Source organism: Cornus florida, unplaced genomic scaffold, assembly GCF_030987335.1.
Source record: "Cornus florida cultivar Cherokee Brave unplaced genomic scaffold, ASM3098733v1 CherokeeBrave_3.0.0_Hap2_Chr04, whole genome shotgun sequence".
NCBI lineage: Eukaryota > Viridiplantae > Streptophyta > Magnoliopsida > Cornales > Cornaceae > Cornus > Cornus florida.
The window spans coordinates 92,584,666-92,656,754 of NW_026775574.1; the positions used below are offsets into that span (position 1 = coordinate 92,584,666).

The following is a 72,089-nucleotide window of genomic DNA, read 5'->3' on the forward strand; positions in this document are numbered from 1 at the left end:
TATCTTTGTTAGAAGAGTCCGAATTCTTTGCTTTAGGGGGTAAGGATTCCTCAGGAATTAAAAGAAAAGAGTTTTATGAGCAAGGAAATATCCTATCGTGAAATCCAACCATTTGGAATATATACTCCATCGGCTCCATATTAGTGATTTTATTTTTTTATTTAGGAATGTCTCGAATTGTTTTATTTGAAAAATCAAAGCAAAACAAGGTCATTTTTTTTCATAATTACCTTCTAACATTTTAAAAATCTCAAAATCTAATACCCCCACATGTACAGTAGTATATTTAAATTTAAAATAATAATTTGATAATTTTAAAATGAAACAATCATACTTTTTAAAATGCTCTAACACTCAAAGATTAATATGAGACGGAGAAGTATATATTTATAGATTTTTGTTGGAAATTGAATGGCTATGATCATTCTGATTTAACACTTTCGGTACATAGGTACAGAACTTCCACTTGATTGGGCCTAACCCGTGGCACGTGTTAGAAAGATCCTCTGTACACAAATCCTCACAACCCCAATATGATGTTGGATCTGTAAAGGTTCTCCAAACTGGGGCCCATTTGATGGACGGTCCAAGTGGTGGATTCAGTATACTCAATCATAGTTAGGTTTACTTGGTGTTTGTGTGTGTGTGCCCCCTCCCACGTGCCGGAGCTGCTGCGAGGAGCGTGGGCTTTAGAGAGAGAAAGTAAAGACAACTTTCTGCACTTAGGGCCGACAAATCCAGGCCCACCATAAAGTGATCCTCCAAATAAAGGCCTCATCCTCCTTAACCCAAACACATCCTTACCACGCACGTGCGACTGTAATTATTACACACCCACCCTACATACACTCTCTCCATTCTCATCTTCTAAAAAGAGTGTCAAATTTATTATTAAAAAATATAAATATAAAATAAAAGAAATACAAGAAAAACACTTCACAAACAACAAAAAGCCATTCATTGCCAAATAACGCGATCCGTTTTTAGCTCCCTAACTATATAACGGAATTGTCCCTCTTGACATTCATTTTACAAAAATACCCTTCTTCTTGGAGGTATTTATTTATCTATGCTATTAGCTGGCATGTTTGGACTTGCAGTTAGATGTGGCGGAATCAATTTTATTAATAAATTTATGTTTAGTTGTGTTTGGTGATAGAATAAATTTACTTTTAAGTTGTAAATAATTTGGTGAACAAGAACTTTTAATTAAGCTTATTACTTCTTGAATTGCATTTCAAATAAAGTTATGCTATGCTGTGGGATAATGTGTTTTCGAATTGAAATTGGAGAAAATTTAATTTAAATTTGAAATTAATTAATTAATTAATTTTTTTAATTCTCATTTTAAGTCTTTGATTCTGTGCTCCTAAATGCAACATCAGAAATATTATGTAATGAATCTATCGAAGTGAATTTTTCTATGAAATATGATTTTTGATATTGTAAGACTCCAAGAAAAATATTTTGTTAGACATTACAGTAACATGTTTGCCTACAAAAATTGGTGAGAAAAGAGTGAAGATGGATTCCTTTAATATCATTTAGCATGAAGTGAATTCATACCATTAGAATTAATTTTCATTATTCCATTTTTGGCCTGAGTTTTATCATTGTATAAAAGTAAAACAAACATATATCTACAATTTATTTAAAAATAGAAAAATGGCAAATATAACTCTCTCTCTCTCTCTCACACACACACACTCACACACACAAATTGAATAAGTTGACTTAATATGTTGAGCGACAATGGTATTGCCTTTTCAAATACCTTTTTTTTCTCTCTTTGCTGTCTATCTCTATACATTCAGACCTTTTTTCCTTATTTAATCATAAAAATTAGGCAGAATCTATAATAAGCTCTTATAATATCCTTATCCATATGCATGTATAGTTTAAAGAACTGAAAGTTAAAGCTGAACAGGAAGACTGTCGATGAGGATGATGATTTGGTTCTGATTTTTATGCAACACCAAGTACCAAAAGGATAAATTTGTCATTTCACTATATTCAAGTTGGTTAAGTCATTTTGCATGGCAAACTTGGGCATTTCTGGAATCAAAATTCAAACTGTTTGTATATATATACGCACAACTTCTGCCACCTCCACAAACCTCTCGGCCACTCTCTCTCTCTCTCTCTCTCTCACACACACACACACACACACTCAGCTCCTCTTTGTCTCACACACTTCTCTTCCCTTTTTTTTCAATGGAAGAAGCTCACAAGGAACTTCAACTCCTCCCCACCTCACACTCCACACCTTCTTCATCCAGAATCCCATCATGGCCGTCCGATTCATCGCTTAGATTCCGGTCATCGACGGGGTCTGAACCATCACTGGACCTTCAACTGTCCATAAGTTTAAGGCCAATTAGGCCTCCCTCATCAGACTGTGTCATAGTGAGGCCTAACATCTGCGACTACACCTCCGGTACTGTAAGACCCGACATGGGTTGTGTGGAGGCACTGAAATGGCAAGCTGCAGAGCAAATTCGACTAGCTGCAATGGAGAAGGCGTACGCAGAAAGCGTGAGGGAGCTCACTAAGCGCGAAATGGAGATGGCACAGTCCGAGTTCGCGCGAGCAAGGCACCTGTGGGAGAGGGCTCGCGACGAGGTGGAGAAGGTGGAGAGAATGAAGGAGAGAGCAACGCGACAAGTGGATTCTACATGCATGGAGATCACTTGCCAATCTTGCAGGCAAACATTTAGACCTTGATTAGTGTTCATGATCACATTGATTAATTGGATATGATAATACAACTACTTGCTGAGTTTGTATAAGTTGGGGTGAGCTAGATTGGAATCTTGATATATTTTTTTTATTTGGCGCGACGAAATGGGGAAGAAGGAGAGAGAGGACATGATCATGAGGATAAAGCGGCATTAATTGGAGGTTCAAATATTGCTTGCGATTTGTATGATGAATAATTAACTGAAGGATTTATTTGTTACACAGATCAAATAATACAATTGTTGGTAAGAATTCAAAAATAATTTTTCACATTTGAATTGAATGAAACACTTGTTTCTGTCTAGTCTGCACCATTGTTGATTCTTGAATTGCTCATTCTGTTTCCATATATAAACAAAGAGTTTTTGTTCATTAATTATGAGAAATTTTAGTTTTTCAAGATTGAAAAATAATTTTGTGAGTGTATATATATAGCAGTTTCAAATTAATTTCAGCACAAAAAGAATCCCAATCAGAATACAATACACTGCAAATGCAATTAATTTATTTCTGTTATTCAAACTTTATTAATCCTAATCTAACATCACAGAAATTCATTAATTTCATGATACAAGTCAGGTTGATGTTCATTACAGTTTGATAATTGATTCTATAACAATATTGCTATCATATTCTTCTTCTTCGATCTTCTTCTTTGTGTGTGTATGTGTGTGTGCCCTCCATCCTTTCTAGCATTAATTATTTACTGATATAATTAACTTTCTAATAAAGTAAATATAATGCAAGAAACTCTTAGCTAGATACAGCAATTATATCTAAATCATAATTTGAGAGTCTCATTAGTGGTTTCAAATCTTGGAAGCTCAAGAATGGAGTTTCTTAAGAAATGGCACATCCATGCATAGTTGTCTGATCTAATGCATATGCTTGTCAATAAATCAAATCAACTAACTGAATACCAGATTTTCAAAAAAAGAACAGTTTTTGGGAATCCTTAAGGATCAATCAAAATAGAAACTATACATATATATTTATATATATATAGTCTGGTCCATATATATATATATGTATATATATAATATATATGATTGATTGGACTGAAGCAGATTAGCCACCTAACTCCTACTAAATTTTCTCATAATTAATTGAAAATTATGAATTGCATCATACAGAATGATCAGTCCCTGACAGTTTGTGCCTTTACACTTGCAATACAATTCAGGACATGAGTGAAAAAATCAGACACAATCAGTGGTTCAATTGAGAACCTTAGTGTAATTGAATGCATAGCTATAAGTACTACTGGAAATTTAGACACTAGAATTAGAACAACACATTCATGTCAAGGTAGAGAGAATTGTTAAATTTATGGGTTTTAAAAAAATTTCTAATCATTAGCAACAAAGCATTTCCTATGTTCTGCTGAATTAATCCAAGTTCCGAAAAAAGTTATTATGTTCCCAAAAATAGTAATACTATTGAAACTCAGGGACTCAGGACGCGAGCCTAGCCTCACGAGTCAAAGTCTGATGTGACGAGAGAGTCAAGTTCAGAACCTTGATTTGGATAGAAAAGGCAAATGAATCAGAACAAAAAGGAAACCAGTTCATCTACAACAAGACGGTATAGCTGTATCACAATTTGTATGCAACTTCTTAACTTTAGTCTCTGCTAATCCGAAAAACCAGACACCCACTACCCATGTCTGGGATCCAACACAAAAGAAAACATATTTTTTTTGTTTTTTGGATCGGATGAGTCTTGCTAAAAAGCATCAATCAGAGCAGTAAACACACAAGGGTTCCATTCAAGATGTCGCGGGAGTGGAATTCGCTTCATTTGTCAGCAATCTACAAACACACATTACTTGGATACAGATAATCTGTCAAAGTTGTGGCTTCAATAATACACTCATGACTTGATTCTTTCATGTGGTCATGACATAGTCTAGTGGGGGCATTAGCATCATAAAGTCTCCAAAGTTCTTAGTCCTTATGAAAAGTATGTTTTGCAACATCATGGATGGCATTGGAAGCGAAAAGAAAAAAGTGTTGAGCTAATCCGGATCACGCTAACTGCAATTGCCCAATTCATAATATTATTGAATGAATCATGTAACTTTAGTGCTGAACCTAATTTAGGGTTTAATAAGGACTTCCTTTTCACTTCTCAACCACTTAGATTATTGCTTTTCCTGCAAATTATTGCTATAACGACACGAAAAAAAAGCATTAAGACCACCCTTGTTTAATACAAGCAATACTAATATATATATATATATTGAATAGTGCAGAAAGGGACTAGTGACTACAATGCATGTGGTATAGTGCAAGTGACTTTAGAAAAATGCAGTAAAATTTACAATGTTTCAAAGATGATGATGGCGTATGGAGAATCAAGAGTGAGTACTTTTTATGGTCTCTAATAGTATGGGATTTGGATGCCAGTGATTAAAATTGACATGCACCTTAGGACTGGTGGATCATGTGATAAAATTTTTTTTTATAAAAAAAATTGCCTACTTTCTGCTATAAATTTGAACTTGCATGGTTCAATAATCAAGTAAGGACTAATTGAGTGTACGCATTATATACGACCATGTATATTCTAGATTCCTTGTCGTTTATTTTTCATTTGGATACATTCGGAGAATTACTAGGGCTATCAATTCTTTCTGAAAGTCGAAGAATGGGATAAAGTTGTAGGACCTGCTGTTTGTGGAGCAATCACAAAAGTAGTCATTGTGAATTCATGACAAATCCATAACATTTGTCTTTTCACGTTGTCCATATGTTATATTGTACAGTGAATTAGTATGTAGTGTTCCTATTTTAGTGTAATGTAGATATGCCATACAATACACATATATAGATAAGTATATAAGGTACACAAAAACACGATGAATTATGCAAAAGAAAACATCTCTGGTGCTGTTGAATTATAGATTAGTGTATGGACACTACAAGTCCACACACATATATCAGCTTTTCCTTCTGAACCAGCAAACATATATGTCTATAAGCTGTACAAAAGTTATGGTTTTATCTATAGGACACTGTGATTCCTCCTCAGTACAAGACTTACAATAAAGGGTTTGGATGGTAGCGGTGAGACGCTATAAGAATTAAGAAGGGACAAGGAGTGGTGGAGCTTCTTGAGGCCATGTGAGGTTTCACTTAGTTGTTGAATGATTTTAACTAAGGTAGGAAGTAAATTTTCAATGAACATAACTAGACCATTTTGTCATCTCTTTTAGGGTAACAAAAGAGAGATTGTTCAGTCAAGTAAATTGTAAACCGAAGGGAAAGTAAAGTGAGGTTGCTTTTGATGGTTGGGAAGTTAGATCATGGTGGGACTCAAGCACTCACTATATGGAAAAATGTGGAACACACTATGGCATTCCTAGACTGAGCTTGCAATTGAACTGTGTATACACTTTATGTTGATCAATGATGAGAGATAAAATGATAAAAGTGATCCATAATGGAGTTTTAAATTTTCAGTTATGGTTGACCTCAACAACAGAGCTGGAAAGCTGTGTTAACCATGGTCTATGGAAGCATTTCATTCTTCTCAAGCCATGAGTACAAATATTACCACGTTGTCTAAATTTAGCAAGGATACAAAAGCAGCTATGTAGCCAATAATAACTTTTGCTATCATTATGAGGCAAATAATTAGTGTAGCGTACAACTTTTACAAGCTAGTGACCTCATGAAGGGGTGGTTACTGGAGAAATTTTACATGATTCGGACTATATGATCCCAGTCAATCGCAGCTCGACACGTAAGTAAATGCATCGGCTTTATATATACTATGATTTGCTGTATCGGTCGATTTGTGATGTATTGGCCTGTTTGTAACCATTTTTTCAAGGGTTCAATATCATTACACACTTCTATAGACTGACCGATTCGACTGATTTACACTAATATTTATCCGAGTCTGTTACATTGCGATTGCGAATAATACCACGACGAATATTACAACTGCGAATCATGATATATACAAATTTTTACTTGCTACGTCACCGAGACCATACAGTTTCAGATCATGTAATAAAATCTCGTGGTCATTACTATGGTAAATATGTAGTTAACAATTTAGTGTTCTTTTGGAATCCTTGTAGCCAAAATGTTGGGGTGGAGGTTATTTTTGTGTGACATAAAATATAAGGGTAGGTAGTGAGAATGATATTCTCAATGATTATTGTCCCTAGTGAAGGTCTTTTCATTACTACTGTATTACTACATTATTAACCCTTTTGGTTGTAGCTTTGTTACTCTAGTAATAGATATGCTTCTAGAAAAATACGAAGTTAGGTATTTGGAATTGTGCAGGAGGCCGATAGCAAATTATACGAGTCCTAATTAAATTGAATGGTGTAAGGTGTGGGTCAAATTTGTCAATGGAGGTTTTGGTGGGCCAATAAGTAAGCAATCAGGTATGGCTGTGTGGAAGGGCAAGATGCTGTAAAGCCTAATTTGGGTTCCATGAAGTGGCTTAATGAGGTGGTAGGCCCCTTGCTTGGTAAAATTTAAGAATGTGGGCCTGTCAGTTTTCGAAACGTAGGCATTTTATCATTGAATCACGGAACCTCCTTTCGAAATTTTCTCCCTACCCAAGTTGCTCAAGTAGTTCAAGTCTTAAGCTATTTGATAAGAAATTTCAATATTAAAAAAAAAAAAATATGATAACAGTCAATTTTAAGTGACAGGTATATCACTTGTCATTGGATAACAAATGTTGAAAATTTATTATTAAAAATTTTAAAAATATTTATTTTTTAATTAAGTATTGAAAATTTTAAAAAGAATAATTTTTGAAATTAGATATTTTTTTAACTTTGTTTTATTTTGTGTTGCTCTTGTGCTAAATGATTTTTTTTTAATGCAAAAATCCCATTTCTTAATATTGAATGAACTGATAGTGAATACTTTCATTGGGTATGTTTGGATATGGTAGATTTGGAGAAAGATAGTGAGAGTGTATTTGGTTGCTTAAAAATTAGATAAAAGAAATGTCAGGGAAAGATAGGAATGGATAACTCCTTGTTAGATAGAAAAAGAAATAATAGTGTTTAAGTAGTATTTTCATAATTTCAAAAATGTCCTTAACAATTAAAAGAAAGAAATTATTATTCCACTCATATCCTATTAATTTTAAAGGACATGATAATAATTTAGTTGTTATTTTTATTTTTTTTCATCTATCGCATAGCCAAATCTTCTATCTATTCAAATATAAATAAGGATTATTGAATTTTATTATTATTATTATTATTCTCTCTACTATGTATCCAAACAAGGCCTTAAGGTTTGGAACGTGAAAAGATTTGCCTCAGGATCCACCAATGTTGCCAAATTGATTGAAGTATGAAGATTTAACGGAATTTGCTCAATTTAATTTTTTTTGAAAGTATTTATTTGCTGGTTTGCTGTGCAAACTAATACTAATTTGTTTTTCACAGGTATTAATTTGTTGTTAAACTAATATTATATATATATTTTAATAGTTGGAATAGATATTTTAATTTAATTATACAAGTTTATTTACAGTATTCATTTTACTATATTCCATTTTGGTTTTCATCTTTTACTTGCATTTTTTCTTAACATTTTTTCTACCTCAATTTATACCAAAGACTACAATTAAATCTAAAAATTATTACAACAAATACAAAGTAGTCTTAGAGACCTCTAATTAGATCTTAAAATTGTACCTTAGTCTGCATTACCAAAAAAAATTCTCTCTAAAAACTAATAAAATGACCAATTTTAAAATGAAATGTTTAGTTAAGATTAAAGTTTGGATCTCCTCTTAAGGTGTTTGGAAATGCGTTGTATTGCATCATAGAATTATTGCAACACTAGGTTATTTGGTGGGAGTAAATGAACTATCAACCCTGTTTATAGGCCAAGAGTCTTTCATGAACAACTACAATCTATACAAATATCAATAATCAACAATTCAAAGAATTCTATGATTGAGTCGAGAATAATTACATAACAATTATATAATTCTAGAAGATTCTTGACATGGTGTGTAATTTAAGTATAAAATTCACTTATTGTTGGACTTAGAAGCCAAAAAGTGAGGGAGGTCCTAGAAATAAAACCACAATAGAAAGAATTTTAAAATTGGGCTGTAGAATACTCCAAAAGAAATTTTACTAAGCAATTATAGGGTATTGTAGATGTGAAGCATGCAATTTAAGTACTTATTACTTACTGCATGTAAAATGTAACACGCACGAATCGATAAATGGTTCAAAAGTAACACAAAATAAAAATTGTTATCAATAAATAATAAAAAAAACTAAAAAAAAAAAAAAAAATCAATCAATCAATTTTGAACTTGAAATTGTAGCCTTAATAACAATTAAAAATACTTTTACCAATTACCCATTAGAATTATCAGGATTGGTACAAAAGAATCAAATTGAGATAATTTGTTTTCTCCTGTGTACATGTTATTCTATTTTATTAAGATACAGTGATTTCTTATAATGCTTTTCATTGTGAAATTAATATCGGAACTTGAAATCTTGTTAGCCAATAATTAAGATTTTGAACTTGAAGGGTGGTTTTATTTTCAACTGTGGTCGCGTGTTCGGGTGAATTTTGGTGTCTGGTTTAGACCTAATGTGCTTTTTGGGTGTTGCGTGTTTAATTTTTAAGTTCCCCTCAACTCATACCAGAGATGGAATGGTACCAGAATTTTGTTAGAAAACAGGATCATTAGGAAATCAAATATAGCATTAAATATATAAGATGAAGTAACATTTTTAGTCAAGGCCAATTTATGTATTTGCTTTAGTTGAAACTGAAGCTTCCTATACAGTTATAATAAGCAATCCAGGACTAATTTTATTGACAGTCTTCTTGATATGCACGCTCTGTGTATGTTCAGCAATACAAATAAACAATATCTACTATGTTCCAGCGTTAAATACATGATAATTATATACCAGCCAAGAGGGCTTATACACACATAAACATCAGTGTGTTCTTTCTATAACTTGGACAAGCATTTAAACAAAATACCAACTGTTTGAGCTCCTCTTCTGCAAATCCCCAATTCGTATCCCCAACTGTCAGCAACCTACGCTTGATTGTGTTCGTTGAATTTGGATAGAGCTTCCATAAATGAATATCGAAAGCAATTACTTGGTTAGGATTGTTTTGGCAGGACAAAATGTGGTTGAATTTGGATGATGACCCTGTATCCTAAAATTCCAGAGTTTCCCTTTCGAAGAAACTAAATTCTCCTCACAAAGGAACTCCCACGAAAACCATTTCTCAATCATTCTGTCCACATCATGCACGAGAACATCCGTCGCATTCCCAGCTCTCGCTATCATACTTGCAGTGTAAATTGCAGCCATTCTGCCTGGTGCATCTGGTGCACCACCATCCGGTCCATCCACCACCACCACATCCCACTTCCGCTTATAGACTTCCCGCGGCAATCTTGTCAAGGCCAGCAGACAATTTGATTTTTGAAGTCGTCGAGAGTGAGGAGCACAGGCCGGATCCTGTCTTGCGTGCTTGAGCAGCCTGTAAGCCTGTTTGGCTTTTGTCCGGTACTCAACCTTGTAAATCCGAGTACTATTTGAACTTGTTTTGTTTGTCCTCAGCTTCTCAGGATTGTCCTCTAGAAAGATTGTGGTGCCATTTGCATTCATTGATGCTAGAACAAGGTGTTGGGGCTCAAGCCCGAAAACAAGGAGGTTGCAGGGGGCTCTACGAGTAATGAGACTTGAGAGAAACCGGAATTCCTTCTTAGTAAGGACTGTGGTGTTTGCTGAGGAGATAGGGCGCTTTGCGTGTGCTGGGATCTTCCTGCATGACGGAGAAGAAGTCGTGCAGTTGTGTAGAACAATTGGAGCAAAACCAGCATCAGCAGCAGCAGAAAATGAGGTAGTGAGAGTGATTTTGAGAAATCTGACGACTGAGAGGCTAATGAGAATGAAAACAAGAATCACAAAGAGTTTCCTCTTGGTAAATTTCATCATTTTCGATCCTTGACAGTAGTAATATTTGTGACTCTGATTGTTAACCAACACTGATCTAGGAAAATCTCGAGGAAGGGATTGAATAAAGGGTGTGACGAGAGGGCGGCAAGAGGACACCTCTGGGGGCATTTTGCTCTTCTCTCGGTACCACCACAGCCACCATCACAACCTCCTAATATGGTACCAGTGGTGGGTTGTCTGATTATTAGGGTTTGGTTGCTTTGATTTGGCTCCTTTGGTGTGGTATCTTCTTGAGTGAAGAAGAAGGAATGATTGATCTATTGCTTTTGTTTCAAGTGTTACTTTCTTGAATTAAATTGTCAGCTTGTCACACCTAATTTGCAACAGTTGATATGTTGCATGTTGGGCATTAATTTGTCCATGTGTGTCATCTTCAGAGATTGAATATTAAAAGGTTGGTGTTTTAATCATTTTTATGGTTAATGCTGATTTGAGTGTTTCATTGTGTTGCTTTGGTCAAGTTTGGTGGATATGAGTGAAGTTAAAGAAGGCTAGTGAGGAGTTGTTGCAAGGCCACTTTCAATCAATTTGACTTTTTCCAAGTCTGTTTGCTTCTGATATTGATAGCCATAGAGTTTGGTACTAGGTTTTTTCTGCATGTTGAAATGGTTCAAGTGCAGTGCTTGATTCTTATAACTTGGATAAAATTTATCCTAACTATTTGTTATTTGCAAAATACCGATATACATATCTCAATATATATATATATATATATATATATATATATATATATATATAATGTTTGCATACACACATACCCATGTGTATGTATATTGAGATATGTATATCGGTATCTTGTAAATAACAAATAGTTCGATAAATTTTATCCAAGTTATAAAAATCAAGTATATATACATAGGGTTAAAATCCCCCTCTTGTTAATTTTCAAAAACGTCATATAATCAAACAACCCCCGTGAATTAGCAGAAACTATTACATTGCCCCCTTTCTATGATGGAACTATTAAGTTGTTACGAAATGACAATAATGCCCTTGATAGTATATTAATATTTTATTAAACTGAAATTAAAGTGTGAGAAGGGCAATTATGTCATTACATATATAAGGTTATATTGGTGAGCAGAATGATGCAATTATTGCACGTGATTTTCACGTGATAAGATCCCATTAGCTTTAGACCGGAAACTGACAAGGAGGGGTGATATAATAGACTTTTAAAAATATCAAGGGGTAATATGATAATTTCTTTAGTTGATGGGATTAGTTGATAGTTTTTGAAAATAAAAAGAGTTTTTTTTTTTTTTTTTGATTAATGATTTTACCCCTATATATAAATAGTGCTGATACGGAGTCCCACAATGACATCATGTTGGGGCATTCTTGTGGGGGCTGAGGCTTCCACTCAGCGTGATTTTTTCGTATATGTCCAAATGTCAGCCTCTATCTATTTTCCAAAAATAAATACATATCTACACACATTAAGCATATATACGTGCCTATACAAATATATATATAATTATATAATTATATACATGTACATATACTTTCATATAGATCAACTTATACAAACATTATTATATAATACATTTACTTGAATGTCCATACCTCTATAAGAACCTTCTTGTACTTTGATATAAAATGCCTATATTCTCCTTTACATACATGTCAATGTAAGTGCCTATGGTGCATTTTTAAAGAGGGTAACAGTGAGTTATTCTGAAAGTTTCAACCAAACAAGGAGAATGATTTTTCCATTTAAAACATGTAAAGCTGTAAAACAGCTAATAAGGTATATATATATTTTTTTCCTTAATATTTAATTGTTTGAGTGAGCATTACTTGTACAACAGTGAACAATTTGAGCTACCATAAAATATTAGACATCTTCCTATCCAGTTTCACACATCATGTGCCGTAGCCACATAGGTGGTTCAAAGACTTGTTCATGCATAGTTTAAAGTATGGACAATGCTTAATTTCTCATTGGTGAATAGCTTCATCCTACTTACCTCATATGTGTTTCAATTACAAAATAACATTTAAGTTTTAATTACAAAATCAACAAAATAATAAAAAAAGTTTTGTATGTTTATTCAATGGTTGATCCGAAACAAAGGAGGGCAGTTCTATACGTTTATTCAATGGTTGATCTGAGAAAACAAAGGAGGAACTGATGTATTATTTTGTTATTGGAAAACATAAGAGTGAGTAGAGTGAAACTACTCACCCAATGAGTAGCTAAACATTATCTTTAAAAGTAACACATCACACACGCATGATGCACTACTAAGCACAATTAATGCCACACCACGCACACGCACACGCACACATGATGCACTACTAAGCACAATTAATGGGTTGAGTCCTAGTCTTGAAACCAAACATGAGGTGAAGGATCCTAATACAGCTGGCTCATGTCTGTCTCTCAAGGTAAAAATATGTTTTCAAATATGCCTCATGTTTCCCACATAAATTTGAGGAGAAAGTATTTGAATACTCAGAGAATGGTACTCGGGTAGCCTTTTGATGCGGTGGGACTCGCTACCACATTCATGATATAAGAATTGTCAGTGCCACGGGGTACTATACTTCTGGAATATTCAATACCTTATCAAATTGGAGATTAAACATTATCTATACAACTTAAATTTTTTGAAGTTACTGTTCCTTCTGATTCGTACCGTTGTGAGATCTGAAAATATTCAGATGTACGAAGAAACCGTTTTCAATTTTAAACTCTTGATTTTCAAATTACAATGGAGTAACACAAAAATATAATATAGGATGACAATTGTAATAATAGATTATCCAAAGATATTCTTCTCATAAAAGGGAAATGGCAATCATACAAGAAAACATAGAGGTATTATGTGAACGACCAAAAAAAATGAAAAGAAGATGGAAGTACTATTCATTTGACAAAAATAAATAAGAAAAAAGAAGTGGAAACGGATTAAAAAAAGTTAGTGCATAGAGTTAGAAGTGAGAATTGGTGAAAGATGACAAACTTAAAGGAAGATGGAAAAGTTAATATGAAAAATCATTTAGGAGCCTAGGTTTGGAGAAATATGATATCCTTTAAGGAATTATATAAAGTGACATTTTCATGAGTACAGAGTATGCAACATAATAAAAAAAAATAAATAAATGAAAAAAGAGAGGATTTAGAAGTAGATAATATTTGAATTTTTTAGGGCGATTTAAAAAAAATCCCTTTAACTTATAACCATTTGCAATAAATTTTCTTATGAATATTTTTACTAAAATAATTCCCATCAACTATCTCAAGAAAGTGAACTTCGTTAAGTGAATTTATAAAGTAATTTTTTGGACGAAATTATCCCTATCAAGATTAAAACTATCTATAAAACAGAAGCTAAACAGTATGCACTACAATAAAAGGACCACCAATGAGAGCAACAAAAGTGTAATACAATGATGTGCTTGTCAGTGTGTACGTAGAATACCAAAAATACTTTAGTCACCTATTAAAATAGGCAGACTACTTTAAAGCTTGTTATTGCGTTTGTTCAGGCTTTTATTTGTGTAATAAACATAATAATAAGATAGAACTCAAACATTAAAGATATTAGCAAAAAAAATTAATTAATTAATTAATTAATTAAATTTTTTTTTTCACAATTTGAATTTTATTTTATTTTTGAGCTTGTCATGAGTTTGAACAAAAAATAATAAATATTTAGCCAAAAAAAAAAACTCGTAACTCCTGAAAAATCTTGAGCAATTTAACCTACGAAATTTGTTCTGGACAATTATGTTGTAACCATGTACTTAAAACTTAAGCGAATGGTAAGAAAGAAGTGAACACTGATAGACAAAGATGATGGGTTGATTTGGACATGACATGTGAACAACTGAACGTATAAAGTTCTAAACATCTTGCAATTAATGTAAAATTCATCATACAACTCAATACACATGGTATAAATTTTATTAAATTTCTATCTCCTGAGAAGGAAGTAATTACCTCATAAAATCACTTAACGGAAAAATGTTAAAGTCACCCCTTGAAATAGTTAAAGGTTTATTGCTAAAAAAATTCATAACTCGTTATACTTTGATGAGAGTTTTTTGCAATTATTCTAATTTTTACTATAACATTTCTAAACTATCATTTCATATTGATTTGATTAAATAAATGTACTAATTACGGAGTACTCATTTATATTTTAACAAGGATAAATTTAAAAACTCACTCTTATCAATAAATAAAAAAATAACGAGTTATATTCCCCAAAGATTCCAAGAATTCTAAGACAGAGGGAGTATAAAAATAACTAAGGATATTAAGAAATTCATAAATTGTTAATGAGTCTAACTGTAAGAAGAGAGATTGAACAAAAGTTAAGACTAGAAACAAAAGTATTGGAAAATTAATTTACATATATTCCAAGAGCATCAATAATCATGCTATCTAATTATAAAGAAAATTATGGAAATTGTAGAGCTCAATATATAAAAAATGCATGAAATGTGCCGAAAATTTTAACTATAAATTCAGCAATTATGGATAATGCCAGAAGGAGCATTAACTTTAGCTTCAAATTTTAGGGAAGGCTGTTCTCCAAAAGTGGACAGCTTGAGTTCAATACAAGACATAAACCTAAATATAATAATGTGATATTAAAATTTGTATAGTGAGCCAGTAGATAAATGGGATATTTATATTTTGTTTTTAGTTATTATACATAGTCCGAAAGTCGATAACTCATTACTTTCTTTGGTATTTACCCAAAAAAAAAAAAAAAAATTTATAGGTCAATCCCATTAGCTCACACCCCACATAAAACAGTCAGATTAGTTCGACTGTCAGACTATATCTCATTTTTCTTTTACTTTAATTCAACTTCTTCAAATCACTTCTGATTTATTTTTATTTTTTATCCTCCTCTGATTTCAAATTTATATTACCCAAATTAAAGTTTCAATGGTATATAAAATTCTCTTTACATTATAATCCAAAGTTTTAATGACATTTTCAATGCTACTGGAATTTCTGCCACTAGTCTTCTATAAAAATATGGAAGCATATATCAGATTCAAGATGGAAGAAATACATTGTAGACTTGTGTGTGCATATGTGTGTGTGTGTGTGTGTGTGAGAGAGAGAGAGAGACCTGTAGTCCTTTTCAAGAGAAGCTTCAGGGAAAGTAACATACCGAAAATTTCAATGAAGGGTGAGATTTTTTATGAACCACTTTGCTATAAGATTATTATTATATAATGGATTTAGATCATATACACTTAATTTGTCTCACCAAAGAGTAACAACCAATCATGTTTAAGCTCACAATAATGCAATTGGTCAGTTATGTATATTTAAATTTAAAATGTATGACCCAAAGTACAAACACGCTTGGGGGTACAACAGCTAAGTTGTTTCTAGACTGGAAACTCAAAATTTCGTACTAATTTTCTTTCAATTAAATTAATTAATTAATAAAGGGTTGGTCATATTTTAATGTCTATTTGCATATATAACATACATTTTACATTGAACTTTTCTATTTGTACTTTATTGTTGAAGGCATCTCTCCGCAGCATCTTCCCTCTTTCAACATTGTTTATATCGGAGTGGAAAAAAAAAAAAAAAATTGTTGTTAGTGATTTTTATCGTGATAAACATTAAGGTCAAGCCTGTATAAGTCCAAAATATAAATACATAAATAAATAAATAAATAAATATATATATATATATATAGTTGCATAAAGTCCAAGTGCGCGTGTTGTGCACGGGTGTGTGATTTTGTTATTCTTTACCTTTGGAGGGGGGTGGTGGCGGGCAGTTGTGATTTATTTATTATTATTATTAAATTGTTGCATTGGTTGTCATAATGTTGACCCATTTTTTCTTTTTCTTTTTTTTCTTTTTTCTTTTTAAAAAAAAAGAAAAAAAATTCTTGTATGATAATTTTTTGTTTGATATGATGTCCTTGTAACATCTTATAATGAATGTGAAATGCTATTTACAATAATAATGATGGATATTATTTAAATAATGCCAGAATTAGGTTCAAATACACTTCGTTCTTATCAAACACAACAATAGGCATCCAAGAAACTTGCATAAAATGTGTGTGTATATATACACTAAAGAGAGGAATAATATCTTCTTTTTTTCTCGAAAATTCAAGCAAACACAAACGCACTTAGACCCACCCACCCACCCACCCACAAAATAGAACTCAAAACACTCGATTTTCCGAAAGGAGAGATCACCCCATTTGGAGTACTGCCAATATCTTCATGTTGTCACAAAATTTCCCTACCACATTATCACGTGCAGCCTACGTGGCATAACCTCACGGTGAACATGCATCAATTGCTACCAATAGTGAAAGAAAATAAAAATTGAAAAAACAGGGGACTAACTGCCGTCATAACAGCATTTTTACATAAATGTGTAGGTAACTATAACTTTGTGTGTGTGTCTGCATGTAAAATAATGCAACAACAATCAAGTATCCAATGAATTTTTGTTTTTGTACAATAATTTACAACTAATGTTCTTCAATCTCAAAATTGATGAGCTAATTTTTTCAAGATTTCAGGTGGCAAATAAAACTTCCCTTTAATGATTAAAAATGAACATATACTCAAAATCTCACAACCACCAGGAAACATTCTTCCTCGAAATCAATAGAACTGTCTGCTAAACCCTAATGAATCATGTTTAACATATTGACTCTAAATCTTAGTCCTCAGCCTCAAAATCTCTATTACCACCAGATGGGAACACACACTGCCTCCATTCAAATATTCTCAACCAGTCACTTTCTGTTCAGATTTTTAAATTCACATGGTGATGTTTCATTTCTAATTAAATATCATCTTCAGATTACTAAATTATTTCACCAACCCTTGAGTCAGATTAGAAGAGGACTTATATAATAGATTAATGTTTATAACCAAGGTTTAGTTAAGTCCAATGTTTCAACAAAGGCTAGGTCTGAGTGTTCTTGAGTTCAAATCCTGACTCATTCAAGACTCATTAGGCAATGCAACAGTTAATCAACATTTAATTAGACCAAAAATCAAAATCATTCTCCGTACCTGCCACGTCGTTGAATTCACCTAGCACGCAAGAGAAATAATAAACCTTGTATTCCAATACTGAGTCAAAACTCAGTGATTCCAAACAAGCTCATGAAAGATCTTCCAAACCATGGTTACTGTCATGAAAATGAACTACAATGGCATGGTTCCCAGATGCAGTACATTGCTGTTGTCATTGTCGGCGTAGCTTTCTTCCTTGAGAGTACTTTTGATTTCTTTAATACCTTGAATGATTAGGTCCACACTGCAACAAGAAATGATTTGATCAGTTTGGCTTGGTCTACCCTTCATTCCCAACCTCTGTTTCTTCTCAGCAGCTTCTTCAATTCCTTTTAACACCACAACACAGATTCAGTTCTGCAATAATAAATTTCAATAAAGTTGGCTTGTTCTTCTCATCCCCTACTCTCTTTTTTCTTTGATCTTCCTTGCAGTTTCTTTTGATCTCTCATAATATACAATTCAGTTCATTTCTGCAGCAAAGAGAGGTTCCAAGGGAGTTTGGCTTGGCTTTTGGTTCGCGTATACCTCTGTTTTCGTTTCTCTATCTCCTCTGTTCTCTACCTAGGTCTTCTTTATCAGCAGCCCAAAACCTTGCTCATCTCTTCAGTTTATGGAACTTGCAAGTGCCTAGGTATCATGGGAAGGAACACTGAAAAACAGATTAGTCTACAGTCAGGATCTAAGGTAAGAACTAAATTATTTAAAGACAATTCTTCATAGCTTTATCTTTGAAGTACTATTCTATAAAGTTATCATACCTAAAAGCTTCAGAATTCTGATATATAGAAAACAAATCAGGCTACGATGGAAGGCGATATGAGAAAATCCCTATTTTCTTCAATTTCAAAGTCAACAATCCAGAATGGCAGACCAAACAGTATGGTTATTAAGGTATGTTCTAAGTTCTGTTTTCTCTATATTTTTCACGAATCCCCTCCTGTGGAAAGTTTTCATCTGATATCAATTAAGTACTAATTTATTTTGAGAATTTGTTATGAAACAGAAAAAGCATACAGTAATTCCCGCTCACATAGTAGCCGAGGCCATATCAACACTCCATGGTCTTGATCTGAGATGGTCAGGTCCTATCACACCGAACGAAAGGCAATATGTTGAGCAGTATGTTCTTGCGAAGTACCCAGAATACTCTAATGCCCTAGTTGAAGGAGGAGAAAAGACTGACCTCTATGAACTTTGCATCAAAGAGGAGCCTTCAGAGTCCCCACTCGATGATAAGCGAAAGTCACCTCGGGGTGGTTTTAGAGAGTCATCCTCACCCTCATTTGGAAGCAATCTTCCTGATCTAGACAAAACCCAGCTGGAGCCATCGAGACTGCTTGATATCCTCACAAAAAAATCCACCTTTCAAGGGAGTTTCATCTCAATCCCTGAAATTCAAGCTCGAAATAAGGTCTTGAAGCACTGTGGATTGCCTGATGAGGATTACCTTGTTCTCTTCACTCCAAGTTACAAGGATGCCATGATGTTGGTCGGCGAGAGCTATCCTTTCTTCAGGGGAAACTTCTACATGACCGTTATTGAGGAAGAGGTCGATTACATAAGGGAATTTGCAAGTTACAAGGAATCGAAAGTGATCTCAGCCCCAGAAACTTGGTTGGATTTGAGGATCAAAGGATCACAACTCAGCCAATATTTTAGAAGGAAGTGCAAGCACGGCCACAAGGGACTATTTTCTTACCCAGCTGATGTGAATGGGACCCGTTACTCGATGCATTGGGTTTCTGAAGCCCATCGGAACTCATGGCATGTTCTGCTCGACGCGACTGGACTAGTGGTAGGGGAGGATCGGTTGAACCTCACACTCCACAGGCCTGACTTTGTGTTGTGCAGCATAGACAATACACATGCTCATCCTTCAAAGATCACCTGCCTCTTGGTTAGGAGGAGATCCTTTGATACAACAACATCACCTGCACAAGAGTAAGGTGTATTTGTACCAGAATTCAGAAACTGTTTAAATTGGTTCAGTGATATCTATATACTACTACATGTTTGCACTATGAAATTTGAAAATTTTAACAGCTTCCTGTATGCATAGCCCATCAAAAAGAACATCTTTCAAAGAACCTAGAAGTCCAAACCAGATTGAATCATCAAAAAGATAGTAAATGTTGTAGTTAGCTAAGGTAGTCCTTGGATCTCGAACTACGATTGGAGATCCATCTAGGATAGTACCAAAATTGTTACTCTCTCTATCCCAAAATAGTTGGGTGTTTTGGGAACTGTGACTCACAACGGTGCTTTGGGAATGAGGGAGTATTAGCATTTCTTCATAGAAACCAATTTCACCTTTTCTAATAATAACTCTTGCATCATTCCACATTATCATCAGCTCCACCCAGGTTCATTTCGAGAAGGAGATGAGTTTTTAAAGCCAGCGAAATCCTTTGCATCCATATCCATGTAAAACTTTTATACTACAATGTAGTTAATACTGAGAGAGCAAGTTGGCCTACCAGGTTCATGGTCCTATCCACGGATAGTTTGTTGACCTATCATTCATGGTCTGCAGAGATGGCTGGAATTTCCTAAATCATCACTACCCATATCCCAAAATCCTTCTAGGACATATCCCTTGATATCTTCATATTCCAAGATCTTGCAGTGAATTTTTGAGTACAAATACTGAAGATAACACTACTTCCAGTGGAAGAAACTGGTGGATGTCACATAACCATACGTGGGTGCAAGTTTTCACAAGACCTTTACCCCTTGCATTGTAGACTGCTAACCAGTACCACCTGTGGATCAAACAAAAAGTAATGAGTTTGTTAAATGAGTCCGAACTATGTCCACGGAAAGATTTATTGCTACATCCAGCAGCAGCCTTTTAGGTGTAAATCGAATTCTGTACTCCATTGAAAACAGGATGAATGAATTGCCTCATTATTCAAGCATGAAATCAAAATTGTTTTGGCCCATAAATGGTCTTCCTACATGATTTATGCAGTCAATTCAAATGTTAATCCAAACGCAACCCAAGGAAATCCATCAACAATTCCCCCTGGCATAGCCCCCAACCCCTCCTCCTACCCACCAAAGTGACGTCAACTTACATGTAATAGAGCACATCATAGTCAGCATAATGCTGTTATGCAACTTACTAGGCATTTTTGACATACACAATAAGCCCTCACTACGATTCTGCACATCAAGGGATCAAGTTTGAGAATGGCATATAGGTACTCAAAACCCTACTTGACTCTTACAAGTCCTCAAGCCAAACCCAACAAAGCTGACAAGGGGGTGGAATCATTTTTCAAAGTAACCAACTGGATAAAGCTTACATCTTTAGTTTGATTCTCCCCCACTTAAACCAGCATCACAAGAAATATCCCTTCATCAAAATTTGGAGTGTGACATTGGTGTTTGCAACGTGTTTGGAGGGAAACAGTCTCACCCAAATGATGGGACACCCCTCAAAAAATAAAATAAAATAAAACTCGTGGCAAACATTTTACTCTAATATTGAAACAAAAGATTGATAGAGGAAGCTGAGGTAGGGTTGAAAGAGCTCAAGGAAGATGCTGAGTCTGATGGAGCTAGATTTAGAACAGTTGAAGGAAAAACTCATAGCCTATGGAAGGAGGAGGAACTGTTTTGGAAGCAGAAGGCCAGTGTATAAGCAAAATAGCATTTCTGTTTGATGCCGCAAAAAAGGAACAGACAAAAAGGTCACAATGGTAACATGTGCAATTATATATGGAGAAGCATAACCTAAAGGTCCATGTAATAAGTATATCAATTACAATATTTCTTTTACTTTTATGTTAAAGGGATACAAGCATATTATTGAACTTAGCGCAAGCAATATTAATCCTTCATCCACTTCCAATAAACTCCAGCTCTCTACAAACAAAGCTTAAAGATCATTTTCAATTATTCACATTTTCTTAAGTGAAAATGTTTACAGTCAACCAGAGATCAATGTGCATACCTCCATAAAAAATAAAATAAAATAAAATAAGAGGGATCACACACTTTTTTTTTTGATAAGTAAAAACACACTTTTTTTAATCATATTAAAACCTCATTAGTCCAAGCCATGGCAAAGGATTATAAATACAACAATTTATTAAAGCAAAACAAGCATCTTAGGAGTACTACCACCAATAGGTCCATCCTTTAAAACGTAACTGTTCAAAAATGACAAAAATGGATCAAAATATTCCCCGCTCAATCATCTTCTATTTTTTTTGTTTCATCATCATTTCTATTACTTGGAAGCTAAATTACTCGATCTGTGTGATGCAATTCATCACGTGCAAAGTACATAATAGGAACAATAATCTAAACTGAAACAAATAACCTGCAGAACAAAACACGCGTACAAAATTTCATATTAAGATTTAAAGCATACATGAATAAGCTGCTAGATAGCATCGACAAAAGTACTCTACCATAGAATAAAAATACTATTGATCCAATCAAATAAACAATGACATTGCAAATAATTAACTTCGAAAGCATAGGCCAAACCTTTGTTTGGCAAGTCTAGAATTGCTAAATAGAATATATTTCAACCAAGATTTGCTCGTCCAGAAGATCAATATATCGATTTCCTGTCGGTCTCAGGAATCACGTCTTTGAATCTTTGAAGGATCCATCACTGGGGTTCATAAGTGATGGATCGCAGGGAGGACAACATCCAATAAGTATGGCCCAGGTGTATCCAAACATTTCCTAAATTGGAGCCCAAAGATCTCCTGTCTTTATCACAAGGGCAGAAGGTATCTCACAAGCTTCTGCGAACTCACAGCTGGGAATTTCTCACTCTTTTGATAAATTACCTAGATATGTGTGGGCCTATTAGCTTTACAGAACTGATACTCCCATCAGACAAGCATACTCCCAAATGCTGATCATTCTGCAACAATATCTTAATGGGAAGATTCTCCAGTCAAACTGTCTACAACTCCTGGACATTCATGATAAAACTTCCATCGCCATCAATGTCCACAATCACTGCATCAGGTCTCTTAAAAGAAATTCCAATTGCAGAAGGCAATACAAAACGCATTGCCCCAATTTACCAAATGTCAGCCACTGCCGAGGCAATGAGGCCTATTGTACTTGTAAAAACTGTTCCATCCACATCTGACTAGGCTCCAAATCAGTAATTACCCTTTGTCAATGCATCCAGTGCCTGAATCGCACATTGAGGAACAGCATCTCCAAAAGTCAAACTCAATGCCAATTCATTTTCTGCTCATTTAGCTTCTGCCTCCAACATGAAAAAAATCTAGCTTATGCTCAGCTCCTTTCCTGCAATGTCCTGTTCAGACCTTTCAAAACCAACTTCACATCTGCACAAACCGATATATTAGGTTGCTTATTCTTTCCCATCTCTGCGAAACCAATATCTATGTGAACAATCTCAGCACAGCTAGAAAAAGCTTTGACCTTTCTTGTGGCCCAGTCATCAAACCTGATCCAAAAATAAAGCAACAAATCACTTCTATCCATAGCATAATTAGCATAAACAGTACCATGCATCCCAGGCATATGAAAAATAGCCCATCAGATCAAGGATAAGCACCAAGATCCATCAAAGTACTAGCCATCAGAATCCCTATAAGCTCCACAAATTGCCTTAACTCCTCACTCAAATTCAAACATGAAACAGCCACCAGCGAAATACAAATCTCATATGTTAATCCAATTCCAAAAAGTGGTTGTGTGTGAGGTCGGGGTTCTGTCCAGCAGGCAGGTGCACTACCTAGGGTGATTTAGTCAGCACAAACCCATGGTGGCGTGATTTATAGCTACCAAACCCATGGTGGGTTGGGTGTGCACCATATAGCTGCTGGCAACAACACATCCAATCCAACCACTTTAATGCCTCACTTGGTCACAAACCCACGCTACTGGGCTTGGCGATATTGGAAAGCAATAATGCATATTATAAAGTAAAACATCATATTATACTTAATCGACGTGGGACTTGGAATTTTAGCTACTGGTTTTTGTTTCAGATCAGTTTGTCTTACTGGTTTCATTAAAGTAATTGATGACTAAACTTTTATTTCAAATCAGTTTGTCTTATTGGTTTTTATTTCAGATCAGTTTGTCTTATTGGTTTCATATGTTAATCCCATTCCATAACAACTAACTGTTATATATATTCGGAATATCAATCAACAACAGAACCAGGTGAGATGCAAGAAAGAGGGCTTCACACACAATCCGAGGAATGTCCTCCGAACCAATAGCTAAAATGGTTCCAAATTTAAAGAAGATTTTTCAAGAATAAATGTAACCAATAGCTCACCTTTCACTCATACACGCACATTATATAATAATAATAGATAAATAAATAATTGTAAGCAATAGCTTATCCATCATAGTTTGTTGAATTTTCAAGAAATCATCAACCTTAATCTTTATGCAACCAATAACTAAAGTGGTTCCAAATGAAAAGTTCATTTTTCAAGAATAAATGTAACCAATAGCTCAACTTTCACACACACGTACACACAAAAAAATAAAAATAAAATAAAATTTGTAAGCAATAGCTTATCAACCATAATTTGTTGAATTTTCAAGAAATCAACAACTTAATTTTTATGCAAACAAAGATAAATCCATGTGTGTGTATATAATGTAGTACATAAGAGAGAGAGGGAGAGAGTCCAGACACGAACCAAAAAGTGATTGTGTGTGAGGTCAGGTCTGACCAGCTGGTGCTGCTAGGTAGGGTGCCCATTTCTCCAATCAACCATGGTTGTTGCTTTGCAAGGTTGTGGGGCCCCTTCCCAATTTCAACACAATTTCATGAGAGTTGATTGATACCAAACCCATGGTGGGTTAGGTGCGCACCACTTTGCTGAGGAAGTCGGAGAAGGATGCACTCCCCCTACTAGATTGTATCAACATAACCACTTTACCATATAATAAAAATACTATTTATCCAATAAATAAACAATGACATTGATAATAAGTAATAATTAACTTAGAAAGCACAAGTCAAACCTTTTTCTGCTAAGTCTAGAATTGCTAAATAGAATATGTTCAAACCAAAATTCGCTACTCCAGAAGATCAATATGTGGATCTCCCGTCAACCTAAGTAATCACATCTTTGAAAGATTCATCACTGGAGATCATAGGAAGGACATGCTCTTGACATGGTATGGCAACATCCAATAAGTGTATCCAACATTTCCTAAATAGCACCTAAGGTCTCCTTTCTTCATCACAAGGGCAGCTGCTATCTCACAAGCTTATGCAAACTATAATGCATCTGGGAATTTCTCACACTTTTGATGGGTTACCTAGATATGTGTGGGTCTATTAGCCTTCTAGAACCGATACTCCTATTGGACAAACATATCCCCAAATGCTGATCATTCAACCACATCATCTTAACGGGAAGATTCTCCAGTCAAACTGTCGAATACCCCTGGACATTCATGATAAAACTTCCATCTCCATCAATGAATGCAACAGGCAATCCAAAACCCATTGCCCCCAATTTATCTGATGTCAGCCACTGTCGAGGTCTATTATACTTGTAAAACTGTGCCATCCACATCTTATGTTGTCCAACACCAGTACTTATAATCACAGTTTTACTGGTCAACTCATCAAGTACCTAAATTGCGTCTCCAAAAGTTGTATAACTCAATGGGAAATTCATTTTAGCTCCTGCCCCCAAGATAAGAAAAATCTATCTTACGCTCAGCTCCTTTCCTGCCATGTCCCATTCAAACCTTCCAAAACCAACTTGAATCTGCACAAACCAACGCATTAGATTGCTTATTCTTTACTATCTTTGCAAAAGAAAACCAACATCTATGCGAACAATCTCAGCATGGCTAGAAAAAAACTTCAACCTTTCCAGTCACAGTTATCAATCCTGACCCAAAAAGCAAGCAACACATCACTTTTATCCATAGTATAATTAGCACAAACAATACCATGAATCCCAAACATTTAAAGGAAAGCACATTAGAACAAGGATAAGCCTCAAGACCCATCAAAGTACTCGCCACCAGAATACAAAACCAATCTATTCCACTCCGATATAAAGCTTAATTTTGTTCGAAATGGTGGGCCTTATCAAGCAGCAGCGTTGCAGAGAAAGTAACCAAAAGTGGTTGTGTGTGAGGTCGGGGTTCTGTCCAGCAGGCAGGTGCACTAACTAGGGCGAGCTACCAAAACCCACGGTGGCTTGATTTTATAGCTACCAAACCCAAGGTGGGTTGGGTGCGCACCATTTTGCTGTTGGTAACAGCACATCCAATCCAACCACTTTAATGTCCTGATTGGTCACAGGCCCATGCTACTGGGCTCGGCAAAATTGGAAGGCCATGATGCCTATAATAAAGTAAAACATCATATTATACTTAACTGGTGTGGGATTTGGAATTTTAGCTAGTGGTTTTTATTTCAGATCAGTTTGTCTTGTTGGTTTGTTATAGTATTTGACAACTAAACATATGTTAATCCCATTCTATAACAACTAAAAGTGGTTCCAAACCAAACGTAAAGTTTATTTTTCAAGAATAAATGTAGCCAAGGCTCACCTTTCACACAAATAAAATAAAGTTGTAAGCATAGTTTGTTGAATTTTCAAGAAATCATCAACCTTAATTTTTATGCAAGCAAAGATAAATGCATGTGTGTGCATGTACTAGGAGAGTGTGAGAATCCAGACACGAACCAAAAAGTGGTTGCGGTTGTGTGTGAGGTCAGGGTCTGACCAGCTGGTGCGCTAGGTAGGGTGCCCATTTCTCCTGGCAAAATTGGAAGGCCATGGGGCCCTTCCAATTAACCCCAATTTCAACGCAATTTCAAGATTGATTGTTGATTGCTACCAAACCCATGGTGAGTTGGGGGTGCGCACCACTTTGGTGAGGAAGTCGGAGAAGGGAGCACCGCCCAGGAAGACTCGGCCAACACATTCTGGAAGACTCTAAATTTAGCCATTGCTTTTTATTTCAGGTCAGTTTCTCATATTGGTTTCGTTGTAGAGTAATTGACTACTAAACTTTCATTAACTGCCGACTATATAAATTACCTCTACAGTTGGCGTCTGTGCCGATCACTCCTCTCGGAACTTGGCCAGTAACGGCGACGATGGGACTGTATCGAGCAATGCATTGTCACGATTTGGAGGGCTTTGACCAGTACATAGGAATCCATTTTTGATTCGTCTTGGAGAATCGGAAAATGGAGGTTTTGGGGGTTTCGGTGGTGGCGATGATGGTAGGTTGGAGTTGCAGAGGACGTTTGAGATGTGGATAGGGCAGTGGAAAGTGGGTTTTTTTTTCAGATTTTGAGGTACGAGGAGGGTAATTTGGAATGAGACAGCCATTTTTTGAGGTTCAGATGAATCAGATCAGAACACAGAGAGCGGTCGGTACATGAAGGCAATGAAGTGGCATTGGGCTATGTTTGGGAGGGAGGATACCAAAAGAAATGGAGAGGAGAATAGCGGCAATGAAGTGGCACTGGTTTATGAAGGCAAGAAGTGGCATTGGGCGGGACGCCAATCTGCTCCAGTGCACCTCTCACTGGAGCAGATCCAGTGCAGATCCAAGGGCTGAGGTGAAACCACCTCAACCCATTTGCCACATCACCTAATCAGTATCCAATCAGCAACTTAGTTAACAAATTTACCCATATACTATTTCTTTTACCACATGTACGAATACCCTAATAAAACATACACTTATACATTATACGTTATACAATATATCATATACAATATTATTTTATTCCAATATACTTTACTTTTACCTTTTCCGAAAAATTACAAGTATATTTTGTTCTTGTTCTTGTGGAAAGGTGAAATAGTTTCTCTTCGGTTTCCTTTTGCTCTGGTTTTTGTTGTATTTTCTTATTTCATCCAAACTGTAGAGTAACCACCATAAACCTTAGATCAAAGAGAATAGCATAATTTTAGGAATAGTTTCGTGTGGATGAATATTTATCGGGGAATAGAAAATTGTTGCGTCTTTTGCTGTTCTGGGCCAAAAATCAAATCTGTGACTCATGTCATTATTTTGGTCTTCCCAATTTCATAAACGTCATGACTGGATAGAGGTTTTTGTTTCTCCATTGACGAAGAAACGAACTAATTGAAACGTCATGGTCTTCTTCTGGATTTCATTTTCCTACAATCCAAACACATAATTTCCCCTGCTATTTTATGTAATTGAATCATGTTTCTTTAATTAATTGATTGATTCTTTGTTTTGCAAATATTTGTAAGAACCATGGTAATGGCTTCTCTGCCAGTTTAATTGACGAGAGCAACATGTTTGGTTTGAATGGAGCGTCACGAATATTGGACCAATATTGGACCACCTGATACTCTTTAGTATGCATTCATTACCTTCTGTATCTCAAATCAAAGATTGTATCTTTTATCAAATTTTAATATCTTCTAAAATTGGTCTTATTACTTGGTGGTGATTTATTTGAGGGTTTGAGATTGTGACGATGCATGATTTTTCAAAATGGTGTACAAAATTAGTGGGTTCTGTGTTTTTTAATTGATTGTAAATTATTCTTGATCCAATAATTTTGTAGCATAATTTATTTACTTTTAATTGTGTTTGCTTTATTAAATTGATTTATATAATTAGTTAGTGGGTTCACTGGTCGGCTAATTGATTGTAGATTGTTCTTGATCAAGTAATGTTGATTGTAGTTAGTGGGTTCACTGATAGGTTGTTTCAAATATGTTATGTTTAAAAATGATTGAAATGATATAAAAGTGAAATCCCGTAAACGAAGTGAAAAGTAAGAATGTCACAAATATTTTACATTTAATTCATATTACTTATTTCATTTAATATATATGAGAAGTGTAAAATTAACTGAAGTCAAGGAAAAACTAAGCACGTGTTTAGAATAAGATTATAACGATTCAAAAGTACAATCACAAAAAAAAAAAAAAAAAAAAAAAAAAAAAAAATCAGTTAGTATAGGAACACATTTATAACAAATATCACAAATTATTTCATTAAATATATACTTGAAATTTATAAAATGAATCAAAGTCAAAGGGAAACCAAGTATGTGTTTAAAATAGCGTCATAACGATTTTATAACTAACATCACAACTAAATTTCATACAGTGTAGAAACATATTTGTAACAAATATCACAACTAATTTCATTCAATGTACACGAGATTTGTAAAATGGAACGAACTCAAGGAAAAACCAAGTATGTGTTTAGAATAACATCATAATGATTTCATAACTACCTTCACAATTAAATTTTATATAGTGTAGAAACACATTGGTAAAATATATCACAATTGTGGACCTAAATGTTTTGACCTAAAGGAAATCTAGCAACTTTGACGATTACAAATCATTAATAATGTTTAGCACTAATGTTTATATTAAGTGTTGTGCTAGATATGTTCATATTTTTAAGATTTAATTGTTTAAGTATTTTTTAATATATTTTGAAGCTCACTTCTATAGGATCATGCATATCATTCATATCTTACATTTTGATTCTTATGCAACCTAGAAATATGTCACAATTCTCATTGATACATATGTAAATGACCTAATGAAACTCCAAGGCCAAAGACACCTTTAAAGTGTCAAAATTTAATTTCAGACCTCAACCAGTCGATTGGCTTGGATACTTGAAGCTCTTGAGTTTGAAACTACTACCAACCCGCTGATAAATGTTGAAATTTGAATCCAACGGTTCTTTTTGCATTAATGCACTTTCACCTACCTTTAAAAGGGAGAGTTTAGACTTTATTATTATTATTATTGTTATTGTTGTTGTTGTTGTTGTTGTTGTTGTATTATAAAGTTCATAAAAGATACATGTTACAATTTAGTTAGAATATATCATATAATTGATATTTGGAACATGATATTTTTAAGTTGTCATGTTGTTATGAAGATATGTTTGTTTAATATTATATTTGATTTATATTACGTATTGGATACAAGTCATATAAAAATAACAAATGATACATGTTAAGAGTAAGTTGGGATGTGACATATAATCCTCATTTCAAACATGTTACATTTAAATTGTAATGTCCTAAAACAATGTTTATTTGATTCCATGCTTGATTCATATTACGCATTTAAAATAATTTACATAAAATTAATATGTGATATATTTTACGAGTAGGTTGGGATATCATGTATAATGCACATTTGAAACATGTTATGTCAAAGTTGTACGAGTAAGTTGGGATATCACACATAATTTGCCTTCGAGACATGGTACATTAAAGTTGTAATACCATTCTAAAAAATATTTGTTTGATTTCACACTTGATTCATGTTCACGTAAAAGTAACATATGATACATATTACATATGAGTTGGGATGTCGAATATAATTTGCATTTACAACATCCATAAAATTTTAGATATTAGTCGTCATTACGATCATAATACCTTTCCAAATTTTATTTAAATCACAATTCCATAATTATATTGCAAAGCCACATATGAAACACCAAAATATTTATATATGGTATTCGAAGAAAATTTAACATTCATCGTCTAATATTAATATAATAACAATAATTGAGCAAGTCGATCACTAATTGTTTCAAATAAGCAAAATAAAAGAATTCAATAAACAAATCACAATGCCAAAGACTTTGGACCAAGCATCAAATGGGTAACTTTATGGACAACTTGTCCTTCCGTTTATTTTTGTATTGGTAATTTCAATAACTTTCTCTGCAACAATTCCATCAAAATATCAATATAACTTAATACTCACAAAATTTTATAACTTTTGGGTAATTAAATTCAGTTCTTGTAAAAAAGAGGGGATGTTGCACACAATAATACATTAAAATGTCAAATGAAAATATAAATTTAGTTCTCATTGAAAATAGGAGATGTTGCACACAATAATGCATTAAAACATCAAATGAAAATATAAGCATATTGGCTCATCTTATCTTGGAAATCAAATAATGAGTTAGTTACATACATGGAAATAAAAATCAACATTAATATATGTAAAAGAATAAGAAATCACCTGACCTTTAACTTATTATACTTTTATTGAATAGCTATTAGCTCACATAAGGCTTCATTTTGTTCATCCTGGTAAAAGCAATTTTAAAAAGAGAAGGGACAAATAGTTCCTCCTTATTGCATAAACTTTAATCCGAAGTACATTAAGATATAAAATTTGTGTACATACAAATTCCTCTCGTCCCTTATCTAAGTTATCACAATATTCAGCAAGTTCAATAAATAAATTAAATTAATATTAATATTCAATGATGCGTCTTTCCTTCACTTATCAGGTACATTGTTTCCCTTAATTTCCAAAACCCTGGTTGTCTACAAATTTAACAGCGTTTGGAAGCTAAAAACCTTCTGCCTCACGACCCATGAAAATTTTATTAGTACCATTACTTCCCAATTTATTTGCACGCCAATTTCTACAAACAATAAGAATATCCTTACAAGTCCAAAAATTTCTTTAAATTTCCAATTTATGAGGTAAGAGATCATGTTAACCGATAGATCCTTAGATGTAGAAGTAGAAAGTCAAATATCAGTTGTAGCATACAAAAATTTATTTAATATTCTATTTTTCAGACCATCATTGAGAGAGAAGACAATATTAAATACGAGTTTGATACTACCAAAATAATAGATAGGAATGTCAAAGCTCCATCATATCAAAATATAACCTTTTCTAATATAGTTACCACAAATAGATCATATATGAACTCAAAGAGGCCAAGAGCCTAAGATGTGAATCCAATTAATGAGCTTAAAAATACAATCATTTGCTCATTTGGAATAAATTGCTTAAGGTATTTTCATTCAAAAAAAAATAACTGATAACTAAAAATATGAAAGAATAAGTTATTTATCTAATGATACCTAATAAAAAAAAGGGGTTTTGAAAAAAAATTCATTAAAGATCTTGTATCAACTTGTTACACTTAAGTAGCAATATATATATATATATATATAGGTAAATGCCACAACCATATCCTTATATTCCATGTCAAATTTATGTTCTTCCTGGCTTCACTATTTTCACTTAACACTCTGATGAGCGTTGAAAAGTGCGTATTTAAACCCCTTAAGCATAAGCATTCTAGTACCTTTATCTATCTTATTTTACCATTTTAGATTGACTTCGTATTATTTTCATTTTTAGGCACTTATCCTGAAATCCAGCTAACTCAGCCAAATAAGAGCTTAATTGAAATAATTCTGGGATTAAACAAAGAAAGGAGCAAAGTGGAGAAAGAAAGAAGCAAATGAAGCCAAAGGTGGGAAGCAGCAAAGTTCGATCGATCCAACTTCAAGGTTCGATCGATCGAACACTGATCGATCTCAGCACTTCAAGATAGATCCAAGCCTTGACCCAAAGCAAAAAGTTTAAAGTTCGATCGATCCAACACCACCCTTCGATTGATCGAACACTTTTGTCCTTATTCAAATGATTGATCTTATCCACAGTTGTACCACCCACTAACCACTTTTGTCCTTTTCCTAAAATATCTCCCAAAATATCTCGGATTTGTCTTTTCCTAAAAAGCTCAACCAGTTAGATCGATCCAGCCTAAGTTCGATGGATCTCAGCCAGTTCGATCGATCCAAGTCCAAGGTTCGATCGATCGAACTTCCTCCAGTGCGAAAAAGTTAAATTTCCAGCTTGTTCAATCCGTCCTCTATCCAATCATTAGAGAATATTCTTTGCACGACCCCAGCTCATTTTGTGTGTCACTTGACCTACCTATAAAAGGAATATGATGCACTTTTTGAGACATATACAATTATTGGGTTTATTCTCTTGGAGAGCAAGCTTAAAGGAGGAGGAGGCTAGAGACACCATTGGAGACTCTTCATCAACCAAGGAGCAAAATCCCTTCCATGGAGTTAGCCCTTGAGGGTTGGAACAACATCACCATGAGTGGCTAGACATCCTCTTGAGGCTAGAGTTAGTCCTAAGCATGCTTTCTATATCTTAATCTTGTGTATTATTGAGGGATTAGTGTTGTAATACATGTTTTGACACTTTTTTATATATAAATCTTGTTTATTTAATGATTTATGTGATTTAATGCTTCCAATTAATCATTTCATTCTATCCATGTCTATGTATGCTAGAATAGATGTTCATGTGTTTGCCTCTATTTTTTATGTTATTGATGCATGTCTATATGTATTAATGCTATAGATTTAGAGATTGTCAAAACATTGTGCTTAAAAGAATGCTCTTGTGAATAGATGGTCCATGCTCATTTCTTGATGGATTATGCCTATCCCTTAGCTTAATTAGTTGTCATTAGTTTAATTGTAGTGTAGTGGTAGCATAATTGTTAGATGAGAGGACAATCCATGCTAGTTGTTTGATGTTCCATACTTTTGAATGCAAGTAGCATATGTCTCTAACCTTGTGGTGTATTTGGCTTGTGAGCTTAATGAAAGGATTAATGACTTGCTAGATATGTTGTGCTTTTCACATACTATTTAGATAATATATACTTAATTGCTAGATATATTGTGCTTTTCACATGTTGATTAGACAATGTATGCTTAATTGGTCACCCTTGCTACTTGAATCAACCAAACACACACACACACCAATATTGCAACACACATTACCCTCATTAGTCACTAGTTAGAGGTGTAGAAAAGCATTACTTGGTGGTGACCTCTAAACCCCAAGATCTCTCTCTCTTACTTACTCTTTATTGCATTCAATTATTTAGTTTAATTTGCTCTCTAGTTTAATCCACCAACCAATCATTTGTTTAATCACTCGACTTACTAACCCTAATTGCGATTCCACGACATTATTCGATCCTCACAATCCCTTGGGACGATCCTTACTCACCCTAACTATATTTTTAGTGCAGGTAGTAGTGGCTTATATAAATGTAAAACTCTTGTCCCTCGTTTTAAAATGCACACTCTCTTAAGCTTGACGGTAGTGCGGCAAACCGGCTAGTTTTTGGCGCCGTTGCCGAGGATTGATTGATTTGATTTGGCAACGTCGGAATTATGGAATCAATTAGGATTAGTACTCTTTTGATCATGTCTTTACTTTATTTTTATTTTTCGTTTTGGTTACTTATTGTGTTGTTCTTACTTAACTAGGTGCATTGTTGGACAAGATGCAAACAAAGGAGCATTCAAGCAAACGAAGAAAGCAAAAAGCTAAAATTTAAAAAATTTGCTAAACTAAGCTTTAAATTTTGAGTTGAAATGCTAAAGGACCTTTGTGAGACTTTCTTTACTCAATCCCTTAGTTAAATCGTCGGCCCGCATGGAGGCTTGTTTTTTCTTTGCATCATTATTGTTAAAGCATGGGAGTATGAATTAAGTATTTGTGGAAGAAGTCTAATTGCATTGTTGTGAAGGTATAGTGTTTGTCATTCTTTGTACTTGTTGTGTTTTGCATTGTGCGTGCATGGACGTCGTTCATTAAGACCCACTCTTATCCCTCTTGATTTGCGTTTTGAATCCATCGTTAGAAATCCTAGGGGGAGAGGAAGTTCAAATAGAACCAGTCTATCAATGGATGACCATAATGATGATCATGTTGAGGACCTTGGTCACATAGACCAACAAGGTATTCTTCATCCAAATGTGCACAATGAGAACATACAAGTACCATTAGGCATGCCTAGGCCATACATTCACCAACCACCACAATAACAAGGCTAAGTTCCATATGGAATGCCAAGGCCAATGTATGCTCCACAACCTCCCATCATCAATCAAGGAATTCAAAACCAAGGTATGCATGTTGCACCTCAAGTAGTTAATCCACCTCTTGCTTTAAGAGACCATTATGTGCCTAATGAGTATAATGCACCTACATGCATCCAATTGCCTCCATTTAGAGCACATCATTATGAAATTAAGCCACAAACCATTCAAATGCTTCCTAATTATCATGGACTTCCAAGTGAAGAACCTTACAAGCATTTGGATGAGTTTCTTGAAGTATGTTCCACTGTAAAATATACGGACATGCCGAAAGAGGTTTTAAGACTCAAACTTTTTCCATTCACCTTAAAAGATAAGGCAAAGTATTGGTTTAACAATCTTAGGGCTTTTTCAATCACTTCTCGGGCAAAAATGCAACAAGAATTCTTGAAGAAGTACTATCCAGTTTCAAAGACCAATGCCATGAGGACCTCAATTTGAGAATTTTCACATAGGGATGGGGAAACGTTCCATGAGGCATGGGAACGCTTCAATGAATTGCTTAGGAAGTGTCCACATCATGACATGCCCAAATGACAATTAGTTCAATATTTCTTTGAGAGCTTACCAAACAATTATAAGGGTATGGTTGATGCTTCCATAGGTGGCTCATACATTAATAAGCATGAGGATGACGTGTGGCGTCTTTATGAGAGCATGAGTGAAAATTCTTTGCATAGAACATTATCATCCAAGAATGGTAGAAATTCACAAGGTAGGAAAAGTGTTGGCTTACATCAAGTCGACCATTTAAATGAAATAGCCGCCGAAATGAAGTCTTTATCTCAAAGGTTTAATCAATTTTTTATTAACCAAAACTCGGTGAACCAAGTATCTTCCTTCCCTAACCATTCTCATCGTGCATCAAATGAAACATGTATGACTTGTTCTAGTGTTCTTCATTCTACTTCTCATTGTCCTCATAGACAAATGCAAAACGAACCTAATGAACAAGTCAATGCAGCTTTTGTGAACCAAGGGAACAATCCTTATGGTACTCACTATAATCCAAGTTGGAGGAATCATCCGAATTTGTCTTGGAAAAACCAAGGAGAGGGCTCAAATCCTTCCCAAGGCAATTTTCAATGGAAATACATTCCACCTCCACTTTAAAACCAAGGATCCCAAGGTTATAGACCTTATCAATCACAAGGGAATCAATTTGCTAATTCTCATTTTCCCAGCCAATCTTATTCCCAAGGAAATACTAGAAGTCCTGCCTTTGAAGAAAAAGTTTTGAATGCTTTGGGCACTTTAGAGGCTAACACTCAATTGTTTCATTCTCACTCTCAATCTATTGCGAAGTTAGAAACCCAAGTAGGGCAAATAGCAAGCACTCTCAATGCAAGAGAGAAGGGACATATGCCCATTAATGCCCCACCTAAGCAACAATATGTTATGACAACCATTCCTCATCGGAAGGCCACACCATTGAACATGTTAATGCGGTGACTACCTTGCGGAGTGGTAGGATTGTGGACAATCAAGTTAAAATGTCCAATGAAGAGAGTGAACCGGTGCAACCTCAAGTTGTCACCCGTCCCGTTTCACATCCCATTCCTCCTTCATTGCATGTACATGATCTTGTGAATGAGAAAGTCTTGAAAAATGTGTTTGAAAAAGAAATTTTGAAAAATAATGTTGAAAAAGTTTTGTTGAAAAATGATTTGAAAACTTCTTGTGTTAAAGAGAGTTCAAAAGAAAATTCTGAAAAAATGTTTGAACCAAAAGTTTCATTTCCGGATGCCTTAAAAGTATCCATTTCAAAAGACAAGCAAGAGGCAAAAACCAATGAATTATGGAAATGTTTAGGCAAGTGAAAGTCAATCTTCCACTATTGGATGCAGTCAAGCAAATTCCGGCTTATGCCAAATTCTTGAAAGACTTGTGCACCCAAAAGCGGAAGAACAAGAGCCAAGCACCAAAAAAAGTGGTTTTGACCGAGCAAGTAAGCTCAATTTTGCAACATAACACTCTTCCAAAGTTTAAGGACCCTGGTTCACCCACTACTTCATGTATTATTGGTGATCATATCATTAATCGGGCACTTCTTGACTAAGAGCAAGTGTTAACCTTTTTCCATACTCGGTTTATGTCAAATTGGGCCTAGGTGAATTGAAATCGACGTCGGTAGTTTTGCAACTTGCCGACCGATCCATTAAGAAGCCTAGGGGTACAATTGAGGATGTTTTAATTAAGAACCATTTGTTGGGTGGAGTTCAAAGCATCTATCACCCCAATAAGGAGGGGTTGCATTATAAGATCTTTGATCTGGGCTAAAAGAGCCTAATGTCTAGCTAGAGAAGTTAAAGACTAGCAAAAGCATTCGTAAGGTGTCAAAACCCTATTCCCCCCTCATTTTTATCTTTCATTTCATTTCTTGCGAAGTCTAGATACTTATTTTTGGTTCATATGCATTGATAGGAACTTTGATGAGGATTGCATGAGCTTTCATGTCATTATTGAGCATTCTGCATAGTTCAATCGATCTCAAGCCTGAGTTCGATCGATCGAACTTCATTCTGCATCCAACACTTAGAAAATTTTTTGACCTGCAGAAACCTGCATCCAAATCACCTCTCTGACCCAACGTTCGAACTTATTCTTAGATCGATCAGGAGACCTTCGATCAATCCAACTTCCAAGTTCGATCGATCTTATGATTCAACATTTAGAAAAATTTTGAGCCTGCATAAACCTGCATATTTCACCTCTCTATCTCATCGATCGAAACATTCCAAGATCGATCTGAAGTTCTTCGATCGATCCAACTTCCAAGTTCGATCGATCTTCAAGTTCCAACACTTAGCCAAATTTTTGAGCCAAAACCCTGCATATTTTTGCTCTCTGTCTGATCGATCGAACTTTTGTTTCGATCGATCTCAGTTCTTGATTTCATTATTTTGACTTTATTTTGATTTTTCGAATTTTAAAAATCCAAAAATATTTTCATTTTTATTTTATTTTATTTCTCAAAAATATTTCAAAAATACAAAAAGATTTTGTTTTAATTATTATTTATTATTCAAAAAAAAAACCAAAAATATTTTATTCTATTTTATTTTATTTTACAATTTTTAATTTTAATTTTAATTTTAATTTTAATTTTTAATTTTAGTTTTGCATTTTTCAAAAATTTCAAAAATCCAAAAATACTTTAAAGAGAGTTCATCAAAGTTCGATCGATCTCAGTTGAAGTTCGATCGATCGAACTCTGTCGGGAATGTTTTTAAAATAGACCTAGAGGGTCTCAAGATTGATCATTTAGATCGATCCCACTCTCCAAACCCAACCCCTCTTCGTCGCCATTGTGCAATCTCATCTCCCTCATCTCCGGCAAATTCTCCGGCGAGATCTAAGTGCCAATCTCTCTCTCCCTTCTCGGATTCATCTTCACTCGTTCATATCTCCACTTTTCTCATTGATTTGGGTAAGATTCGAATCAATCCTCTATGATTCAAGCTTCAATCTCATCCATACATGCTTTATATGTTCCATTTATGCTTTTTACATGATTGAATCTCCATTTTTGAAGCTTCGAAGCACTGAATTTCCATGTTTATATATGTGTATATGCTTCGTATGTATATATATGTGTTTGGGAGGATGGGCCATGATTGGGTGATGGTATTTGTTGTTTTGTTGTGTTGAAGGACCCACGAACATGTTCGTGTGGGCCCCATGCTTCCAAAGTCACAGATCTGTGACTATTTACATTCATCGCACAGTTCGATCGATCAAACTTGTATCTTAGATCGATCTTGAGAGATCGATCGAACTCATGTCTCAGATCGATCAAAGTTGTGAGATCGATCTCATTTATTTTCGATCGATCCAACTTTTGTGATTGATCTCACTTCTTTTTTTGATTGATCGAACTTCACAGATCTCACACACACACTTCATTCATCATGCCTTATGTTCATGCTATCTCATATATGCCCAATGCCTGTGATATTCCACATTGGATGCATTTTAAACTTACATTGTTTAACATGTTTTATATCCTGCCACTTGCATAGATTCATGTCATATCTGTTTTGTCTATTTTTACTTGACATACATGTTTCTATATTATGCTTAAATTTTCTTATTCCAGCACTAACTCCCATTGCAAGTTTTTCTTTTTCTTTTTGCAGGCCATGGTTAAGAGGAAGACCGTTACCAACAGGCAACACGGGCCCCACCGATATATCAGACCACGTACAAAGGAGCCAGCAGAGCCCTCTCATGCACAGGAGGAGCCAGCACAGGCTACCCCACCTTAGTCACCATCTCATGAGGCTAAGGATGGCCATATGCCATCCACCTCTGTGGCTCATCCTGCATTTACTCCATCACCATCTCCACCACATGCTGGAGCTGAGCATTCACCCGTACCAACTCAGCCAGCTCAGGAGCGTTAAAGGCCCGTGCCTAGATATGCGCATATGACGATCGACTATGAGTTAGTGTTCGACACGGCCTTTTTCTCCAGATCGGTGCTAACTCGATCCGCTTACCATGACATTATTCAGAGGGGCCTGACAGCTATTCTTGCCCCAGTCACATTGCCAGTCTACTCGCGGCTGGTACGGTTATTCTACCAGAACCTCCGACCATCCCCGCGTACCACAGCCGAGCTGGTCACTTCTGTAGATGGCCATCAGATCCCCATCACAATGGACTCACTAGCCCGTTTTTGCCACTACCCACACTGCTGTCCTCCAGAGCTTCAGGAGACATATCCGTGGCTATACAGGTCTTCATATGCCGATATGGGTGTCCATTCCCACGCTTTCTACATCGGGCACTGGGTGTCCATTCCCACGCTCATCTAGAGCATGATGAAGAAGTTATATGACGAGTACATCAGCAAGGAGACGCCCCGGCGGGCTAAGTCTCTCCCATTTAGCTACCTCATCACCCAGATTCTTATAGACCAGCGCTACCCTATTCACCCTCGGGAGCACCCTGAGAGAGGTTCATGTCACTTTCAGAAGAAAGACTGGACCAAGAGCTACAACGCCATTATTACTAGACTGCAGGACCACACAGTAGTGGCTGTAGAGGAGCTAGAGACAGAGGAAGAGGCAGAGGCAGCAGTACAGGCAGCAGCAGATCCCGCAACGGATGACGCACCAATCGATCCAGCTACTGAGCATGTAAATATTGATTTAGAGCGCCCTGCAGACGACACAAAGCAGTACTCTCCAGCTGGGTCGCCCATTCACGAGTAGGAGCAGACTCAGGAGCTTTTTTCTGACTCTTCTATGCCTGAGGCTCCAGATCTGACCCCTGGTTTTGGAGTACGCCTGCAGACTCTTGAGGATGCTGTTGTTTCCATACGAGCTGATCTCACAGCCCACAGAGCTGATTTTACTACCTTCTGCACGGATGTTGCGACCATATTTCGAGATCTATCCAGAGATATCCGCGGAGCCCGACCTACCCGTCCTACCTCATCCTCCGGAGTTCCCAGTTCCTTCTATCTCATGATCCCTCTCTACTATTGATACTTTATTTTTGTCACTGTATAGTACTATTATTTTTACAGCCGGTCTGTCGGCTTTGATATTTTTTTTGTACCTGCACTTTATCTATTTTATATATCTGTTTTTACTATGGATGTCATATGATTATATTCTCATATCTGTATGTTTGACTCCATCAGGTGCATCACAGTGACTTCAGTGAGAAAGTGCTACCCGATTTTCAGGACTACCCTTGTACCTCTCTCATTTCTTTATCTGTTTATCCCATTTACACTTGCATATCCACTGTGCACTAATTATCCCATTTTGTTATCTGATGAGTTTATCCAAGTGCCAATTTTCAGGACCACAGTTCATCCCAAGTTTGGGGGGGCCATGCCACCCACTTCAGATACTTCAGTCCCGATCATTCTATGCCCTAGTTGCACTGGTATACTCTTTCCTTTGTTCTCTTTGCACATTGAGGACATTGTGCCATTTAAGTTTGGGGGGGATGGTGCTTTGCAGTGTTAGTTTTAAATTCAAATTTTGAGCATAACTTGTGTATTTAAGGGATATTTCTATAATTGGTCCATATCCAGCTATGATTTTGATCTTTTGAGGACTATATTGCTTAAAATTTAAAAAAATTGCTTGACTTGAGAGTCTAATACTCCTTGTATGCCTTATGGATGCCATTTAGGAGTAAATTTTTCGAAAGATTGATATCTGGCTTTTACTTGTGGTCTACATCATCTTGATTTTGTGATTGTTTTGAGATTCATTCTAGGATTCTACACTAGCACAAACGCATACTAGCATTCATTTGTGGGGTACATGCTTTATTGATTATTGAATTGGTTATATCCCAATTGAGCTAGTAGTGTATTGAAAGCTTTCATTCTTGATAAAGGTGGATAACAACCTATTTTTACTAAGTAGCCGGGATTTTAGCCTCATCAAGCACTGAACTTCTCGCGCCAAAAGGTGGAGGGCCCAAACTCTAGGTTAATAATTGAACTTAATAAAATAATAATAATAATAATAATAATAATAAAAGTAACAAAAAAAGTGAGGACTTCTCCCAAAAGGTGAGAAGTGGAAAATGATTAGATGGAGGTTGTCTTGATTTGTAGCCTAGTTAATTTGAGCTTGTAAGTCCGTAGGGGTATTTGAATGCCTAATGCCCTAAAGCCATCTAGTTTGGGAGTCATTGACCTAACGCTCGATCTCATAAATCGCTAGAAAGCTTAATAGATCACTACATTGCACCATGCTTCCATCTTTGATCCTATAAAAAAAATATAAAAATATGAGTGAAAAGAATAAGTGCACCTAGAATAATAAAGCTTTAATAAAATGTCCACTTTTTGTCTTGATTATTGGTACTAGATTTGTGTGCTAGTTTGAGGGTAAAGATGTGATTAATTCTTTAGTTGGCTTAGATAGCAACATATTTGATGCCGGTCCACTCAAAAAGGATTCTAGAGTAGTTTTGATTTGCAAAATTATTTTCTTGATGTGTGGAAGACCATATTTGCTTGCTTGATGTTGAGATTTTGGGAGATTGCTTGGAAATGTTTGAAAAATTGCATACTTGAGGTAGTTTTCTCCCACTGCTTGCTTGCAATATTGGTGCCTCTTTTGAAAGATTGAGCTTAATGTTTGTGGGTACCATTTCTGGAAACCTTCATGAGACTTCACTCGTCCACTAGGGGTAACCTAGTGGTTTAAAAGGCTTGTTGCATATGCTAAGTGCAATCGTGTTCCCTATGAAAGTGGCGTTATCCATTTATTGTTTTCTAGATTCATACTTGTATAGTTGTTCATTTCATTCCTTTACTTTCTAGTTCATTGCTAGGGACTAGCAATATTTAAGTTTGGGGGTGTGATGAGCGCTAAAAAGTGCATATTTAAACCCCTTAAGCTTAAGTATTCTAGTACTTTTATCTATCTTACTTTATCGTCTTAGATTGATTTCGTATTATTTTCATTTTCAGGCACTTATCTCGAAAATAAGCTAACTCAGCCAAATAAGAGCTTAATTGAAGCAATTCTGGGATTAAGCAAAGAAAGGAGTAAAGTGGAGAAAGAAAGAAGTAAATGAAGCCAAATGTGGGTAGCAGCAAAGTTCGATCGATCCAACTTCAAGGTTTAATCGATCGAACATTGATTTATCTCAGCACTTCAAGATAGATCTAAGCCTTGACCCAAAGAAAAAAGTCCAAAGTTCGATCGATCCAACACCACCCTTCAATCGATCGAACACTTTTGTCCTTATTCAAATGATTGATCTTATCTACAACTGTACCACCCACTAACCACTTTTGTCTTTTTCCCAAAAATATCTCCCAAAATATCTCGGATTTGTCTTTTCCTAAAAAGCTCAACCAGTTGGATCGATCCAGCCTAAGTTCGATGGATCTCAGCTAATTTGATTGATCCAAGTCCAAGGTTCGATTGATCGAACTTCCTCCAGTGCGAAAAAGTTAAATTTCCATCTTGTTCAATCTGTCCTATATCCAATCATTAGAGAATATTCTTTGCACGACCCCAGCTCATTTTGTGTGTCACTTGACCTACCTATAAAAGAAATATGATGCACTTTTTGAGACATATACAATTATAAGGTTTATTCTCTTGAAGAGCAAGCTTAGAGGAGGAGGAGGCTAGAGACACCATTGGAGACTCTTCATCAACCAAGGAGCAAAATCTCTTCCATGGAGTTAGCCCTTAAGGGTTGGAGCAACATCACCATGAGTGGCTAGACATCCTCTTGGGACTAAAGTTAGCCCCAAGCATGCTTTCTATATCTTAATCTTGTGTATTATTGAGGGATTAGTGTTGTAATACATGTTTTGACACTTTTATATATATAGATCTTGTTTATTCAATGATTTATGTGGTTTAATGCTTCCAATTGATCATTTCATTCTATCCATATGTCTATGTATGCTAGAATAGATGTTCTTGTGTTTGCCACTATTTCTTATGTTATTGATGCATGTCTATGTGTATTAATGTTATAGATTTAGAGATTGTTAAAACATTGTGCTTAAAAGAATGCTCTTGTGATTTTTTAGATGGTCCATGCTCATTTCTTGATGGATTATGCCTATCCCTTAGCTTAATTAGTTTAATTTCATGTCATTAGTTTAATTGTAGTGTAGTGGTAGCATAGTTGTTAGATGAGAGGACAATCCATGCTAGTTGTTTGATGTTCCATACTTTTGAATGCAAGTAGCATATGTCTCTAACCTTGTGGTATATTTGGCTTGTGAGCTTAATGAAAGGATTAATGACTTGCTAGATATGTTGTGCTTTTCACATGTTATTTAGACAATATATACTTAATTACTAGATATATTGTGCTTTTCACATGTTGATTAGACAATGTATGTTTAATTGGTCACCCTTACTACTTGAATCAACCAAACACACACACACACCAATATTGCAACACACATTACCCTCAGTAGTCACTAGTTAGAGGTGTAGAAAAGCATTGCTTGGTGGTGACCTCTAAACCCCAAGATCTCTCTCTCTTACTTACTCTTTATTGCATTCAATTATTTAGTTTAATTTGCTCTCTAGTTTAATCAACCAACCAATCATTTGTTTGATCACTCGACCTACTAACCCTAATCGCGATTCCACGACATTGTTCGATCCTCACAATCTCTTGGGACGATCTTTACTCACCCTAGCTATATTTTTAGTGCAGGTAGTAGTGGCTTTTATAAATGTAAAACTCTTGTCCCTCGCCTTAAAATGCACATACTCTCTTCAGCTTGACGGTAGTGCGGCAGACCGGCCACACTCCTAGATGAGGATACCACATTACCAACATTAACCAAAGGGAATTTTACAGCATATATATGACTCCCACAAACACCAATTAAATGAAGAATTTAAATAAGACCATACCTGTTAGAGATTTTAGGCTCTTGTTCCTTTCCACTCCATAACCCATGAAGACAAATAGGTAAATGCCACAACCATATCTCTTATAATCCAAAATTTTCAATGTACTTATGCTCTGATAATTTAAAAGAGACAAAATATTTCAAAGATGGATTTTATTTTTGTCAGTTATGGGAACAATTAGATAAGAAAATTGATTAACTAGATAGAAACAAATAACAATAAAGGTTAATACCTAAACAAATGAAGGATGATATTTGTGTCTATACTAAAAATATTCTTTATTTTTATCAGGTTCTTTATTAGCAAACAAAGGAGTCATATAACATCTATTTGAAATATTAAGTTGATTGACACCCCATATTTGACCTAGAAAATATAGTTGATAATTGTCTATATTTTCAAAGATAACTTGTATTCACCAAAAATAGATCAACTGCTTAAATATAATTGATATCACAAACTAAACTGCAAAAATGAAAGTTAAGAAATAAAACAAGAGAGAAAAAAAAAAAAAAAAAAAAACCATCATGCAAGTTGTCTTTGAAAATATAGACAATTATCTTGGAAACTAGAACCTGAAAAAGTGAATATATTAATAAAAAAACCTTGGAAACTAGAACCTGAAAAAGTGAATATATTAATAAATCTTCACATTTTAAAAAAATAAAAAATAAAAAATAAAAATTGATCCAACATTGAAATGGAAACAATCCGTTTTCAAGTATTAGGAACAAAAGAAAAAAAAAAAAAAAATCCTAGATTTTGCCTTCTCTCATAAATTTGGAATATCAAAAGAAGATTTGAAACAATAAAAATAGTACCGGTTCTAAAGAAGATTACAAGAAGAAGTAAAAAGAAAATAATATGAGCTTTATATATATAAGGGATAGATATGAAGAGAAAAAAGAGGACCAGACATCTTCACAAATGACGAGTGAACTGTGTGACTTCTACAACTACAGTTTTGGGACTTACTATTGCCTTTTCTAGACTGCAACTTCGATCTCCAGAGCCCCTGAGAGGAACATAGGAAAGGAAGATTATATTAAACCAAAATCAATCTTTTCGCAAACAAAAAACCCAAATCCAAACCCTAAAAAACTCATTTACGACCTAACATATATAAAAGATCAAATCAATCCCAAAAAAATTATAAAAAGGAAGATAATATTGGAAAAAAAATGCTTAGATATGCTATTCTTGTTCGTCCGATACCAAATCCTAAATCAAATTTTATAGTTAAGAGAAGAGAGAGAGAGCTCACTTTTGTTTTGTTTGGAAGAGCTATTTGGAAGATGATGATTCAGGGGAATTTCAAAATTGAATCTGAAATTTTCAAAAAGCACACCAACACATTAATAAGTCTTTACATGATGTGGGACTCAATAATTAATTAAATAATATAAATATACGATGTTTAAAGATTTTATACAAAGAATATGTATATAAATCAAAGTTGGTAAATCTGATTTTAACCCAGTTGCCAAATCAGCCGTATGGCCCACCACTGGACACTTTCCAGTGAGATGCGAATGGAGAGGATTTTGGGGGGCGAATCCTCTCCATGGCACCTCTCACTGGAGGGTGTCCATGGCAGATCCAATGGTTGGGATGAAGCTATGTCACCCACGTCATTGCCCATTAAGCACCAACTCAGCATTTAAATTGATAAAATTACTTAATTCAATTTACTTTTACCATGTACAAATGCTGTATACAAAGGTCAGTTATACGTAGGACCCAAATCAATTTTTACTTACCCGAATAACCTTTTCTTCTTCTCCTCTCTTCGTCTTCTTCTTCTTGTAGCTTCTTCACTATTCTTTTTTACTTCTCTTCTGTTCGTCTTCTTCATGCTCTTGTTCTCTTCTTCTTCTTTCATCCTCCTCTAATTTTTCACCAACACCAAATACCTTCATCCTCGTGTGAGTAATGGAATTGACTAGGTAAAATAATGGAATTGATTTTATGTTTCCTCCTATTCCCATAAATATATATATACACGCTTTAAAGTGGGATTGATTTGTCTAATAAAGGATGGTGACCACAAAAAACCCATAGTTTCTTCTTCGCATAGTTGGAGAGAGAGAGAGAGACAAACGAGAGAACCAAATTTGGGGAAGAAAGACAGGGGAGAGAGAACTGGGTTTAGATTGTTAAGGCAATGTTTGCCTTGGCATTATTTCCTTTTTTTTTTTTTTTTTTATTTAACTGAAAAATAATTTCTTTTTTTTAATTGGCGTGGCCCAATTTTGACCGCTAGATCAATCAGCGGTAATGATGTATACTCATCATGAGAGATGATTCTGGTTTGGTAATTAATGGATAATGATCTTGAATTTAAAGATGGTGATCAAAATTTGGGAGGAATATGAGACAAAAACTTATTTCTTGAAAAATAGGTTTAAATAGCATGTTAATATTTTTTCACTTTTTGCTACTTATTTAAAAGCTGTCATTACCAAAGGAAATTTTGGGCCTGTTTGATTTCTCAATTCAGTGCTGAATGCAGAAGACAGTAAGTGATTTTTAAAAATAAGCGTGTTTGATAAAATTTTAGGACACCGCTTAATATGGTAATTACCGCTTAAAAGAGGTCAAAATTTTAAGCGTTGGAAAGGTTGCTTATAGCTTATCGTAGAACAGGTAAATGGTAGGGTTTAAAAAATAAATTTCTAATGACTGCTTTACCCTCATATAATCGCATTCTCTTTGAGGGTTTCTGTTAGGGATTTCTCTAGGGTTTTTGTTACTTTTACATGATAGAACAAATTCGTAAAAAATATTTTACCTATAATATTTTAAACACGACAAATAGACTTTTGGTTATATTTAAATTGATTCATATATATTTAGTTGCTTGTTGTTGCTAATGAAAATGAATTACATGGAACAAATTCCAAAAAAATAAAAAACATAATTTTACCTAATATATTGTAAACTATTACCATTTATTTTGATTCACGATATATAGAAAATAATTATTTATATAAGAATTTTATTCAATTTCACGTACTTTCTTTAATATTGTTAACACCATTTTTATACCCTACATAAATATTATGTAATTATTTATATTTTAAACTGTTTTTACTACTATTTTTTTAGTACTAATATTTTTGAATATTTATTTATCATGTAGAAAAAAAAAAATTTACTTATCATATACTTTATTAACCATTTTAAACATATTACATTGTAGATAAATATTATTTGTGTGATACTGAATACACACACACCCGAAGATTTATGGTACCTTATCGTAATGTACGATGTTGGTTAGCCAACTTTCGAAATGGTGGTCGTCCTAGAATAAAAGAAGAGCTATTTAACCATGCACATGCCAAGCTAAGGAATGTGATTGAACGAACATTTGGAGTATTAAAGGCCCATTTTTCAATCTTGAAAAGGATGGCACCTTATACATTTGAAGTGTAAAGGAATATTGTTATTTCTTGTGTAGCTATTCACAATTACCTTCGAAAAACTATCGTCACGGATGAACTTTTTGAACAGTATAAGACTGAGGATTTGCAATTTGAGACTCCACCTAATATTGCTGAAAATTTGACATCCTCTGAAATTCACACCACAGAAAGGCAATCTGATCCAGTGTTTATGGTTAATTTGCGTAACCAAATTGCAAATGACTTGTTTAGTTCTCGAGTTTAAAATTTTATATGTTTAATTTAATGTAACATTTTTAAGACATTCACATTTTTAATGAGTACTGGTTGAATAATGTTAATTATTTAAGTTTGAATTTATATTTTTTTATGATTATATTTGACATTAATATTTATTATTAAATTGATATATTTCACTAAGTGAATGTGGTTGTTTTATTAATATTTTTGTATTATAAATATAAAACTGTTATGAGTATCAGATATTAAGGGCAAAAATATAATATGTACAACTTTCAGACTTCAGCTTTTGTATATAACAAACAATCTTAATGAATTTAGTGCTTAAAATTAAAACGTTATCAAACAGGTTTTCAAATTAATACATTCAGTACTTAAAGTTTCAGCGCTTAAAATTCAGTACTTGAAATTTTCAGTGCTTAATTTACAGTTTTATCAAACAGCACCTTTGTGTATATGTATTATATATCTAAATCTTTTGACAAATTAAAGTTTTGTGTAATTACATTCTAATAAAAAAATAAATAAATTTTGTGCAATCATTCTATCTACAAAGAAATAGATTTAGAATCACAACAAATTTACCTATCCATTATGCATCTCAAAATTTGAGATGCATAATCGATAAGTAAATTTAGAAAATCTTTTGACAAATTAGAATTTTGTGTAATAACATTCTAATAAAAAAATAAATAAATTTTGTGCAATCATTCTATCTACAAAACAATAGATTTAGAATCACAACAAATTTACCTATCCATTATGCATCTCAAATTTGAGATGCATAATCGATAAGTAAATTTAGTATTTTAAATTACAATAAATAAGAATCATAAGTTCTTACAACATGTATCATGTATGAATTGAATATTATATCAGAATATTTTCATAACACATATTGAAAATAAATTTAGAATTTTATATTATAATAAATAAGAATCACAAGTTCTTACAACATGTATCATGTATGAATTGAATATTGTATCAGAATATTTTCATAACACATATCGAAAATATACTTCACAAAGTATCGTCTTCCCTTCGGTTGTTGATTAATAAAATTTGATTTTGGGAAAAAAAAAAAAAAAACTATTTCGCCAACAATGAAGTAAAATTGCAATTTTAAATCAAGATATGTATAGGTAAGTATTCATTATGTTTTAAACATTAATTTATATAATAAGTGATACGTGTTACAAGTAATTTGTGATGTTAGATATAATTTACGTTTGAAACATGTCAAGCTTAAGTTGTGTAACATGTTTTCACTTTTGACAATGGAACAATCTTCCACTCATAAAATAAAGTTGATAGATTTATTTATCCCATTCCTTTTTATATTATTGTTGTATTATAAAGTTTATAAATGATATATGTTACAATTAAGTTGAGATGTATCATATAATTGATTTTTGAAATATTATACTTTAAAGTTGTGATGTTTTCAAGAATTGTTTGTTTAAATAATACGTAATTTAATGTTTGTTCAAGATATGCTTGTTTAGCATGTTATTATTATTTTTATTTTTTTCTACTTATTTAAAAGCTGTCATTATCAAAGGAAATTTTGTGTATATGCATTATATATGTCAATCTTTGACAAATTAAAATTGTGTAATTACATTCCAAAAAAAAAAAAAATTTTGCTACTTATTTAAAAGCTGTCATTACCAAAGGAAATTTTTGTGTATATGCATTATAATATATCTCAATCTTTTGACAAATTAAAATTTTCTGTAATTATATTACCAAAAAATAAAAAAAAAATTTTGTACAATCATTCTATATACAAAACAACATAGCCTCAAAACATTCCACTCCCCCAAATCTTGCCTCAATTAATTGGTATTTACAATTCAATAAAAAAAAAAATATAAAAAAATAAAAATTTCAAATCCACAAGCCACCCCTCCTCGTATCTCTTTACAATCTCCTCGTGTCTCTTTACAATATCAGCATCAAACTACCAAAAAAAAAAAAATCAAATAATGGCATTCACAATCAACGACTTACTGTGCTTGATATTTCAAAGCATTTATCTACAACACATCAACTCAAAAACGAGAAGATCTGAACAAATCCCATGGTTATAACAATCCCCACCTGTTCTCCCTCTTTTCTGTCGACTCTCTATGTCGTCTCCCTCAATTGACGACATCCGGCGGTCTTGGAGGCGGACGAGAAGAGGGATTATATTCCCAGTCCTTCAAGGCTAGGAGAGATTCCATACAGTTAATGAGAGAGTAAGATTGTAGTTTTCCTCTGATCAAACTTGAGATTGAAAGAAGAACAGTGACCAAATCACAATCTGTTGCAGTTTCAGTCTGTTAACGAGCCTCCCAACATCGGTGAGCAGAACCAACCAAACCAGACCCAGCAACCTCCATTGTTTTCGGCCAAGCTTCATTCACATCATTAATGTCCGGCAAAGTTAATGATGGTGCTTCATTGTTTCTGGCCAAGCTCCATTTATTTCCGGAATGTATGGTGCGTGCTTCAATTTAAGAGGGAGAGAGATCTAGAGTGAAATAATGAAATATCAAGAGGATATAGAATAAATTTTTTGGGGGAAATCAGATTTATGTTTTGGAGAGAATTTGAATTTCAATTGGTATAAATTCTTGTATAGATACATATATATGTATGTATATATTTCTGCAACGTAAATGCCTTTTTTACTAAAAGGCCAGGTCATCAATTTACCTCTCCAAGGATAGCCTCCAGTGAGAGGCGACTTGGAGACGATTTTTTCCCGTGTTGGGCTATGTTCTCAAATTTTTTTTTTTTTCAAAAATTTAAATTTAATTTTGGAATCTGAGCTAATTCTTTGAATTTAAATTTTCAATCTAATTTCAATAAAATAAAAAGAAGTCACATTTTGCTTTTCTAATAACCAATTAATTGTGTAAGTGGTAAAAGAGATTGACCATGTAATAATTTTTATAAAGACAATCAGTCTATTCTTTTATTTATTTATTTATTTATTATTATTTTTTTTGGACAAAGTTCCAAATAATTTAAAGCTTAAATATTATATTTATTGAATTCGAGTGAAATGGTTAGAAACTCAAAAAAAGAAAAAAGAAAAAAAGAATTAATATACGAATTAGCTCAAAAATTGTACTTCTAACAAATTTTATTTTATTTTATTTTATTATTATTATTTTTTAAATATTGTGAAAAGTGACTTTATTTTCTATTATTCATAATTTCTCTCCTTAATTCTTGTATTCAGACCTCATTCAAGCCTGTCCGAAATTATAAAATCCGCCAAATCTGACTTATGAATCCCATATATAATATATATATTTGTGTTGGTTGCATGTGATTAGTTATTTAATGGAATCACTAAGTTGTACCATATACGTAATACACAACAACATATTCTTTGAAAATATCATTCGAGTTTACTAACCCGATAACTCTAGTAAACTGCCAAGGACTTTGGGCTGTAGCCTGTTGGTATTTCTTTCTCTTTCAAAGTTGAATGTCAAAGTCTTTATAGGAACCAAAAAAAAAAAAAAAAAAAAATGGGTCTATGAATTTCTTGCAAAAAAGAAAAAAAGAAAAAAGAAAAAAGAAAAAGTAACTCTACTAGGGTTATTTAATTTGTTATTGCAACAACCTGAATTCAATCCGAACTTAAAAAATTAAGAATGTTTTAGCTCAGTTGATGGTTGGGTTAGTGTTGAAGATGTTGAGCCGTTATATTTTTTGAATTGTAAATTTGTAAAACTTTTAGTCTGCGGCAGAGCCAGGATTTTAGTTTAGGGGGTAGTGCTAAGGAAAAAAAATTATTTAAAGGACTAGAAGGGAAAAAAATAAGAAAAATGAAAAAAAAAAAAGTAAGAAAAATGACAACTTAAAAAGGAAAAAAAAATTAGAATTTAATTTAACATGGAAAAAGAATTTAAAGAGTAAATGAGAAAAAATTAGAAAATTAAGAAATAATTTTAGAAACTAATAATTTTAGAGGGGCATTATATAAATTTTTTCATATATATACATGTAAAATAGAAAAAAATTACTATATATATAGTGGGCGGCCCCTGGGCATGCACTGGCTCCCTGCTTCTAATGGTAGTTTCCCACCTTTCAAAATAGACAAATAACTGAGGGGCAAAAATGACCCTGTCAAGGTGAAAAAACTATTACACCTTATAATTACAAAATTCAGGAAAATATTCATAAGATTAAAATATCAATGCCCTTGGGCTGGGGATCTAGACATAAAATTTATAATTTTTGAATAAAATTCGATCTTTTCCATGAATATTTTATCAGGTTTGAACTATAATTTTAAATATGATTTTAAAAAATGTCTTGTATAATTTATCTTTATGACATTCACATCAAGTCGAGGATGGAATCGGGTACAACTCAACCTGATCCCACATTATCATAAACTACACCAAGGTTCATTTCCAGAAGGAAATGAATGTTTATAGCCAGTAAAATCTTAGCAACCATATCCTTGTAATTTGTAAACTTTCATATTGCAATACGAAAGATCAACCAACCCTGTACAATTCATCTTAAATTTATGTCAAAATTACATTTCCAAGTCTAACAAATTTGAATTTGGATCAAATTTTGGGATGGGATAAGAACCACCCATTGATAAGGATACACGTGAATTAAGCAGGCCATTTGTGTGTTAATTGGAATTCGGATCCTTTCCTATTCTTCACCTGTCCTGTGCCCATCCCATGCACTATTAAATCAATTATTCGACACACCACATCACGTTGCAACACCTACGTCACATATACATCTGACCCGTGTATAATATATACCACTAGATTATAATCTTTGATTTTCAACCATACATTTTGACCCGTGAAGTCATTGACACCATGGAGCATTATTCGGCTGTCTAGTTAGTAGAACGGCCAATTCTCTGAGCATGTGTCTGTTTAGAGTTCCAAAATTATCATAGAGGCTAATGATAGAAAATAACTCCCAGAATATAGCATAGCATACCTAGCCCTTTATTCCAGTTGCAGTTGGAGAAGAGCGCAAGAATTGAAGTTCTTTGAGGTTGGCAATGTGGGTCATCCATGCACTAGAAAAGAGAGGGAATTCATCTTTTATCTTAACAACCAATCTATTTTTATAGCCTTTTTAGGCGTACAGAGATGCACTATACAGAATGAACCACTGTGCAAAAAAGTGCAAAACAAATCAACGAATTGGATTTGAAATTAGAATAATTTTAGTTCAAAACATAGCTTTATTCTAAGTTCAAGATTGCGAACATAACTAAATTTCTTTTAATTTCAAATTTAAAGCATCCTGCACATTTATGAATGCTAGGAAAGTTTGGTAAAAGCAAAAAATTGCTGCACATTTTACATAAAATTTTTGCTAATGTGTAGCATGATTATGTAAATTAAGGTAGATGTATAGCAACGATATCAAAAGATTTTATACAATCAAAGAACATAAATTTCACAAATTTTACCCTCACTAAATCAAATTGTTAAATGTTATATATGATTGTTTATATAGTTACTAAATCAAATTGTAATTTGTTAACTTTCATATCCAGGTTAATGGTCCTTGCTCATATTGCTTGATATCATTGTATTTAGGGATGGCAATGGAGCGGGGTGGGGCGGGGATCTCATTCCCCATCCCCATCTCCGGTTAAATTTTTTACCCATATCCCTGCCCCGCATAACTTTTTTAAAATTCCAATTCACCTTTAACAAAATCAACACAACTATAATATTTTTCAACCTAATAATTTAATAAAGTTTTAGCACAATTATAACAATTTAAAATATATCATTTCAACCCGATCAAACTTATAGCAAAATCACATATAACATTTTTTGGAATAGTCTGGAAATTTTCAACATGATCAATCAAAACAAATAACATTCTTCCAACAACGACTATGCTGCAAGGGAATAGATCTAGGGTTTCAGAAGTGAATATATTATATATATAGTTATGTAATTTAGTAATATTTTATAACATGTAAGGGCAATTTTGTAAAATGTACTATAAAAGGGGCGAGGTTACCCTCCACCGGCCCCGCCCCGTCCCCCATTGGGGTTTCAAACCCATCCCTCCCCATTTACATAAATGGATCTCCAAACCCGCCATAACAGGGGCGGGGTGAGGCGGGTACCCGCCGGGTATGGAGATTTTGCCATCCTAACTTGTATTCCAAGATTTTGCTTCCAGTGGAAAAAACTACATAAGGTTATTTTTGTCATTTAGTTGATTCAAATGCAAAGTTGGTGCGTATATATTAAACATTGGTATAACAATATATTTGTTTATATTCTTAACCGTTAACATCTTTCAGAATGTAACGACCCGAACTCGAGGGTCCAAATAGCTAATCGGGTTCTTACCTGAACTCGAGGTCGTCTAAGGATACTATGGTAAGTTTTAAGGTCGATAAATAAAATACGTGTCATCCCAAAATTTATACAAAACAAATGAAATCACAAATATAAAAGATGATAAAACAGTCTACTAATCCATTCAAACCTATGGAGGAATGTCGTTCGCCACTTCCTTCCCGTGACCTGAAAAATGTTAAAATGATGGGGTGAGCTAAACGCTCAGTAGGAGGTGCCTAAGACACACCTTTTATGACCTCGTGAATCCACGTATAGAATAGAAATCAAGAGAATATGATCATACTATACTGGGGATTAATCAAGAGTTGAAGCTTTGAATGAAAAAGAAAATAAAAATGAAAATAAAGAGAGGAAATGAGATAATTGTCGGGGAGAGAAAGAACTAGAGAGAGAAAGGTGAGGCCAAAATGCCTCTTAGTCACAAATGAATAAAGTGGGTGGGTCCCACCATTTTTCCATTTAATACATATATATATATATATATATATATATATATATATATATAATAAATCATACATTCTCCCAAACTTTAAAAGATTTCGTCCCCGAAATCTACCTTCCTTAAAGAAGGAGGCTCATAGCCATACACTTTCCTAAGAAGCCTCACAAAACCCCAAGACTATAAACTCACCAACATTATTGCCTTTGACACTAAACGTAACCAGGCAATCAGAAACCACTACCACTGAAACCCAATGCTTACCACTCTATGAGGGTACTTATTTCTCACAACTTTGTAGCACAAAACCAACTAGTATGCTTTACGCAATATTCAACTCAAAACGGACATCAGTCCACTCAACATTACCACGAAAGACATTCGAAGCCTGAAAGAAGAACGGTCACAAGACCTCTGAACATGACAACATCCGATCTCAACTCATTCTTTAAAGGACATACAAAACCTTAGACAAGGAATCCTGTCCATCTCACAACCAAGCTCAACTCGAATCTACACTTTCCTGTCAGACCAAACATTTACTATCTAACACTTAACTACACCATTACATATCCGTATAACGACTACCAACCATACCAAGCAGCAATCACTAAACTTATCATCCTCAAGATGACTAAACAACAAATCTCCCAACGACTGCATAATCATGAGTCACCAGAACAATAAAACGTACTATCCTATACCTAGAACCGAAATCCTCAAAGCAAGATCTTTAATAATCAAACGAATTCGACACTTAGTCCCACCTAACATACCTCATCACCTAAAACAACTCCCTGAATCCACACTGACATAACACGCAATACCATGCCCTCATTATCCTTGACAAATTAAAACATTGACCTTTGACCCGACATCATGCTAAGAGGGACTGATTCAGGAGAAATGGTTAGCCAGGCCATTCTCATCATCGATCTGGTCTCAACACAGATGTCATTCCTGTCCTCAGGTCCAAACCTCAAACACACTTTCATGCAGTCCACAAGACAACCATGAGATTCAATCGCTATCAATCCATCATTCTACGTAACCACAACGGCTAACAGTCACATAATTACTCTAAAAATCCCAATCATGCTTTAATCATAAAACCCTAACAAGCTAGTAATAACACAGCACCAAACGTTAGAATCATTGACCAACGTAAAAACTCTCTAATGATCTCATAGCACCCATATCAGGTAGACGACTCCATAACATCATTCGGTTCAATTCTTACCTTGTCAAAACACACAATAAGACCATCTCATGCCTAAAACCTCATGACACAACTCGAATCAAACGTCTACAGAAACATCCGAGTACACAACTCACTTCCCATCATCTAATCATCCTCCAACCGTTGTTCAATACACATCCCCTAGCCATCACAGCTAGTACTAAACACCACAAACACAATTCCTATTCGACAACTCGTGCCTCACATTCCACCGATCAAGACCACTCCCAAAACAAACGCTACTAAAAACCAACGACTCTATCTCCCTCTGTGGAGTGAGTTAACCAAACTAACCAAACCTTTACCGATGAACTCTAATAACATAACAAACCACACACAGGTCCGTCCATCCACAGACGCGCACAACTCGTAAACGGAGAACAAGACTCATAACAAACGACGTCCTTGCCAGGACTAGAACAAAAAGAAAGGGTAATAAACCCCACTCTCACAAGAGTCTGACGACTCGCACCTGGATGAAGCCGACACCTTATCACACGCTACTTACCAATCGTCCAACCGTAGACACCCAATCTCACCTGAGATGAAATAAACTCCTTACACATAAGGAGAAGAACCAACTAGAAACACATACGAGACTACGAACATAATTCTAGGCGACTTCGCCCTTGACGGCCCGTTAAACACTAACACGGAACCTCGCATACGCTACCCCGCATCACCCATGCTAACCAAAACCAATCAGATAAGAGCACTAATGATCACGACACTAGAAACAATCATAGCCCTTCGGACACCACGTCTCGTCCCATCTGGAAATCGTCACTCCCAAATGACAACCTTTAAACCATAAAATGACTCTTTACCACCCATTCCACTTTTACCTTTCAAAACGACATTACCTCGAACACCGTGCACACAAAACCCGTGACCTCAGTCACAACAGTCCATTGACTCCTCAAAAGAAAAAAGGTGCTTATCCGGCAACACTGCTTTTGCTGGCTCTAAAGAGTAAGCCGTCCACCATCACCTCGATTGATGTACACCCCCCATTACCTACCTGAAAACATAAGGTAAACAACACATACTCTCCAATCCACCTTCTGATTATATCCCAAACCATTCTGCTTATCAATACTAAACATCACGCCATAACGCCTTTACTACCATCATCCTCGAATGACAACTCAAACCTCTCATCTCACCAGATCACCAAGTCACTGCCAAACAATTCTTCCTATGACACCATCATAATAAAAGAATAAGCATTACTTTCGATACCTTCCACAACAACCACTACTTGCCACTAGAAAAGAATCTCTATACAACAATACAATTTCGACTAATCTCAAAGGAAAAATGAGCGCAAAAACCAGAATGCTCAACATCCAAATGTCTCCTCAAACCATCTACAACACAATCAGTCACTAACACTTAATCGGCTATTCCGACCATTCTTTTAGGTGCAAGTCAACTAAATTGCCTCATTATTCAAGCATGAAATCAAAATTGTTTCAGCCCAGAAATAGTCTCCTACATGATTTATGAAGTCAATTCAAAAGCTAATTGAAAAATAAATCTAAGCAAATGCATCTAGGATTCCATGGCATAGCCCCCAACCCCTACTCGTACCCACCAAAGTGATGTTAACGAACATGTAATGAAACCTACTAGACACTTTTAACATAAAGAATAATCTCTCACAATGATTCTGCACATAAAGGGATCAAGTTTGAAAATGGCATAAAGGTACTAAAAATCACAACCAAACTCCACTACTTGACTATTACAAGTCCTCAAGCCAAACCCGACAAAGGGGTGGAATCATTCGTTCTCCCCACATAAACTAGCCGCACAAGAATTCTTCCTTGATTAAAATTTGGCATATGACATTTGGGCTTGCTATGTGTTTGGAGGGAAATAGTCTCTCACTCAAAGAATGGGACACCTTAAAATAAAAAAAATTAAATAAATAATAATAATAATAATAATCATAATAATAATAATAATTAACTCACGGCAAACATTTTATTGTAATATGTGAAACATAAGCAAAATAACATTTACTTCTGATGCCACGAGAATGGTACAGACAAAAAGAAGAGGCATAACTTAATGGTCAATCATGTAAAAAATACATATATCAATTACCATATTTCTTTTACTTTTTATGTTAGAGGGATACGAGCACATTATTGAACTTGACACAAGCAATATTAATCCTTAATCTAGTTGCAATAAACTCCACCACTCTACAGGCAAAGCTTAAAGATCATTTTCAATCATTCACATTTTCTTAAATATCTACCTCCACAAGAGATCAATGTGCATACCTCCATAAAAAAAATAAAATATAATAATTAAGAAGGGATCAGACACCCTTTTCAATCATATTAAAACCTCAGTAGTCCAAGCCATGGAAAAGGATTATAAACACTACAATTTATTAAAGCAAAACAAGCATCTTAGGAGAACTAACACCAATTCATTTACTATTATACCCTTGCCGCTTCTTCAATCTTCTCTATAAATGAGGCATCTCACTATCCACCAAGGTACATAAGGGTCTCCCAAGAAACTCCACTTGGTCTTGCGCTGCCTATTTTCCTTTCTTATACTCGCTCTCCTAACCACTCACAGTTACATCTATGACATATAGAAGCATAAATTATTATTAAACTGTACATGATATGTGTGACTTATATAATGGAATGTTTCAGGCATGGGAGTTGTGGATTGCTGATACGGAAGGATGGATTTGATGGATCTAATATTGGATAATCCTTCTTGCACGTCTACATTGTTGAGATACATTAACATAGGGCTTTTCCATCTCCAAGGAAATCCAAATGATCGAACTACCATGTCTGATGTTGTTTCAATGCTTAGAATGAATATGCACCTCTGCCAACACCTAAGGAAACTACATTTTCTACCTGCCAGCCTCTGGTGAAAATTTAGAATTAGTTGAGACTTTCCTATATGTGACAATTTTATTATTATTATTTATTATTTGATTAAATATTAAACGCCTCATTTTAATAAACAGGTCATTAAACGGGCTAACTCGTTTACCCATTTAATAAATGGGTTAGGTTTGTGTTGAGGATTCTTAACACTATTATTAAGTTGGCTGGTTTTGGGTTTACCTGTTTCGTATAATATCCTTATATCGACACGATACGATTATAACTCACGAACATAAATTATCACCCCTACCTATGCCAAGCATCAAGTGAAGGTCCAGTGGTCCACCATCCACCAATAAGTGGCTTTTGGGTTTTATTGTGATGTTTTCAATTTTTCCGCATATTTCATTTTTCTGGAATTTGTTGGTGTAAGGGCATTTTCGTCATTTCATGTTTTACGCACCAGACACCGTGGGGTGTGCCGGGTGTGTCGGTGAGTTAGTTGGGGCATTTCATTGAGTCCAGGACTCTTTGAAATGCAATGTTAGTCATTTTCACATTTTTTCGTTTTTCGGACCTGATGGTCCCGTGTGGGACCCGCTACCGGCATTGTTGTGCACGGGGATTTTAGTTGGGTTCATTTGCATCTTACACATTTTATTTTATGTGTTTTATATGGTATTTATATGATGGTGTGCATACAAGTGTTAATTATGGAAGAAAATTAAATAAAAAGGTTTTTCATTAGTGGTGGGACCCACCACTAACTCTTATGTGTGGCTTAGAGACTATTTTGGTCTCTCACTTTCTCTCTCCCCTTAATCATTCTCTTCCTCCCACTTTTCTTCTTCTTTTATTTTTCTTTTGATTTTCAAACTTCAAGCTTTGATTCCATCTTCAATACTTGGAATTTTTTAGTGTCGTTTGAGGTAAAACGGAGAGCATAACGAGCTCTATGTGTGAGTACCAACAATTTCAGCTTTGGGTCTCCCTTTGATTTTCAAAATTTGAACCCATTTTAGGGTTTTTGCATTCTAAGAGGTAAGGGCTCTTAATTCACGAGATCTTGTACCTTAGTAAGTTAATTATCTTTAATTGCTGTTTAACATGATTATATTATGTAGACTCTAGCAAATCATTGGTAGTTATGTTTATATGTTAATTGTGATCATGTGTATTAAATGACCTATCTGAAGAACATGTGTAATTGTTGAGTTTTAAATGTTTATTATGCTAGATCTTTGTTATATAAAAACATGTTATGACCTTCTTGATGATTCTTGCGAATTATACCTTGTTAATCAAAATTTGTACTAGTTATGGGATGATAATTACATACATGGCATTGACACATCTATGCATTGGCATTGGGTAAGAAATGGGAAGAATTGTTTTGAAATGAAAATGAGAAATTTTGGGAAAATGTTTCGATGAATTGGTTTTATAAAAACCCGGTCGCCGCGGGGGTACCAAGGGCCGGAGTGTTAATATAGCATAGAAGGAACTAGGGAGATTGCCCTAGCGTGGTTGAGCTAGCTGGGCCTAAAATGACGCTGCGGGGGTACCAAGGGTTAGGGACACTAGCTAATCCCTCTTTCGCGTCGCTGCGGGGTCATCAAAGGGCGGGTTATATTAACAGTTTGAATGTGATGGTTTTGAATGTTGAAAAATGGGGAGCGACATTGGCATATTACATTCCATAGCATCATCCTACTTATACTTGAGAATGGTTGGTATGCTATATTATCCCGACATAGTATGATCCCCACTCCCATTGCTCTGTTCTTTGGTTGGATTCACGGGGACACAAGAGGCTGTCTTAAGTGCCACCTACTGAGCAATTCGCTCACCCCATTATACTTAACATTTTTCAGATTATGGCAAAGAGTTGGCAGATGACAATCCACCGCAAAATTGACGGAGTATTTGAAGCCCTTCAAGTTGCTATTTTGTACTTATGCCATTCTTTTGTATATCTATTGTTTTGGAAATGTAACTAAGTTAGCAGTCATGGCCTTGTAACTTAATGATTAATCTTATCCCTTATTGGGTGTAAATGAAACTAATGTAATCATTGTGTATATCTCTATGTAATTGTAGCAAGTGATGTTGTAAGATGATTATATGATGGCACATTAGTTTATGATCGTTGACTGTTTTATAATTGATGGTTTAGTTCAGGTCCGGGTCATTCTAAAGTTTTTTCAACCATTTCATTTCATTTTCCAAATGCAGCAGGTCAATTACAGGATCAAGACTCGAAGGAGTCATTTTGGTCGACCGAAATGGCTCATTGATTGACCGAACTAATTGTAACTCTCGGGATCTCCTGTTTTGGTCGACCGAACCATCCTCTTGCACTTAGGATCTCACCCTTCGGTCGACCGATGAAGGGTTTCGGTTGACCGAAGTGCACCTGTTTGTTCATTTTCCCTCTTCTCTTCAAGGTATCCTACTTTTGACCCTTGGAGGATTGTTTTGAGCCTTTGTGAAGATTTAATGATGATCCTATAAGTGTTGTCACACCTCTAGAAATGATGGGTTTGACGTAGATGACCTCGGGTTCGAGTAAGGACCCAGCTAACGGTTTGGATCTCCGGGTTCGAGTCGTCACAGAAATGGTATCAGAGCGATAGTTCGAAAACCTATTGGACGACGGGTAGAGGCCTACATGGGATGTTGATTGCATTGTTTATGTGACTATTTGCTACTTGCTTATTACTTGAAGAAGTATGCTTAACTGCTTATGTGCTTAGATGTTTATGTTAAAATGTTTCTTGTATAGTTGTGCATACTAAGTGTCGTTATGGCATCATTTCATGTTGAGTCACCCACAGTGGACCTTAGTGTCTTCTTATTGAACCATTTTCTTATTTTATAGCACGATGTCACAGCGTGAGGAACCCAGGGAAGTTGGCCCTAGGCGAACTAGGGGTGATGTTGGCGAGAGATCCAGCTCCAATCCAGAGGAGCTAAATGATGATGACACACTTCTTAGAGATTTGATTCCCCCGAGAGGTGTTCCCACAAGGAGGGATAATGATGAAGCACCCGTAGAAGTGGGTGAAGGTTCTGCGGACCTGGTGTTGAATCGTTTGTTGCAAAGTGCCTTAAGGGCAACAATTGCTGCTCAGCCACAGCCGGCACCATAACCTACAGTTCAAGTAGAGGAGATGCCAGCTTAGAAGCATCTCAAAATCATTAAGGGGTTTTCTTAGCTGATGCCAGTTATGTTTGAGGGCGGTGTGGATCCAATGGTAGCAGACGACTACATGGATCAAGTTGAAACTCAGTTGACCTCAATGGATGTGATAGAGGATCACTTGAAGATCATCCTAGCAACTTACAAGTTTGCTAAGGATGCTAAGCTTTGGTGGAAGACAGTTACGAATTGGCATAAGGTGGAGAAAATGAGTTGGGATAAGTTCAAGGAGCTATTCTATGAAAAGTATTTTCTAATTTCTAAAAGATGGGAATTAAAGGACCAGTTTCTTGGCCTTATCCAAGGCAATATGTTAGCGGCGGAGTATGAGAATAAGTTCACTTCACTTTTTCACTTTGCTCTAGACATGGTGAGAGATAAAGTTGACAAGACTCAGAAGTTTGTTTCTGGTCTTCATGACAGAATGAGGCAGTTGATAACGATACAGTTCATCAAGGTTTATTCTGAAGCAGTAGAGAGGGCTTTGATACTTGAGGCTGATATCAAAGATAAGGATGCAAGAAGGGAACAGTGGAAGCAAAAGAGAGGTGCAGGGCCATTTTCAGAAGGATCTTCTTAGAAGAAGAACAAGGGTGGTTGGTGGATGTCCGACGTCGTCTCCGAAACCCAACAGTTTATATGCAATGTGGCCAAGTTTTACATTTAGAAATTGCCACTACTACCTTTCATTAAAAATATAGCTAGGGTGAGTAGGGATCGTCCCAAGGGATTAAGTGTCGTACTAGGTTGAGGGATCAAAATTAGGGTTAGTAGGTCGAGTTATCAAAATAGTGGTTGGTTAGTTGAATTAAACTAGATGCAAATTAAACTAAGGTAAACAATAATGCAATAGAGAGAATAAAAGAGAGAGAGATCTTGGGGTTTAGAGATCACCACTAAGCATAGCTTTTCTACACCTTTAATGAATGATTAATGAGGGGAAGAACATGTATTGCAATATAGAGTGTGTGTGTGGTTGTTTCAACAAGCATGAATAAAAAATTAAGTATATATTGTCTAAACAACATGGTGGATAGCACAGCATATCAAATTAAGCTATTAATCCTTTTTTTAAGCTCACAATCCGAACGCATCACAAGGTTAGAGATACGTATTACTTGCTTTTATAAGTATGGAACATCAACAACAAGCATGGATTGTCCTCCCATTTAACAACTACACTACAACTAAGCTAATGACATGAAATTAAACTAATTAAACTAAGGGAGAGGTACAATCCATCAAGCAATGAGTATGAACCATTAAATAAATCACAAGAACATGACATTAAGCACTATGTCTTGACAATCTCTAGATCTATAGTATCAATACACATAGACATGCATCAATAACACAAGAAATAGAGACAAACATATGAACATCTATTCTAGTATACATAGACATATGGATAGAATGAAATGATCAATTGGAAGCATTAAACCACATAAATCATTGAATAAACAAGATTTATATATATAAAAGTGTCAAGACATGAATAACAATACAAATCCCCTCAAAAATACATAAATCAAGAAGTAAAAAGCATGCTTAGGGCTAACTTTAGCCCCAAGAGGATGTCTAGCCACTCATGGATGATGTCCTCCAACCTTCAAGGGCAAGCGCCATGGAAAAAATCTGCTCCTTGGTTTATGAAGAGTCTCCAATGGTGTTTCTAGCCTCCTCCTCTTCTTTGCTTCCTCCCTAAGAGTTTTACAAGGTATGATATGATATGATGTGATACAATATGATATGATACAAAAAGTAATCCTTATCCTTATATAGGTAGGTCAAATGACACCCAAAATGAGCTAGGGTCGTACAACAAATATTCCCCAATGATTGGATAAAGGATAACTTTTTGTGAGCTGGAAATTTAACTTTTTTGCACTGGAGGAAGTTCGATCGATCGAACTTTGGACTAGGATCGATCGAATATGGCTGAGATCTATTGAACTGAAGCTGGATCGATCTTTAATGGTGGCGCCTTTTTGGATAAAAACAAATCTGAGATATTTTGAAGATATTTTTGGGAAAAGGACAAAAACGGTTGGTAGGGTGGTACAACTGGATAAGATCAATCATTTGGATTGGGACAAGAATATTCGATTGATCGGAGAAAGAAGTTGGATCGATCGAATTTTTGAGATCTTTGAATAGGGATAAACATGGCTCAGATCCATCTTGAAGTACTGAGATCGATGAAAGTTGGATTAATTGAACTTTTCTTGAGATCGATCGAAGTTGCTGAAATTCCGCCCTTTGTTTCCTTTTGTTCTACTTTGCTCCTTTCTTTGATTCATCCCAGAATTGCTTCAATTATGCTCTTATTTGGTTGAGTTAGCTTGTTTTGGGGATAAGTACCTGAAAATGGAAATAACACGAAATTAATACAAAAAGGTAAAATAAGATAGATAAAGGTTCTAGAATACCTAAGCTTAAGGGGTTTAAATACGCATTTTTCAGCGCTCATCAGTGGTTCGTTTCAGTTATAGGGGCAGCAGTCCGCACGATCTGCTCCTACTACTCTTATACCAACTGGGTCGGACATGAGTGGAATTGTTTATTTTTAGTGTCAGCAACCTAGGCATTACAAGTCCAGTTGTCCCATAGGATCTTCTTCAGTTTCTTTAGCTCCAAAGGCTTGCTATGGGTGTGGCCAGCAAGTCACTTGATTCGAGACTGTCCGAGTCAGGGAGCAGGCACTAGTAGTGGCAGAGGGTCACGACAGAGGTCGTCACAGTCGACTATAGTTCAGTCAGGTTTTGGATCACCACCACCACCACAGCCTGCTATGTCTTCTCAGCGTTCATGATCCGTTAGGAGGGATGCTTCTACTGTGCCAGCGCAGTAGTCCGGTATTTAGGTTGGCAGTTCTCAAGCACAAGCACCAAAAGGCCGTGTCTTTGCACTCGCACCGGCTGATGCATCTTCTGGACCGTCAGTTCTCCAAGGTATCTTTCTAATGTTTGGTTCTCTTTGACTCTGGTGCATCTCATTCCTTCATTTCATCATCATTTGCACTTACATCGGGGTTAGAAGTTAGTCTTATGGATGGGGCGTTGTATGTTGATACGCTAGTTAGGGTTTTGATGTCCTTGAATCGAGTTATACGGGATTGTTCTATTGTGATAGTCGGACGGACTTTTGTGTTTGACCTTATCCTCCTGGAGATGACTAGTTTTGATGTCATTCTCGGGATGGATTGATTGGCTTTCTTTTGTGCCACGATTGACTGTTTAAGAGGTAGAGTTACAGTTTGCACTCCTGAGGGAGATCGTTTCTTTTTCATGGGAGATCGGAGTGATTCTCAGCCTTCATCATTGTATGAAATTCATGGACGGAGTCATAGTGATTATTTCTTGGCTAGTCTTATAGCCGAAGAAGATGATGTCGTGGAAGAGGATTATCCTGCGGTTGTTCATGATTTTTTGGATGTGTTTCCGAAGGATTTGATAGAGTTGCCTCCACACCGAGAAGTGGAGTTTACTATTGACTTGATGCTCGGTATCGCGCTGATTTCTATGGCACCGTATCGTATAGAACCAGTTGAGTTGGAAGAGTTGAAGAAACAACTTGATGATTTGAGGATGAAATGTTTCATCCGACCAAGTGTGTCGCTGTGGGGCGCACCGGTCTTATTCGCTAAGAAGAAAGATGGTTCTTTGAGGTTGTGCATTGATTACCAGAAGTTGAATCATGCCACCATCAAGAACAAGTATCCTTTGCCAAGGATGGACGATTTATTTGACCAGTTGAGAGGAACCAGTTGCTTCTTGAAGATTGACTTGAGGTCAGACTATTATCAATTACGGGTTAGGGATGAGGATGTCCCGAAGACTGCGTTCCGTACGCGATATGGACACTATTAGTTCCTTGTTATGCCTTTTGGTTTGACTAATACGCCAGCGGCATTCATGGACTTGATGAACCGCGTCTTTCACGATTACTTGGACCAGTTTGTGGTAGTTTTCGTGGATGACATTCTTATATATTCATGATCTCGGGAGGAGCACGAGATCCATGTGAGTACTGTTCTACAGATTTTGCGGGAACACCAATTATATGCCAAATATGAGAAGTGTGAGTTTTGGCTACAAGAGGTGAAGTTTTTGGGGCATGTTGTTTCAGAAGGTGGAGTGTCAGTTGATCTATTGAAAATTAAAGCTGTTTTGAATTGGGAGCAACCCAAGAATGTGTTTGAGATCTAGAGTTTCCTCGATCTAGCGGGTTATTATCGGAGATTTGTGAAAGATTTCTCCCGTTTGGCAGCGCCTATGACCCGTTTGACCCGGAAGGGGATCAAGTTTGTGTGGAATGAAGCCTGTGGGTCATCTTTTCAAGAGCTGAAGACAAGGTTGACTACAGCTCCAGTGTTAGCGATACCTGAGCGTGGCTTGGGTTATGTGATCTATTGTGATGCTTCACGGGATGGTTTGGGATGTGTATTGATGCAGGGTGGTAGAGTAGTAGCTTATGGGTCTCGACAGTTAAAGACTCATGAGTACAACTGCCCTACTCATGATCTGGAGTTAGCAGCAGTCGTGTTTACACTGAAGTGTTAGAGACACTATTTGTATGGTGAGAGATTTGAGGTATTCTCGGATTACAAGAGTCTCAAGTACTATTTCTCCTAAAAGGACTTGAATAACAGACAGAGACGATGGGTTGAATTTTTAGAAAATTATAATTTTGATTTGCAGTATCATCCGGGCAAGGCAAATTTGGTAGTAGATGCCTTAAGCTGGAAATCTCATGGAACTTTGGCCGGATTAGCTATTCAGAAATGGAAGATGCTTAATGATCTGGTGGAAATAGGATTGTATTGTGTTGACGATGATGGTTGCGGTGAATCGGCATTATTGTTTAGTCTTGTGGCTCAGCCTACTCTTGTTGTAAGAGTGATTGAGTCATAGAGACATGACTCAGATTTAGATGCCATCCACATTTTAATCTCCAGTGGTGAGACAGTGAAGATTGGGCCTTGCATACAGATGGGGGCCTACGGTTCAGTGATTTATTGGTGGTTCCCACAGTTTGTCGGGAGGACGTCTTACGAGAGTTTCGCACTTCTCGCTTTGCAGTTCATCTACGTGGTATTAAGATGTATCACAATTTGAGGCGTTAGTATTGGTGGAACGGTCTGAAAAAGGATGTTGCACAGTTTGTGGCTAGATGCCTTACTTGTCAACAGGTGAAGGCCGAACATCAGAAACTGGCTGGGTTGTTGCAACCATTGCCTGTAGCGCAATGGAAATGGGAACATATTGCTATAGATTTTGTGACAGGTCTTCCAAGGTCATGGAGAGGCAACGAGGCCGTATGGGTTATCATTGATAGACTGACCAAGACGGCTCACTTTTTGCCTATTAAGGCAACAGATGATGTATAGGCACTTGGTAATCTTTATATGAAGGAGATTGTAAGGTTACATAGAGTACCAGTAACCATTGTCTCAGATAGGGATGCCAAGTTCACTTCGAAGTTCTGGGAAGGACTTCAAGCAGCGTTCGGTTCAGCGTTGCATCTTAGTACGGCATTCCATCCACAGACAGACGGCCAGTCGGAGCGTAGTATCCAGATCTTGGAGGATATGCTTCGGGCATGTGTGCTTGACTTGGGTGGCAGTTGGGAGGACCATCTTCCACTCATTGAGTTTGCATACAACAATAGTTATCAGGTGAGCATTGAGATGGCTCCTTTTGAGGCGTTGTATGGAAGACCTTGTAGATCTCCAGTTTATTGGACTGAGGTAGGCGAGACAGCTGCCTTAGGACTCGACATGGTACTAGAGACTACCGAGAAGATTAAATTGATCAGACAGAGATTGCTCACAGCTCAGAGCCGACAAAAGAGCTATGCAGATAGGCGGAGACGACCGCTATCTTTTGAGGTGGGAGACCATGTTTTTCTACAGGTTTCTCTATGGAAGGGTGTAATACCCCTAATTTTCAAAAGGATAGTCTCGGTATTTTGTTTAATTGCTTTCTGTTAATTAATTGTTTTCTGTTCATTATCTGTTCAGTAATTGTTTTTGAATTATGTTTTAATTGACTTTTTAAGAATTTGATTTACTTGACTTATTTGTGTTATGTGAATTAATTCGTTAGTTTATTTGTTTTCTTAAATGTAATTAATTCTTTGGTTTTATTTAGGGTTTTGTTTTAGAAGTTAAGTCTTGGTAGCCGACGTAGATTTTAATTAGGATTCTCTATGGGACGGTTAGGATTCATTGTAGGGTTTGGCTTGATTTTAGGTTCCGCATAAACCTATAAATATAAGTATTAAGTCTGCTTAGGGTTTTAGAAAAAAACAAACTATTCACGACAGTGGAGGCAGAAAGAGAGAACAGAGGAGGATTTCAGTAGGACGTTGCCGGAGAAAGTAGGAAGACGACTGTGCAAGGCTAAAGGCAAAAGGCAAGTTCTATTCCTAACTCTCTCCCTTGGACTTGTGTTCATTACATGTTTAATGCAACTCCAGGACTAATAAAGATTAATATTAAACCGGATGGCTTGTCTGAATGAAAAACAAAACTGGTTGTGGTTACATGTTACGTATTGGTTGTTTCGGATTCTTTCTTGCGTAACTCCTGAATTAATTCATGTAGATTAACGTGAACAGAGTTGAATTAGTCTGTAACACACTGGGAAGTAATAACAGAGATCTGGTTTGTATGGTAAGTTCGTTTCGAACCGCATGTGTTTACATGCTTCGAGATTTCTTGTTATAACTCATCTTTGCTTATTTCCTGTTCTGATTCAAGTAGATTGAAGATTAATGAGTTTTAAATTATATGGAACATTGGAAACCTAGTTTTAGTCAAGAGAAACCTTTAGAGTTAAGGACAGATCAAACTGGGGGTCGCCGGAGATGAAACTGAAGAAGGAACGCAAGCAGAGAGGGGAACAGGAGGAAGAGGCGGCTCCACACAAGGTGGAGCCGGCTCTAGGGTGTGTGGAGGCGGCTCCACATGGAGTGGAGCCAGCTCCACACAAGGGGGAGGCGGCTCCCTATGTGGGGGAGGCGGCTCCTTCCCCTTTTGATGCAATTTTTGACGAATTTTGCTTCTTGGCTGAGTTTTTGATCTGTTTGGGACATTCAGGGACTGTACATGGGAACCTAAATGAGTTTTAAGGTTATATTAAAGCTCCAGAGGGTGTGGGAATGGTTAATAAACCACTTGGGGTTTATTGGTTGAACAATAACCAATTCTAAACAAAGTTGTAAACTGTTAGGGAATGCAAGTGGTTTGAGTTGCTTAACTTGTTGTAGGAACTTTCTGTAAATGATTATCAAATTCTAGTCATGTATTAATGGTATAAAATAAGCATTGTTAAAATCTATATATTTTTACTATGCTTGTTAAGGAGTAATTGATGTTTAAATTTCAGCATTTATCGCATCAATTGTTGGATTGATGATATAAGCATGATAATTTGTCAATGTTCATTATGCTTGCTATGGAATTAATTGAGGTAGATATTTATTCATGTTCTCTCAATAATATGGATTCTGGGATAAATTGATAATTTCATATACTGTTATATCACCAATACTAGATTATGGTTGCGTAGTTTAAAATCAGCATATTAAATTACATAATTTTTGTATGCTTTTTATGGAACAATTGAATGTCTAGTTTAATATTTTTATTCTAAATTGTTGGATTTATGGATCAGTTGATATTTACATGCATGGTCTGTATTATCAACTACTGGATGGATAGAATGTATGCACCGGTATGGGACGGGGGCATACAAGGGGGATTAGCTCAAAAACCGCTAAGTCCTACCTATTCTGGGATTAAGGAAATGGGTTGACTAAAGGTGAAATCCTATGGATTTGTAGTGTCAATGGATTTTGGATGGATTTTAGATATATTTTTATGGTACCTCGATATGAGCTTGAGTCTCAGGATCGACGGTTAGGGAACGTATATGCATTGGGATGCATAGCTGGCTATGATGGTTGGAGGTGTACCCTGTTAGGCTTAGGTACACATGCCCACTTTGTGTGCGTTTTGCATGTTGCCTCTATTCAGGTTGAGACCGGCCTGTAGTCCAGTGAGAGTCCTTTAGTGTGATTATATATATATACATACAGACTATTAGCTATTGTTGAGTTGGTTAGAATGTACATGCGTATCGAGTCTCTGCTTGGATTGTAGTAGGATAGAACTTGTTCGTGGGCCTGACCCACTCCTATTTTTCAGGTGTACGTCAGTTCCAGGCTTGAGCTTGTTCGTGCTGTGCAGAGACGATCTTCTATTCTACCGACGATGTAGGATTTCTTTTCAGATCTTGGATTTGGGTTTTATCTTTCTTTTTACTTTCATTTAATGTGAGATTTTTTTATTAGGGGTCTACTAGAGATGGATTCCCGAGTTGTTCAAATTATGGATATTTGGTTTATCAACTTTAAGTATTTAATTATTTAAGGAGTATCTTTTAGTTTCTTTTCAGCTTTAAACTTTCATTTCTTAATTCATTTTGTATTCCATGTTCGCTATAACATATTAATTGTTTGATATTCCCTCGGGTTTGGGCCTGGGCCTGATCAACCCGTGTCTCGGATCCGAGGGGTATCACAAAGGGTTTGATGAGGTTCGGGAAGAGTGGCAAGTTGTCACCACGATTCATTGAACCGTTTGAGATTTTGGACCGTGTAGGAGAAGTTGCCTACAAACTTGCTTTGGCACCACAGATGGACATGGTTCACAATGTTTTTCATGTATTGATGCTACGGAAGTATGAACCAGATCCATCTCATGTTTTGGATTGGGTTGACGTGGACATTGATGAAGATGTCTCTTATAAAGAGGGTCCAGTGCAGATCCTTGACACCCCGCAGAAGATGTTAAGGGGCAAGACAATACAGTTAGTGAAAGTTCTTTAGAGGCACCATGGAGTTGAGGAGGCTACTTGGGAGCTCGAACAACAGGTTCTCTCCAAGTACCCAGAGTTTTTTTTTTCCCCAGGTATGGCTTGATTTCGGGGACGAAATCCTTTTTAAGTTGGGGAGATTGTGATGTTTCCAATTTTTTCGCATATTTCATTTTTCTGGAAATTGTTGGTGCAAGGGCATTTTCGTCATTTCACGTTTTGTGCACCGGACATCGTGGGGTGTGCCGGGTGTGTCGGTGAGTTGGTTAGGGCATTTCATTAAGTCCAGGACTCTTTGAAATGCAAGGTTAGTCATTACATTTTTCTGTTTTTCGGACCGCTACCGATATTGTTGTGCATGGGGATTTTAGTTGGGTTCATTTGCATCTTATACATTTTATTTAATGTGTTTTATATGGTATTTATATGATGGTGTGCATATAAGTGTTAATTGTGGAAGAAAATTAAATGAAAAAGGTTTTTCATTAGTGGTGGGACCCACCACTAACTCTTATGTGTGGCTTAGAGACCATTTTGGTCTCTCATTTTCTCTCTCCCCGTAATCCTTCTCTTCCTCCCACTTTTCTTCTTCTTTTCTTTTTCTTTTGATTTTCAAACTTCAAGCTTTGATTCCATCTTCAATACTTGGAATTTTTGAGTGTCGTTTGAGGCAAAACGGAAAGCACGACAAGCTCTACGCGTGAGTACCAACAATTTCAGCTTTGGGTCTCCCTTTGATTTTCGAAATTTGAACCCATTTTGAGGGTTTTCGCATTCTAAGAGGTAGGGGCCCTTAATTCATGAGATCTTGTACCTTAGTGAGTTAATTATCTTTAATTGTTGTTTAACATGATTAGATTATGTAGACTCTAGCAAATCGTTGATAGTTATGTTTATATGTTAATTGCGATCATGTGTATTAAATGACCTATGTGAAGAATATGCGTAATTATTGAGTTTTAAATGTTTATCATGCTAGATCTTTATTGTATAAAAGCATGTTATGACCTTCTTGATGATCCTTGCGAATTATGCCTTGTTAATCAAAATTTGTACTAGTTATGGGATGATAATTACATACATGGCATTGACGCATCTATGCATTGGCATTGGGCAAGAAATGGGAAGAATTGTTTTGAAATGAAAATGGGGAATTTTGGAAAAGTGTTTTGATGAATTGGTTTTATGAAAACCCAGTCGCCGCGGGGGTACCAAAGGGCCGGAGTGTTAATATAGCCTGGAGGGAATTAGGGAGATTGCCCTAGCATGGTTGAGCTAGTTGGGCCCAAAATGACGCCACGGGGGTACCAAGGGTCAGGGACACTAGCCAATCCTTCTTTCGCGTCGCTGCGGGATCACCAAAGGGCGGGTTATATTAACAATTTGAATGTGATGGTTTTGAATGTTGAAAAATGGGGAGCGACATTGGCATGCATTGCATTTCATAGCATCATCCTACTTATACTCGAGAATGGTTGGTATGCTATATTATCTCGACATAGTATGATCCCTACTCCCATTGCTCTATTCTTTGGTTGGATTCATGGGGA

The 72,089-nt window shown here is 35.5% G+C and overlaps 3 protein-coding genes, 1 long non-coding RNA gene and 3 pseudogenes across 6 annotated transcripts; 2 read left to right on the plus strand and 5 right to left on the minus strand.

Annotated features, from left to right (window-relative positions):
• Window positions 1-2,125: 2,125 nt before the first annotated feature.
• On the plus strand, window positions 2,126-3,043 carry LOC132302331 (protein indeterminate-domain 16). The gene has a single exon (XM_059799166.1). It carries the CDS (start codon window positions 2,215-2,217, stop codon window positions 2,722-2,724), a length of 510 nt encoding a protein of 169 aa, XP_059655149.1. The 5' UTR covers window positions 2,126-2,214; the 3' UTR covers window positions 2,725-3,043.
• Window positions 3,044-9,603: 6,560 nt separating this feature from the next.
• Window positions 9,604-10,979, minus strand: LOC132302332 (arabinogalactan O-methyltransferase 2). The gene has a single exon (XM_059799167.1). It carries the CDS (start codon window positions 10,844-10,846, stop codon window positions 9,866-9,868), a length of 981 nt encoding a protein of 326 aa, XP_059655150.1. The 5' UTR covers window positions 10,847-10,979; the 3' UTR covers window positions 9,604-9,865.
• Window positions 10,980-17,802: 6,823 nt separating this feature from the next.
• On the minus strand, window positions 17,803-19,042 carry LOC132303966 (uncharacterized). 2 transcript variants are annotated; one of them, XR_009481459.1, is made up of 3 exons: window positions 18,963-19,029; window positions 18,538-18,864; window positions 17,803-18,428 (listed from the first exon to the last, which is right to left on the minus strand). It is a non-coding gene; the product is annotated as an uncharacterized LOC132303966 (long non-coding RNA). The 2 variants fall into 2 exon arrangements; XR_009481460.1 differs by lacking the exon at window positions 18,538-18,864 and having other exon boundaries at window positions 18,963-19,042.
• On the plus strand, window positions 18,333-19,805 carry LOC132303965 (uncharacterized). 2 transcript variants are annotated; one of them, XM_059801425.1, is made up of 3 exons: window positions 18,333-18,463; window positions 18,566-18,670; window positions 18,783-19,805. In XM_059801425.1, exons 1-3 carry the CDS (start codon window positions 18,416-18,418, stop codon window positions 19,722-19,724), a joined length of 1,095 nt encoding a protein of 364 aa, XP_059657408.1. In that variant the 5' UTR covers window positions 18,333-18,415; the 3' UTR covers window positions 19,725-19,805. The 2 variants fall into 2 exon arrangements, with proteins under 2 accessions (XP_059657408.1, XP_059657409.1); XM_059801426.1 differs by having other exon boundaries at window positions 18,406-18,463; window positions 18,578-18,670.
• On the minus strand, window positions 19,574-23,296 carry LOC132305361 (acetolactate synthase 1, chloroplastic-like; annotated as a pseudogene).
• LOC132305362 (acetolactate synthase 2, chloroplastic-like) lies at window positions 23,248-26,531 on the minus strand (annotated as a pseudogene).
• An 8,396-nt stretch (window positions 26,532-34,927) lies between these two features.
• On the minus strand, window positions 34,928-35,026 carry LOC132305643 (small nucleolar RNA R71; annotated as a pseudogene).
• Between the last annotated feature and the right edge of the window lie 37,063 nt (window positions 35,027-72,089).

Excerpts from the sequence above, each read along its gene's own strand:
- LOC132302331 (XM_059799166.1), top strand. The coding sequence starts at position 2,215 with ATGGAAGAAGCTCACAAGGAACTTCAACTCCTCCCCACCTCACACTCC.
- LOC132302332 (XM_059799167.1), bottom strand. The coding sequence starts at position 10,846 with ATGCCCCCAGAGGTGTCCTCTTGCCGCCCTCTCGTCACACCCTTTATT.
- LOC132303965 (XM_059801425.1), top strand. The coding sequence starts at position 18,416 with ATGGGAAGGAACACTGAAAAACAGATTAGTCTACAGTCAGGATCTAAG. Across the intron at positions 18,464-18,565 it reads GTCTACAGTCAGGATCTAAG|AAAACAAATCAGGCTACGAT; the intron begins GTAAGAACTAAA and ends TCTGATATATAG. Across the intron at positions 18,671-18,782 it reads CAAACAGTATGGTTATTAAG|AAAAAGCATACAGTAATTCC; the intron begins GTATGTTCTAAG and ends GTTATGAAACAG.